General features: G+C 43.8%; 4 protein-coding genes and 1 non-coding gene across 6 annotated transcripts in view; 3 read left to right on the forward strand and 2 right to left on the reverse strand.

The window, feature by feature from the left end:
• The window catches only part of Dhodh (dihydroorotate dehydrogenase (quinone)), a 14,034-nt gene extending 6,981 nt beyond the window's left edge, over positions 1-7,053 (forward strand). Inside the window, exons 4-9 of one of the 2 annotated variants that reach the window (XM_047528489.1) lie at positions 169-251; positions 2,978-3,165; positions 3,743-3,856; positions 4,659-4,812; positions 4,988-5,147; positions 5,903-7,053. In XM_047528489.1, the coding sequence (XP_047384445.1) occupies positions 169-251; positions 2,978-3,165; positions 3,743-3,856; positions 4,659-4,812; positions 4,988-5,147; positions 5,903-5,957 (754 nt within the window). In that variant the 3' untranslated portion in view covers positions 5,958-7,053. The remainder of the gene's footprint in view (positions 1-168; positions 252-2,977; positions 3,166-3,742; positions 3,857-4,658; positions 4,813-4,987; positions 5,148-5,902) is intronic. The other variant, XM_047528490.1, reaches the window with a different exon arrangement.
• Positions 7,054-8,054: 1,001 nt separating this feature from the next.
• Trnat-cgu (transfer RNA threonine (anticodon CGU)) lies at positions 8,055-8,128 on the reverse strand. Its single transcript has one exon. It is a non-coding gene; the product is annotated as a tRNA-Thr (tRNA).
• A 15,105-nt stretch (positions 8,129-23,233) lies between these two features.
• Positions 23,234-28,091, forward strand: LOC124966794 (haptoglobin). Its single transcript, XM_047528491.1, has 5 exons — positions 23,234-23,306; positions 25,113-25,195; positions 25,461-25,562; positions 26,219-26,293; positions 27,170-28,091. The coding sequence occupies exons 1-5, from the start codon at positions 23,302-23,304 to the stop codon at positions 27,946-27,948; spliced, it is 1,044 nt and encodes a 347-aa protein (XP_047384447.1). The 5' UTR covers positions 23,234-23,301; the 3' UTR covers positions 27,949-28,091.
• Positions 28,092-29,715: 1,624 nt separating this feature from the next.
• Positions 29,716-39,652, reverse strand: Txnl4b (thioredoxin like 4B). The gene is made up of 4 exons (XM_047528492.1): positions 39,114-39,652; positions 36,249-36,418; positions 33,682-33,833; positions 29,716-32,273 (listed from the first exon to the last, which is right to left on the reverse strand). The coding sequence occupies exons 2-4, from the start codon at positions 36,378-36,380 to the stop codon at positions 32,108-32,110; spliced, it is 450 nt and encodes a 149-aa protein (XP_047384448.1). The 5' UTR covers positions 36,381-36,418; positions 39,114-39,652; the 3' UTR covers positions 29,716-32,107.
• Positions 39,653-39,674: 22 nt separating this feature from the next.
• On the forward strand, positions 39,675-59,387 carry Dhx38 (DEAH-box helicase 38). The gene is made up of 27 exons (XM_047528487.1): positions 39,675-39,932; positions 42,041-42,382; positions 42,737-42,927; positions 43,568-43,672; positions 44,449-44,596; positions 44,714-44,832; positions 44,972-45,048; positions 45,488-45,643; positions 46,164-46,325; positions 46,515-46,622; positions 46,979-47,091; positions 48,282-48,419; positions 48,815-49,001; positions 49,157-49,342; positions 49,723-49,863; positions 50,084-50,194; positions 50,289-50,405; positions 50,571-50,678; positions 51,103-51,215; positions 51,878-52,086; positions 52,192-52,346; positions 52,765-52,920; positions 53,018-53,152; positions 53,291-53,416; positions 53,891-53,986; positions 57,487-57,608; positions 58,900-59,387. The coding sequence occupies exons 2-27, from the start codon at positions 42,057-42,059 to the stop codon at positions 58,982-58,984; spliced, it is 3,690 nt and encodes a 1,229-aa protein (XP_047384443.1). The 5' UTR covers positions 39,675-39,932; positions 42,041-42,056; the 3' UTR covers positions 58,985-59,387.
• The last annotated feature ends 3,180 nt before the right edge of the window (positions 59,388-62,567 follow it).

The raw sequence follows: 62,567 nt of genomic DNA on the forward strand, positions 1-62,567 counted from the left end.
GAGTGCCAGGGGAGTTTAGACCTTGGAATTTTAAGAACTGATTCTGATTTTTTTTTCTCTTTTGTTTTATAAAGTCAGTATTTAGTATATGGTGGAAGTGCCTGTGGTGCTTTTTCCAAATTCTTGAGTTCTAACCTGTACCCTCCCCTACTGGCCTGCATGCTACAGGTATGGATTTAACAGCCACGGGCTCTCAGTGGTGGAACGCAGGTTGCGGGCCAGACAGCAGAAGCAGACCAAGCTCACAGAAGGTAAAGTGGAGGTGCATGGGAGGGCTGTCTTCACCTATTAGAAGAAGAAATGTTGGGAATATTCCTAGGGAAGTGAACACAACTGAGCAATAGGAAAAAACACTGAGGAACTCAGGCTCCTCTCCATTTTCCTGGGCACGGCCTCCAAGATTCTAGCTCAGTCTCATAGTTTGATTTAGCAGAGCCTCACTGATTCTGCCGTGCATGTGACCTTTGCTGTGTCATTGAGGGGAGCTTGGAAGTGAGCCAGGCGGAGCGCCCCCTGTACCCACCAGGGCAGCCAGGATGAGAGCAGGACTAAGTGCTCTCTTCCCCTGTCTTGCCTGTTATCCTTTTATCCATGTATAAAAATATAAATTTTAGAAGAGTTAGTGGGTATAGAGCAGCCTGAAGAAGGAAAAGTAGAGTTACTCCTGCTCCTCCCACCTAGGGACCGCTGATGTGAGCATTTGGGAAATGTTCTTCAAGACCGATTTCAGAAACAACACGTGCTTCTGAAGGCCACCTCCTAGATGCTGCTGCTCGTTCCCTGTGGCTCTCTGCTTTGCTCTCTCTAAGGGTGGGGGCACTTAGGGGTCTTAGCCTTGTGTTGTGTCATCCTAACCATGGCTCCCCTGACACCCTCTGGGATAGTGTGGGTCTTCAGGCGAGGAGGAAGAATCTTCCTCTTTAGGTCCTTCTGGAACTTCCTTCAGGTCATCTTGGTCTCATTAGATGTCCTGGTAGCACATGAGGAAACATGCATTCATTTCAGGAAGTGTGACAGAAAGTACTAAACCATTTGGCAATTTGACCTTGTGGGAGCAGGAAGTGACCATGTTTAGACAGAACCAGACCTAGTTTTGGCAGAACCAGGCCCCGCCACACAACAGGCCTGCCCATTTGGGGAACTTTGAAGGTAGTAATCTGACTTTCATGGTTGTAATCTGACATCTCCTGCCCCTTGCCTGCCTTTTCTTCATTTACACCCACAGTGCTCTGTGTGCCAGCTTTATCCCCTGCTCTTCCTTGCCCACCCTGTCGCCCTGGCTGTGCTTGCATTCCCTGGAGTGAAGCAGAATCAGAATCCTGTAGCCACGCTCTGGCGTCTGTGTCTGCCAGCAGCTAGGAGCCTTGAAGGCAGCTTCTTGTTAGCACCATGCCAAGGACATGCTTTGACAATAGTAATGGGCTCTTTGGGGAAAGGGCAGTTCCCAACTGCAGAATCTTGTCACATTGGGCAGATGACTACTAATGAAAGTTCCAGTCACTCCACAAAAGCCATAGTTTCAAGCCAGTTTACCTGTGTGGAAAAGTATTAAAGCTTACAAATGATCTTGGCATGGTGGGTGCTAGATGTGGGAGGCTTAGAGACCTGCTTACATAACTTTAGTCTATTTGGGTTCAGTCCTCTCCCCCAACCCACTTGGAAAGTTAGCTACATAAATCTTCTATATTTTCAAGCTATGATAGATATGTGTGATTGGGTGTGAGAAGGTAGGTAGTAGTACTGGGTGTTGTCCTTTGATCCTCCCTGGTTGGACATGTTGTGAACTAACTCGGTGTTTTAGATATTTTCCCAGGAATCAGATGAAGCAGCAGCCTGTACCATTGCTGTACCCTTGACTTGCAGATGGGATAGTATCTTGGGAGAAGCCAAGTGTAGACAACACTTTTCCTTTCACACACAGCATGATTCTGAAAATGTTTTCTGGAGGCCCAAAATGCAAGTCAACTGATAGTGCTGTTGATTTTTAATTATGGTAGCTGTGCAACTGATGTGCAAATTGAGATATTTTTAAGAGTGAAAGTGAGGACAGGCATGAATAATTAAGCCCAGGACACAGGGGGTAATCAGGGCTCTCCTGCTGGGAGCACTGAAATATATGGTTGCCATAATCATAAGGGAGAGTCCCTTTCCTCAGAGAACTGAGATTATAAACTATAAATAATTATGCTTCTATGTTTTAGGCATGATAATTGAAAATATTTTTTAGTATTTTATACGTTTTCTTTAATTTTGTTTTTACTTCACCATAGCATAGCCAATCACTTGACCCAAGACCCACAAGCATCTCTTGGTTAAAGCTGCCTCTCTGGGGCTGGGGAGATACCTCAGCTGGTAGAGTGCTTGCCTTGCAAGCACAAGGCCCTGCGTTGGATCCCCAGTACCGTGCCAAAAAAAAAAAAAAAAAAAAAAAGCTGCCTCTCTGTCATGCTCACTGATACATGCCTGCGCTCTGTTTTATTAAATTTATAAAGTCTCTCTTTTTTTTTTGGTGCTGGGGATTGCACACAGGTTCATGCATTGTAAGCATGTGCTCTACCACTGAACTACACCCCCAGCCCAATTTTTTTAGCACTAGTATTTGCACTCCTAATTTTTGTATTTTCCATTTAAAATTTTTTTTTTTTTTTTTTTTTGCGGTGCTGGGGATTGAACCCACAGCCTTGTGCTTGCGAGGCAAGCACTCTACCAACTGAGCTATCTCCCCAGCCCTTAAATTTTTAAAATAAAAAGGTGAGGATACAGTGAAACATCCTTGTAGTTGCTGAACCTTCTCTGTACAAAGATGTGTGCTCTTTTGGGGTCAGCATGTAGCAGCACCCTGTAGCAGCATTTGTCACCTGGTGTAGGAAAGTTCAGGTTTGAAAGCTGTTCACAGGCTCTGGGAGTTCAGGATGGTCTCAGAATATTGCACGGGAGATGGTGTATGGGGACGGAACTTGACCAGTGATATTTACAGATGGGCTGCCACTGGGAATAAACTTGGGGAAGAATAAAATGTCGGTGGATGCTGCTGCAGACTATGCAGAGGGGGTTCAGGTCCTGGGCCCTTTGGCTGACTACCTGGTAGTGAACGTGTCCAGTCCCAACACAGCTGGGCTGCGGAATCTTCAGGGAAAGGCTGAGCTGCGCTGCCTGCTGACCAAGGTGGGCCATTGCACCTTCGAGTCCCGTTCCACTAGCCTGTCCTCACTCCTGTCCATTGTCTTGGGCAAAACTTTAGCATCCCGTTGAGAGCTGTCCTTCACACATGGGCCAGTTGGGAGCCCTTGCTACACCTTAAAGCATCCTCTGATTCCCTGACACAACACTGATTATATGTAATAGTAATGAATTGTTGAGTTGTCTGTCCCTGCTCTTAAACCATATGGTTCATGAAAGCAGGAACATGTCTCTCTGGTTTACCATTTTATCCCTAGCACAGTGTATGAGTTGACTTTCGATCACACGGTACTTGTGACAATATTTTCTTGTTTTTTTTTTTGAATGAAAGTCAAAACCCTTAAGATATTAGCTGATGCCCATGGGATCTCTTGATTCAAAAGAATTGAACCAGATCCATCTTGGTGGGGACACTTCAGGAAACTCGGTTTTCTGAAGAGGCGAAATTGCTCATGCTTTAGTTTGAAGCTTGTTGAAGACCCTGACTTGCAACCACAGGTCACGTTGCAACTCTGGGCAGTGGTCTGGACTGTGGTTCCATCTCTGGCCTGTGCTTCCCTAGGTGCTGCAGGAGAGAGATGCCTTGAAGGGAATGCAGAAGCCAGCAGTACTGGTGAAGATCGCTCCCGACCTCACAGCTCAGGACAAGGAGGACATTGCTAGTGTGGCGAGAGAGGTTCGAGTTGGGCCAGGCCTGGGGGTGCCTCTCATTGTTAGAAGCCTTTGGTCCACTGTGATAGCCCAGAATGGCACAATTTGTGATACTGGAGGCTTGTTGGGTATCTGTCATCATGTAACTCATCCTGTGGTAAAAAGGGAATGTTCAAATAATTGTTTGAATGTGTTTTTTTAAAAAAAAATTTTTAGATGTTGATAGATCTTTATTTTATTCATTTATTTATGTGTGGTGCTGAGAATCAAAACCAGTGCTTCACACATCCTAGGCAAGCACTCTACCACTGAGCTGCAACCCCAGCCCCTGAACATGTCTTTTTCTCAACCTCTTCCTTCCTCTTTGCTTGTCTTCATCCAGCAAGGGCCTTAAGGCTTGTGCGTGCACATCTGGCCAGTCTCAGTTGGGACTGGAGTATTGTTTGCCTCATTCTCTCCATTGGGTCTGAACACCAGCCTCTATGGTGTAAGGGTGCAGTGGAAACAGACTGAGTCCAGCAATCCTGGAAATCCTGGTTCCACCACCCACTACCCAGGGCATCAGGCAACACACTGTAAGCAGGTTGTTCTGAGGATTAACCCTGTTCTAGTGGAATGCTGTAGGTGGTCAGATGTGATGACTGCTGTGTCACACTGAGGCTCATTCTGATACTTGTTCACAACAGAAGTGGAGTGAGGCTCATATAGCTCTTGCTTCCAGGGCTGTGGGTGTGGGCCCTCGCTGGTGGCTGCCTCAAACCTCTAGAGAAGCTTCTCTGAGTTCCTCAGAGCATGACTCTAGACTCTTTGTCTGTCTTGCATTGCAGTTGAGCATTGATGGGTTGATTGTCACGAACACCACAGTGAGTCGCCCTGCTGGCCTCCGGGGAGCTCTGCGTTCTGAGACAGGAGGGCTGAGTGGGAAGCCCCTCCGTGATTTATCAACTCAGACCATCCGGGAGATGTATGCGCTCACCCAAGGCAAGGCTTCTGCTGTCTGTCTGCTGCTGTGTGTGTGCCTCAGGCCCTGGGTGTGACTGCAATCACTGTGCCATCATCTGCTGTGTTTGCTGGGTGGGGACTGTGGGGCCGAAACCAGATTGAGGTCCTGGCTCTCACATCCTTCTTCATAGTGTTGCCATGTGCTTCTCTGCAGGCAGAATTCCCATAATTGGGGTCGGTGGTGTCAGCAGTGGGCAGGATGCACTGGAGAAGATCCAGGCTGGTGCCTCCCTGATTCAGCTATACACGGCCCTCACCTACCAGGGACCACCAGTGGTGGGCAGAGTCAAACGGGAGCTGGAGGCCCTCTTGAAGTGAGTGAGACCATGTGTGGCTGGAAATGAGAAGTCACTCAGAAGTTAATTCAAAATGACCCAAACCACAGGGGCATTATTGCCAGGTGCTGTGGTGCATGCCTGTAAATCCCGTCAGCTCAGGAAGCTGAGGCAGAAGGATTGCGAATTCAAAGCCAGCTTCAGCAACTTAGTGAGTCCCCAAGCAACTCAGTGAAACCTTGTCTAAATGAAATATAAAAAAGGGCTGGGGATGTGGCTCAGTGGTTAAGTGCCCCAGGTTCAATCCCTGGTACCAAAAAAAAAAAAAAAAAAAAAAAAAAAAAATTAAAGGGGTATTATTCATCTATATATTGTTCACAGAAAAAGGATTTGAGGGATACACTGAACACAGGGAAAATGACTTAGTTACTCCTTTGACAAAGGACAAACAGTGCCAGGGGAATTCAGGAATAAGTCTAAGGCAGGGCTGGCCAATTCAAGGGGCAGGGGCCTGAGGAATTCTGGCAGAATTAAGCAGTTAATTTACATTGGCTCAATGTCAGGGGGCTGTTGGTACTTGAAGTTGGTAGTTGATTTCCTTTCTGCTCTGAAGGCCTGGGTGGAGATATCTTTAGGTCCCTGGTTCTAAAGGCAGTGAAGAGAGCATGAGACATACCTGGGATGGGATGGTGTGTTCTGGAGAGAGATGTGTGCATGGGTGAATGTGGGCTTCCTACAAGAGCAGGGCTCGGCTTTCACATGTGCTGAAATTGCTTTGTTTTCTCACTTTCCAGAGAACGGGGTTTTAGCAGAGTCACAGATGCCATTGGAGCAGATCATCGGAGGTGAGGATGTTGGACAGAAGCCTGTGACTGGATCATGTGAAGGACTCTAAAGCCATATCCCCAAACCACAGCTTAGCAGGACTGTAACAGCCAATCATGGGGAGGTCACCAGAGTCAATGAAGGCTTTTTTCAATTGCTTGCTCAAACCATAAACTTATAGTTATGATTCTTTCTGGATCCAAATCCCAGGATCCTTCAATTTGTAAGGCCATTGACTATTTTGGGGAAAATCATGGAAAAGATAAAACCTGGATTTGAACATACCCTCTTTCTGCAGGACCAGGGCTTTGTCCAGTGCTACAGGTCTTTCTAGGCCACGCTTCCTGGATCTGCTGTGGGCTTCCCAGGATGTGACTTTAATTTTACCTGTTTTTATTTATCTTAGAAATTTTAACTTTATTTTGAAATTACTTCAAACATAGACAAAAGTTGCAAGAATGGGGCTGGGTTGTGGCTCAGTGGTAGCACTTGCCTAGCATGTGTGAGGCACTGGGCTCAATCCTCAGCACCACATAGAAAAATAAATAAGGTTATTATGTCCAACTCCAATTAAAAACATCTTAAAAATTTAAAAAGTTGCAAGAATGGTGTAGTGATGCTGGGTGCTGTGTCTGTAATAATCCCAGAGGCTCAGGAGGCCAAGGAAAGACCCTAAGCAACTTTAGCAAGACCCTGTCTCAAAATAAAAAACATAAATAGAAAAAGCTGGGGATATAGTTCAATGGTAAAAGCACCCCTGGGTTCAATCCCAAGTACCCAGGAGAGTGGATTAGGTCTCACCCTACTGACCTCACTTAAATTTGATTCTCTCTTTCTTTTTTCTTTAATATTTTTAATTGCCGATGGACACAATATCTTTATTTTTAATTTATTTTTTTATGTGGTGCTGAAAATCAAACCCAATACCTTGTACTTGCTAGGCAAGCACTCTACCACTGAGCCACAACCCCAACCCACTTGATTATCTCTTTAAAGACTCTGTCTCCAGGGCTGGGGATATAGCTCAGTTGGTAGAGTGTTTGCCTCACAAGCACAAGGCCCTGGGTTCAAATTCCCAGCACCACAAAAAAAAAAAAAAAAGACTCTGTCTCCAAATAAGGTCACATCTTGAGATACTGGGGGTTAATTTCAACATATCCACTTTGAGGGGACCCCAGTGCAATCCATAAGAGGAAATGTACTAGCCGTTCCCTATTTTAATAGTGTCTATGACTTGGGTGTGTGATGACATTAGACAAGAGACTAAAGTAGTCTAGTTGTCAGTTTTAGAAATCTTACAACATAAAAACTACATAAAGCCTTTTTTTTTTTTTTTTTGGTACTGGGGATTGAACCCAGGGGTACTTAACCACTGAGCTACATCCTCAGTGCTTTTTTGTATTTTATTTAGACACAGGATCTCACCGAGTTGCTTAGGGCCTCACTAAGTTGCTGAGGTGGGCCTTGAACTTGCGATTCTCCTGCCTCAGTCTCCCAAACCGCTGAGATTACAGGTGTGCCACCATGTCTGGCTTACTTGAAGTCTTAATTTCTACTTTTACAGTGGTAACTTGATATAATGCCTAATTAAAAAAACACTTAAAATCCAAAATGTGCCAAGTAGTGCACAGTTTGATCACTAAGTCATTAATTAAGCAAACCTCACAGAACACCTTCTTGTCAGCCAAAGCCACAAAAACTGCCCAACACATTAAACTGATAGATGTTTTAGTTGTAACTTAATGTCCATGTTTTCAGTACCAAAAAGTGAATGGTGGGGCTGGGGTTGTGGCTTAGTAGTAGAGTGCTTGCCTCGCATTTATGAAGCACTGGGTTCGATCCTCAGCACCACATAAAAATAAGTAAATAAAAATAAAGTTATTTAAAAAAAAAGTGAATGGTGGAGTGAAGTTGAGAACCATTATTGAACTCTGGCTTTCCTACACAGCCCACAGAGAATCTCCTGCTCCTATTACCTGAGCATGGCTTTTTGTTTAAGTTATTTTGTTTGTTTTTACAGTACTGGGGATTGAACCCAGGGCCCCATGCATGTTAGGGAGGTGTTCTACCACTGAGCTACATTCCCATTTCTACAACTTTTTTTTTTTTTTTTTTTTTTTTTTGAGGTGCTGGGCATTGAACCCAGGGCCTTGTGCTTACGAGGCAAGCACTCTACCAACTGAGCTATACCCCCAGCCCCCCATTTCTACAACTTTTATTTTAAATTTAAGTTCTTGGCAGCTCTGTGGTGAGACATGGAACTTCAGTGGAGATAACAGGTCATGTTGCTGAACCTTGGGCTCAGCCAGTGCCTCCCCCTGCCACTCACTCACTCTGCTAAGAAGCCAATAGCCAGTCTCCCACTGACCTATTCAAACATCTTTCCATGGTTTTTATTTTATGAAACTATAAAGAAATTTAAATAATACAGAAGTATATGAGCCCCTAAACAAAAGTCCTACTTCCCCCCAAACAATTCCACTTTCCAGAACTGACAGGTAGCTTTAAAAAAAAACTAAAAAAAAAAAAAAATTTGTAGATGGACATGATGCCTTTATTTTGTGCACTTATTTTTATGTAGTGCTGAGACTCTACCACTGAGCCACAACCCCAGCCCCGACAGGTAACTTTTGACGATTGACTATTGTCTAGATTTTTTCTAGACATTTTTCTTTGTATTTATTGGCATCAGATCTGCCATTTTGCCAGTATTCTGGCTGCCCCCACACCATTTTACAACCCAGATTGTTAGCCCCCGAACTTCCTGGTCAGTCATTGGTCCAGATTGTTAGCCTGCGAACTTCCTAGTCAGTCATTGGTCCGTTGTTAATAGCCTGTAAAATTCCACTACTTAGGAATGGCTCCACTGCCATTCTCTCATATCCCCCCCCCCTGTGGGCGGACACTCTGTCTACTTAATAAAATCTTTTGTGTGAGTTCCTGTGTCTGGAGTGGTTTCTGGGTGCTTTCAGTATCTACACATACACATGTATCCAAAGTTCTCTACCTTTTGTCTCTGTACACATATGTAGAAAAGTTCATGCAACTTTAGAGAATCATATGAGAGTAATAAATTGCTGATCTGATGTTGTATTGGCTTGAATATTTTAATGTGGACTTCCTGCAAATGAGGGCATTCTGTGTAACCATAGTGCGACCATCAGAGCTGCATTACATCCATCTAATCTTGAGGCATTTTAAGACATGACTTTCTGGCGTGTCTATGGGATGGTTTCCGGATGAGGCTGGCATTAACACTGATGGGCTCAGTGTAGTAGGTCACCCTCCCCTATGTGGGTGGGCCTCATCCATTCCTGAAGGCCTGAATATAGCAGAGGCCAAGGAAGGAGGAATTTGGCCCCTATTTGCCCCTTGCCTGTCACAACTTGAGGGGGAGCATCTCAACTCAGTTGCCTGCCCCATGGCTGGATTTACATTATCCACTCCCCTCGTTCTCAGGCCTTTGAGTCTGAACTGAATACCATCTGCTTTCCCAGCTCTCCAATTTGCAGACAGCAGATGAGACTTCTCAGCCTCTACTCAAAGAAGTTCCTGGATATATAAGATTACCCTCACTGTATGACAGGGCCACATCCCAACAAACCCATTGTAGTTCAAACTGCAAGTCAAAATGCATTTAATATACCAAATTTACCTGGAACATGCTTAGAACACTTATATTAGCCTACAGGTGGGCAAAGTCATCTGTCCTAGTCTATCATTAAGTGTAGAATATCTCATGTACACATGAGGAACTTTCCCAGACACAAGAAGACTGAGACAGGACAATTGAATGCAACCTGTGATTCTGAACTGGGTACTTTACAATAAAGAACGTTATTTGGACAACTGGCTAAACAGGAAACTGGCCTATATTTTCTATGCTGTGTAACATCACTACAAACAGTGATTTGAAACAACACCCTGTGGTTAGTTCATTGCTCAGTAAGGCAGAAGTTGAATATTCAAGTCAGCTGGGCTCTATCATCTATCTCTTATTAATTTTGTATCTCTGGAGAACCCTACTATAGACGTACAGCCACACAGAACAGTCTCGCCAACATCTTGTATGACTTTGAACACAACCAAGTTGGTCGGATGATATCAGCCTGTGAGTCCCTGAGCACAAAGTTCAGCTAAGTCTCAGCTGCCCTCCCGAGCTGTGAGCTGATCAGTAGGTGTTGTTTCAAACCACTAAGTTTGTAGTGATTTGTTACAATAAGAGAAAACAAACAGGCCAGCTTCCTGTGTAGCCAACTGTCCCAATAACGTTCTTTAATGTAAAGGTCCCCAGTTCAGAATCATAGACAGTGGTCCTGTTTCTTTAATCTCCTTTGTGGAAGAATTTCTCCCTGTCTTTGACTTTGTGTCATGGACACTTTTGAAGATGATGGCAAATTACTGTTTAAGTGCCTCTCATTTGGGTCTGTCTGGTGTTTTCTTACTGGATTCTGGCTCTGCAATTTCATCAGGATCCTGATAGAAAAAATGTCATCTGCTCAGGTCTCACTGCATCCTATCAGCCTCCCTTGGGACCTAGGACAGTGAGTGCAGTGGTGCATGGAATTCCTAATATTCTTTATGTGATTTGCTCTTGTATTTTTTGCAGAGTGCCTGATGGGCATCATTTGCCATTTTCACATTATAAATGGAGTAAGTTTAATTCTATTCTGTAACTTGCTCTTTTCACATATCATTATAATGAACAATTTGATATCCGTCCCTTAGGTCTGCCTTTGCCTTTCTAGCAGAATCAGGCCTTGGTTTGCCGTCGTGAGAATATCAATGTGTGCTCAGGTATGAACATGTTGGCTGGTTCCATTCTCCACATCACAGTGCTGCAGCGACTGGTTGCAGTTTTGTGCTCTTCCTTCCGTGTTGCAGGAGAGTGTAGCCCCAGAAGTGGTGTTGCTTAGGTTCTAAGCACTTAGCTGCTCATGTTACTGCCAGGTTGCCATTAGCAAGCCCTGTCTCCATTTATACTTTCCAGTTTGGAGAGAGCCTCTTTCCTCTTAGGCTGCTCTGTGGTGGAAATTCTAAGTAATGGATTGTAACAAGCTATTCTTTCTTCTCTGCTCCCTCGCTGGGAATAGCCTACATTAGGCTTTCCCACTGTGGGAAAAGACAAAAGGAACTGGGGTTCAGCAGGCTACTTCCAGCTGCAGCCAGACTGATGGCCGTCTGTCTCTCTCTCCCCCTCCTCTGTGGGTGAGAGAGGTTCCACTAAGCCAGAGCACAGGGCAGGACAGAAGGGCAGTAGTTTTCCCTGGGTTCACCCATTCTCGCTTGTCCCAGGCAACCCTGCCCACCTTTACTCTGTCTAGCAGGGCATACAGGAGGCTCAGCTCCGGGTCAGAAAGGACTGAATTCCATCGTGCAGCATTTACCTTCAAAGGAGTAGATACATCATGTCACTAGGTGTTCTGAAAAAGTCCATTTCACGACTGACCTTCTGATAGGCTTCCCTGGGTCAGGTTCTGCAGCCAATACTTTTTAGTGCAGTTATCTGTGTCGACCTGACCAGAACAATATCCAGTCAGAATGGTGGTCTCAAGGACAAGCAGGAAGGTGAGACATAGAATGGAGCTAATTTGTTCAGATAAACAAATATTAGTATAGATCTGTTTCTAAATAAGCACTGACAATATGAAGAGATTTTTCATTCTTTGTCTGAAATTAAACGGCATCATCCACTTTCCGACAACCCTAGTTAAAAACAAGTCATGTAATTCAGCCAGCCACACAGGGGGAGGGGAATTAGTTTTCACTTTTGACAGGAGGAATGTCAAAAGAATTTGTGGAGATTATTATTATAATTTTTAAATTTTGAGACAGAACCTTCCTAATTTGCTTAGGGCCTCAATAAATTTGCTGAGGCTGGCCTTAAACTGCAATCCTCCCACCTCAGCCTCCAGAGTTGATGGAATCACAGGCATGTGCCACCGCATCTGGCTTGTGGAGATTTTTTAAACCACCACAGCAAGGGATTTTGAAAAAGTTCAAAAAGTTTTGGCCTAATGTATGCGGATAGGTGCTTGGGAGTCTGTGAGGACAAAGTGGTGGTACTGGAACGAGCAAGGTCATCTTCCTAATAATGCTGTACATTTATAGAAAATCCCACATAATACCTTATTTGATCCTCAGACAGCTCTCTGCAGCAGGTGATTATAGTTCTCGTTTTCAGAGATGAAGATGATGAGGTAAAGTGTGCTCTTAGGGGATGTCGGCAGGAATGGTGGAGGGGGGAGTTTCTCAAATCCAGCATTTGTTCTGCTCTGCCTGGTGGGTCCTGACCCTCTGCAGGCCTCCACTGTGTAAGATGTCTTGCACTCACTTCCTGCCCACTGCCGGGATGTTATCTCCAACAGGTGATGGGATGGATCCTTGCTGCATCCCAGGAGATGAAGGACCTCTGAGGAGCTGAGAAGCCGGCTGCAGTCTTCTCTCCCACACCTACAGGCTCTGTGGTGTGACCCAGCTAGGGTTGTGGGAATTCCCCCATCACTCACTGGCCCCTGCGCTGACTGGCCCTGGAGCGCTCCAGGAATGTCAGGCCTTAGTAGCAGGAGGCAGGCAGACTCATCTGAGGAAGACTGGCAGAGCCAAACCAGAGAGAATTAATCTCCCTCGACTTTTTATTTTTAGTTGTTGATGAACCTTTATTTTATTTATTTATTTATTTATTTATTTTTTTTTTGTGGTGCTGGGAATCGAACCCATGGCCTTGTGCTTGCAAGGCAAGCACTTTACCAACTGAGCTATCTCCCCAGCCCTATTTTATTTATTTATATGTGGTGCTGAGAATTGAACCCAGTGCCTCACACTTGTTAGGGAAGTGCTCTTACCACTGAGCTACAACCCCACCCCATCTCGATTTTTATTATAAAAAATCTAAGACATACAGAAAATTAGAAAGAATAGTATAGCCTCCATTGTCCTACCTAGACTTCATAATCCTATCTTTAACATGTTTGTCCTATCAGTCTTTTAAACTACTTACATACTGTATTTTGACCCACTCTTAAGTAGTTCATAGCATATATCATCTAAAAATAGGAACATGTTCCTTATGCAATTATAATTACGTAATCAACCTAAAATTAACTATGATTTTCTAAGATCAGCCAACATCTTTACGTTTCTCCTATTTTCCCCAAATGATCTTCCACAATGAAGCTTCATCCATGTCTCTAGTTTCTTTTAATCTAGAACATAACTTCTGACTAGATCAGTCAGTTGTCTTGTAGATGGTACTAAATTCTAGATTCCCAGAATGAACACTACATTTCCTTATCTTCATTATATCTGGATGTGGTCATGTGACACAGTTCTATTCAATGAGATATATATGAAAATGTGTGGGATTTTGGGGAAATCTTCAACTGCCTGAAACATGGGTATGATGACTAGAGAACTCTGGTAGTCACTTTATTCTTCAGGATTAGGGTCACCCAATAATGACACTATAGTGACCCATAGTGTCAAAGCAGAAAGAGCTTCACGAGTGGCCAACATCGGCTCCCTCTGCCCACTCCCATACCTCTAACTTGTGAACATAAAGCCCTGTGTGTTTGAGTCATTGTTAGTTGGGATTTTATACTCAACCAAATTTAATCCCAGTTGGTAAAGAAGTCAGGTTGAGGCTAACAATCTTGTATTGGCCTGGAAAAGATGTCATTTGCTTTCTGCTCGGCTAAGAGAGATTTCAGGACTTCTTTTTCCTTCAGGTGCAGATGTCTGGTGTCAGGACCCCATGATAATATGCTGAAGCTGTCACATTACCCAACCTCTAGTCTTGGCAGTCGGGGAAATTTTCTGTAGGAACCCTGTGGTTATACATGTGGGAAATAAAGATGGTGTGGTATGCCACATGTAAGAGGACACCGGGGGACAGGGCTGAGAGGTGTCTGTACAACAGAATGGGAACAAGCTGGAATTGGCACATAATGGGGTTGTGAAGTATATGGGAAGTGGCGTAAGGGAGAACTTCCAAAGGGCAGGGCCTCCAGTTGAGGAAATTTGATAAACATTGGCATCTTGAATTGCCAGCCAAGAGCAAGTTTCCTGGGTGTGAATAGTTCCATTTGGAAAGTGTCCCATAGGACACAAAAGGAGTCACAGTGCTTGAGGGCAGTCTGGCTGACCACTGGCTGCTCCAGTAATCATTTGACTCGGTGGTTTGAGAACAGAGCTGTGTCAAGGTGTGGGAACATTTCCTTTCTGCCACAGGCACATGGGAGGCATTCTCCTGAGTAGTGACCTTGGTACTGGCATTTCATCCTTGGTTACTTGAGAAGACTTGGGTTATTCTCTTGGGTGTTGAAATTTCAGTTCTTAATCTAGTGACATCCTCCTACCTCAACAGAGCAAGGAGTGTGGATTTGGGGCTTGGGGACCCAAAATAGATCATTCTGATTGTATTAGAATTTCAACTATATTTGAGTTTCTGATATGACCATTACAAATACACACACACACACACACACACATATGCTGTCAACCCATTTTCTTCAGTTCTTTTACTCATTCCTCCAAACTTTTATTGAGAACCTGCTGCTTGCCTGGGGCTAAGCTATGTGTTGGGGATGAAGATAACTGAGTTTTCTAGCATCTCTCAGTCTCTAAGAAGAGACAAATGCAAACACAACTGGCCAGAATCCAGTGGATCACACCTAACAACAGAGGAAGGAGCTTTGGAAGTAGAGAGGGGATTCACTTTAGGGTTTAGCAAGTTTATACAAGTATTGTATTTCTTGCACTGACTGCTCAAAAGCAGAGTCCCGTTTCAATATCATTCCTTCTAGAGAGATCTGTCAGGGGACAGGATGGATGATTCAACTCCTCCCAGCATCTGGCTGGCACCAGGGAACTCTGTTGCCCAAATGCTGTGTGAAGCAGTTTCCTGGTCGGTTTCCTTATGTTTCCTGGCCATTTATTTGCTGGCACCTCACAGCCTCTGTGCTGCAGTGCCTTCGGAGCCTGGGCAGAGACTCACGCTTGGGAAAAGCCTCACTCCCTCTGAAGCATCAGGCTTCCCTAGCTGTGGGTGTGAGTGAAGTAGGGTCTCCCTCCCTTTCTTTGCTGGGCATCGCTACCTTGGCCATGGTTTTAATCTGATGCACAAAGTTCTTAAATGGGTCTTCACAGCCACTTAGAACTGATACCCTTAGCTGGCCAATGTGGTTAACTACAGTTTTGTTCCCTTCCAGGTAAGTAATGCCTTAACTCATAAAGGGTCTGCTTCTACTTGACTCTTAAAATGACTCTAGTGTTAAGAACTTGAAGCTGATTAAGTGAAAAGACCATAAAAGCCTTGGAAAGTTCATTAGTCAGGAAAGGAACCCCTGTCCCAGGGTGGTCCAGGGTTGGTCTGAGTTTAAGTCCTGCCTCCTCTACTTACTAGTTGTCTTACCTTGAGCAAGTTCCTTGTCCTCTCTGTGCTCCATTTGTAAGAATAAAGGACATACTGTTAAGAGGTGTTCAGATGAGTAAGGGGGTAGAACAATGCCTGGCTTAGGAAAAGGACCCACAATGCTGTTATCACTGCTGCAGTAATTATAGGGTGGTCCTGCGGATAGGTTTATGCCCCTGAGGGCTGGATCTTTTATACTGCAGACAGAAACTGAGTGACAGGTAGCACTGAATCATGCATTGTATTTATCCCCACGCTCTGAGAGTAGAGGTTGTGTTCATCCATTCAGCCAGGCACTGCTGGGTATAGTGGAATGATGAACAAGTAATTGCCAACACGGTCCTACCTTGTCACCTAGAACCTAGGAGAATGTGTACCCTGTAAGTGTAGGTTGCAAAAAATGAAGAAAGTTGATATGAATTCTTTTGACTATAGTTTAGACTTATGCTAACATCCTTGTGCCTTTGCCCCCACGCCCCTTATTTTGGTACCAGGAATTGAACCCAGGGGCACTTAACCACTGAGTTACATCCCCAGGCCTTTTTAATATTTTATTTAGAGACAGGGTCTTGCTGAATTGCTTAGGGTCTCGCTAAATTACTGAGGCTGGCTTTGAACTAGTGATCCTCCTGCCTCAGCCTCCGAGCTGCTGGGATTACAGGCATGTGCCACCTCACCCAGTATTGCCTTTGACCTTTGACTAGCAAAGGCAGGTTTCACTAGAAATTGTGACAGACTGCATGGGTTTCCCGTCTCTAGTTGGTTGTTTGCTGGTAGGCAGCTGGCTTTAGGACAGTATATGATTTAGTAGCTTGGATCTTGCAAATTCCTCAGTTACAAAGTGTCTGGATTGGTGTTACTTTTGAGCAGCTTTAAAATAAGATTAACATCTAGGTATGTCTAGTATAAATGTTAGTATGTGTGCCTGCTGGTGGCCCAGTTTTCTTTTTTCTTTTTTTTTTTTTTTTTTGGGTTCTGGGGATTGAACCCAGGGCCTTGTGCTTACAAGGCAAGCACTCTCCCGACTGAGCTATCTCCCCAGTCCCCCAGTTTTCAAAATGAGAGTTGCTGGCACTCAGGAAGTACAGCTAGGAGTCAATGCCCATGTTCCTGGTAAATCAGTGACCTGGAGTCCCTGGACACTGGTGACAGGAAAAGGGTAATATTCTAGAAAGAGGCACAGTAACAGGAACCTCTTTGTTCAATTTTCTTAGGGAAACAAATTGCAATTTTGAACAACATGTGCTGTTCTGAATCTACCACCCACCTCTCTATTCTATTTTAAGGTCAGGTCCATTCCTGGGGAAACACAGGGGTTTTAGCCTATGCTGCATTTGGGACCACACTGTTCCATCTATTCTGAGGGGCAAATTACTTTTTCACGTTTAACACCTTGGGAATTTGGTTTATTTATTTATTTTGATACTGGGGATGAACCCATAGGCACATTAGCATTCCCAGGCCTTTTTTTTTTTGGAGACAAGGTCTTGCTAAATTGCTTAGGGTCTCACTAAATTGCCTGGGCTGGCCTTGAATTTATAATCCTCCTGCCTCAGCCTCCTGTTTGCTGAGATTACAGGCATGCACCACCATACCCAGCATTTGTCAGAGTTTAATTTACAGGATTTTCTCTTTCTCATAATTTTTTTTTTCCCCTCTGAAGTGCTGGGGATTCAAACCGCGGCCCTTTCTTCAGCTCTCTTTCTTATAATTTATAGCATAGTAAATTTAATGAAATATGGCAGTGGTCCCCATAGTTTATCACACTTGGAATCACCTGGCTGTTTTTAAACATTACCAGTGCCTGGTGCTCACTTCCATGCATTCTGATATAAAAGGGATGGGATATGTTTTTAAAAAACACCTCAGCTGATCCTAGAGTACAGCAAAGTGTGGAAGCTGTTGCTCTATTCAAATTTTTCAACTCTGAAAATTTCACAGACAGTGCCCTTAAAGGTTCTGCTTATTAAATATATTTTATACTTATGTGTCAATAAATCACGTCTTTTCAACTCCATCCATTAATCATCCTTTATATTCCTATTAGAAGGTCAGTTCCCAGAGGACAAGGCTTTCATTTGATTTATGTAAAGCATGTGACAACGATAGCACGAGGAGGGGAGGAAAAGGTAAAGAGGACAGTTTGCGAAGTGGTGAAGGAAGGAACTTAAAGCAGACTGTGAGAAGACAGGAATGCATACCTTGAAATCAGCGGGTAACCACTAAAAAAAATCAGAAAAGCTTTTAGCTTGTTTAGGTAATCCAATAAAGGCAGGAGAGAAGAAATAAAAAAAAGAACTTCTGGGTAAATGCAAAATAGTACAATGGTAAGCTTAAAACCAATTCTACTTACAATAATAGTAAATGTAAGTAAATATTTCCATTAAAAGGCAAGGGTTGTCAGAAGGGATGTGTCAGTTATATAGGTAAATAGATACAAAAAGATATACCACAAACATTAAAAGAAAGTTGGTGTATCTTGAAAGACTTTACGGAATGAAGAGTTAATAGAGATAACTAAGGATATTTCATAATGATAAACGGTCAATTTAACAGGAAGACAAAAAAACTAAATTTGGATGTACTTAATAGCATTATAAAAACAACAAATTTATAAGCCCTCTCTCAGTAACTAAAACAAAGAGCATAAAAAGTCAGAAGATTTGAACTGAACAATTAATAAACAATCTAATTGACATATACAGATCACTATACTGAAGAACTGCTATCTTCTTTTTTAGAACTGTTATCTTCTTAAGTGCATATAGAATACTTATCCAAATAGGCCATATGCTGAGTTATAACTAAGTCTCAAAAATTTCAGAAGATGAAAAACATAAAAACATAAGCACAGTGGAATTAAACTAGAAATCAATCATGGAAAAATCACTTAAAAACCTCCAAAATGTTTGGAAGTTTAGCAACATCTTTTTAAACAAATACAGGGCAAAGAAGACACAAATAGAAATTAACAACTATTTAAAAATGATTTATAAAAATGCAATGCAGTAAAACTTATGGGATATAGGTAAAGAAACATGTAGAGGAGAATATAGTTTTGTTTTGTTTTGTTTTTTGTACTGGGGATTGAATTCAGGGGCACTCAATTACTGAGCCACACCCTACCCCTATTTTGTATTTTATTTAGAGACAGGGTCTCACTGAGTTGCTTAGTGCCTCATGGTTGCTGAGGCTGGCTTTGAACTCATGATCCTCCTGCCTCAGCTTCCCAAGCTGCTGGGATTATAGTTGTGTGCCACCGTGCACAGCAAATACATAGTTTTAAATGCATATATTAGAAATTAAATGTTAACTTTTATTAATATGAGTTTCTACTTAAAGAAATCCAGAAAAGAAAAAAACTAAGTCTAAAGTAAGTGGAAGGAAAACAAAAACAAAAACAAAAACAAAACAAAAAACAAAACCCAACCGGGGGCAGGGAAAGAGAGAGAGGGAGTACTAAGGATAAGAATGGAAATCACTGAGACAGAAAAGAGACAAAACAATATAAAAAACTAAGTAAGAGAAAAGTATGAATTTTGAAAAGATTAATAAAATTGATAAACCCTTGACCAGACTGTTCAAGTATAATAGAAAACATAAATGATTATAATCATTATTTTATTATTATAAATAAAAGACAGGCTATCACTACTAATCTTATTGATATTAAATAAATAATGTTGGGAAGTTTTATTCTAACTTTGACAACTTCATTGAAATGGCAAATTTCTAGACAAATGCCTTTCACTAGAAAAAAAGAGAATATCTGAAGAATTCTTTAATTAAGAAATTGAATCTGAAAGCTAAAATCTTCTCACAAAATAACTGCATGACTTCAGTGGAAAATTCTTCCAAACAAGAAAGAAATAATATCAGTCTAACACAAAGTCCTTCATGGAATACAGAAGTAGGCAACACTACTCACTTGCATTAAGAGATCAATATAAACTTAACATGAAATCCTTGTGTAGACATTACAAGAAAGGAAAGTCATCAGTCAGTATTTCTTAGAAACTCAGATGGCAAAAGAAAATCTAGTGAATCAAACCCAGAAAACATAAAAATCATACTACATTATGAGAAGTTGAGGTTTATTCTTGAAATATGAAGTTAGTTTAATATTTAAAAAAATCAATGAATGTGGGCTGGGGCTGTAGCTCAGTGGTAGAGAGCATTTGCCTAGTATGGATGAGGCACTGAATTTGATCCTCAGCACCATATAAAAATAAATCAATAAAATAAGTATTGCGTCCATCTACAACTAAAAATATATTTAAAAAAGATTAATGAATGTGGCCTGGGGTTGTAGTTCAGTGGTAGAGGGCTTGCCTAGTGCCATGTGAGGCGCTGGGTTCGATCCTCAGCACCACATACAAATAAATAAATTAAAAAAAGGTATTCTGTCCATCTACCAAAAAATAAATAAATAAATAAATAAATGCAATTCACTTTACAGAATAAACAGATGATCTTAATGAATAAAGAAAAAGTATTCAGCATCTCTTTTTGGTAAGGAATGGTAAGGTACTCAGTCAAATAAAGGATATCTATAAGAGCAAAACAAAACACACAAATGATAATACAAAGAAAATAACAAAACAAAACTACAGCAAACAATCCTTAAGAGTGAGAGTTTGAATGCTTTCTTGAAAGTCTGAGAAAAAAACAAGGATGTCCACTCCCCACTTCTATGAAAATTCTAGTTAGTACAATTAGGTGTGAGAAAAGAAACAAAACATAATTATTAGAAAGAAGAAGCGGTGAAAGAGTTGTTGTTTTCAGAAGACATGACCATGGCTAAAAATTTTAGAACATTAATCGAACTATTAGGTTTAATTAGCAAAAGTTGGCCATACACACCTATAATCCCAGTGACTCAGGAGGCTGAAGCAGGAGGATTGCAAGTTCAAAGCCAGTCTCAGTAACTTAGTGAGACCCTGTCTCAAAATAAAAAACAAAAAGGGCTGAGGATGTAGCTCTGTGGTAAAGTGCCCCTAGATTAAATCCCTAGTACTAAAAACATAGTGCTGATAACAATTATCCTCAGTACAAGAAATCTAGTGTTATCATTAGTAGCTATACGTATCTACACAATATTGCAGTTTTGTTTTTTAATCAAATAAAAAGTTTATTTACTATTTTTTGAAAATTTTCTTGTGATAAAATGTATACAACATAAAATTTGAAAATTTAACAATAAGTTTTTTTACTATAATTGTTAACACATATTGATTTTAATCACTCTTAAGCATACAATTCAGCAGTGTTCATTACATTAGCAATGTTACACAACCATCACCGCTGTTTCCAGAAATTTTTTCATCATCTCAAACATAAACTCTGTACCTATTGAGCAATAAAAATCCCCTTTCCTCCCTCCCCCAGCTCCTGGCAGCTTGTACTCTACTTTCTGCCTCCATGAATTTGCCTATTTTAGATATTTAACATAAGTGGATCATATACTATCTGTTCTTTTGTGTCTGGCTTCTTTCATTTAGCTTGCTTTCAAGGTTTATTTATGTTGCAGCATGTTTCAACTTCATTTCTTTTTATAGGTGATTAATATTTGATTGCATGTATATACTACATTTTGTTTACGCACTCTCCTGCTAATGGACACCTGGGTGCTTCCACTTTTTGTCTGTCGTGAAAGGGCTGCAATGAACACTGGTAGACGAGTCTCTGGGTCTCTGATTTCAGTTTCTTTGGGCACGCACCTAGCAGTGGAATTTCTGGGTCACCTGGCAATTCTGTGAGCTTTTTGACTTGTTATCCACAAAGAACACAGCATTTTATATTACCACCATCAAAATATGAGGGTTCCAGTTTCTCCACCGCCTTGCCAACACGTGCTATACTGTTGTTGTTTCTTAAATTAGATCCATTCTGGTAGATGTGAAGTAGTGTCTCATTGTGGCATTTCCCTAACGACATTTCTCAATCATGTTGAGCACTTTCATGTGACTTCTGTCCATTTATGTATCTTTTTTGGAGAAAGTTTACTCAAATTATTGCCCATATTTTACCTAGGCTGTCTTTTTGTTGTTGTTGTAGGGGTTCTTTGAATATTCTGGGTATTAAACCTTCATCAGATAGATGATTTGCCAATATTTTCTCCTATTCTATAGGTGGTTTTTTCACTTTTTTCATAACTTTATTTTACTTTTTTAAAAATGTGGTGCTGTGGATTGAACCCAGTAACTCACAGGTGCTAGGCAAGCTCTACCACCGAACCACAACCCTAGCCCTGTCTTTTCACTTTCTTGATACTGTCTTTTGAGGCACAAAAAACGATTTTGGGGAAGTCAAATTTATCTATTTTTTCACTTGTTGCTTGTAATTTTGGTATCAAACGTAAGAATTCATTGCCAAAATTTGCTTGGTATTGAGCTTTATAACAGCAGTATCATTCTAAAGTAATTTTATGGATCTTTCAGTTTTCTCTCAAAATTATGTTTATTCATGTTTTTAAAAATTTTTTATGCATTTTGACAGCTGTATAATGTTCCATTGTATGAATGTACCACACATTATTTACCTAGTCTCTTATTGATAGATGTTTGTATTGTATCAATACCACTGTGAATATCCCAAGTGATTCTTTGGTACAGTCTAACTTCAGAACCACTAACCTTTTTAATTTTTTTAAAATGAACAAAACAACCTTTGAATTGCTGTTTTTTTTTTTTTTTTTTTTTTGGTACCGGGATTGAACCCAGGGACTCTTAACCCCTGAGCCCCATCCAAAGCCCTTTTTATTTTGAGACAGGGTCTTGCTAAGTTGCTCAGGGTCTTGCTAAATTGCTGAGGCTGGCTTGCAAGCCTCTTGCCACAGCCCCCTGAGCTGTGTGCACCACTGCTCCCAGCCCCATTTTGTTTTTTTGAGACAGGGTCTTGCTTAATCACCCAAGCTGGCCCCAAATTTGCAAGCCCCCTGCCTCAGCCTCCCAAGTCACAGGATTACAGGTGTGCACCTTCTAAGTTGCTACTTTCAACTGAATTGTACATATGCAGATATTTGAATGTAACATTGATTTTCTCATCTGCCTCTTTGAACTAATAAGGACTACAAAACCACAAGGATCACTGCATTGAGTGTGATCTTGTAGTCTATGCTATAACTTTAACCACTTTATGGAATTTCTTGGAAAGAGCATTTGGAGAACACAGTAAGTAGTTGGAGAGTTTAGCAGCCTCAGGGAGATCCCCAGGAAGGGTGGATAAAATGACTGTGAAAGAAAATGGTTTCTTTATAGTTGCCATGTAAGCTAAAAATGTCCATACAGGGTTTGAAACAAAGAAGGCCTTTTTCATGCTGAAAATCCTCCAGAATAGAGACAGATTGGTTCTGTGTCAGTCAATACTATAGCTGAAATATTTTGAGTGATTTCTGCAAAGAGCAATCACAGAAGAAGATACAACAGTTTACAGATTTCAGGTTGGAGAGATTTTAGCAATAGGGAGATGTTCACACAGGATGGGGAAACTGATTGTGAAAAGGAAATGCCTTCTTTACTGTTCCATCTAAGCTAGGTTGCAGGAGTGTCTATCAGGGGTTTGAAATAACTCAAAGGTCTTTTTCTGTATTGAAAATGGTCCAAAATAAAGAGACAGATTAATAGTCCTCTCATTCAGGCTTTCTGCCCTGTTGCTGTTTTCTGGAAACACTTGGCAGGTACATGGGGTCATAAAGTTGCCAGATTTCTTCAGGGTTGTAAAATAACACCATGGGAAAACCAAGCATGAAGCAAGAGATCAACTCTTAACAAGGATGTTGTTTGTGGTTTGGTTACTGGTAACAGCCAGTGACCTTAACAAGCCCAAAGTTATGTAAACACAACTTTGGGTAAACACAGAAATTACAAATTAAGAAAGAGGTGGGGTGAGATTTTGAGGCATAAAAGGCTCAGCAGGTGCCCCCACAGTACTGCACGTCCAGAGGCCAAGTCAAAGATGAGGTGAGTTCACAGAACCCCAGACCCCTTGTTATTTCGTCCTTCTTTATGTGTACTGGTATAGAAGTCTACAGGGGAGATGCAAAACTCCTGTAATCCCAGCAGCTTGGGAGGCTGAGGCAGAAAGATTTCAAGTTCAAAGCCAGCCTCAGCAGAAGAAAGGCACTAAGCAACTCAGTGAGACCCTGTCTCTAAATAAAATACAAAATAGGTCTGGGGATGTGGCTCAGTGGTTGGGTGCCTTGGAGTTCAATCCCTGGTACTCCCCCTACCCTGCAAAATCTATCTCTATATCTGTATGTATATCTATCTATCTATCTATCTATCTATCTATCTATCTATCTATCTATCATCTATCTATCTGAAACAAGACCAAGTGCTAAACTGTGGTGGATTAAAGCACTTAGTATATTAAGCCCTCTCCTTTTTTGTCTCCAAAGATGGTTCTCTCAGGCAGTGTTGTCTTTCCCAGGAGACAGGATCTACTCTTAAGAAGGATCTTCCTGCTCCTGCTCCTCTTCCTCTTCATCCTCCTTTTCTTTCTTTTTTGCACTACTGAGGATTGAACCCAGAAGTGCTCTACCACTGAGCTATGTCCCCAGTACAGATCATTTTTCTTGAGGTTACAGTTTTCCTCTTCACAAGGGTGAAGCTTCTTGGCATTGTGACTATATTTACTAGAAAAATTTTTTTCTTTTTAAAATAAGACCAATAGCAAAACATTTGAGTGATATAATTAAGGATCTAGATTTGATAAAAATAAGACTTTTTGAATTGCTAAAATAACAAGATATGAAACTTAACATCACACCAAGTAATATCTGAATGACTGACATCTGCCAGCAAGATGGTTACTCTTTCTGGTAACCTCCTGGCATTCTGGAGTTTGATTACCATTTTGGTATTAAGTTGTGTGTGTGTATGTGTGTGTGTGTGTGTGTGTGTGTGTGTGTGGCTGGTACTAGAAATAGCACCTAGGAGCACTTTACCACTCAGCTACTTCCCCAGCCCTTTTTATTTTTATTTTTTGAGAGTCAGTCTTGCTGAATTGCTGAGGCTGGTCTAGAACTTTCGATCCTCCTGCTTCAGTCTCCTGAGTTGCTGGGGTTATAGATGTGCACCCAGCTAATGATATACCATTTCTTAAAGGCAAATGTTCATAAAATAATTCATACAATCATATGTGGATTTAAAATTACATATTTGGGCTTGATCCAGTGATGAGGGCCTGTAGTTCCAGTTACTCGGGAGGCTGAGGAAGGGTGTGTTGCTTGAGCCCTGGAGTTGGAGGCCAACCTGGGATGTTTTTTCCCATCTCAGGAAAAAAAAATGATTATATATTTTAAAAGTCTTTTATTATAGAAAATTCCAAAAAGTAGAGAGTTTAGCATACTAAGCCCCATGTTCCCATCTTTAAGCCCACATTACATTGGGTACATCCTGTAGCCTAGGACTTTAGGGGTACCTGATGGAGGCTTCTCTTGGCTGGAAAGCTCATATATTATTGCCAACTGAATGTTTCCTAAAGGTGGACAGAAACTGAGGCTCCCTTAACTCTGCCTTCCTATCTTGGTGGTTCTCTGAAGTGGACGTAATGTTCCTAGCAGCATGGAGCTTGCTGGAACTGGGTGCTTTCAGAAGAGCTACTACAGCCTATGTGTGGGAGTGGGAGGGCGACCTTTTGTCCCGGCACTTGCACACATCTACTTTCTTTTCTGGTTGCTTGAGGGTGTGTGTATGTGCGCACGCACACACATGCTGTGAAGCAGGGAGATCAGCTTTGTTTTCTTTCCCATCATCTCTCTGCAGCACCCTGGGAGCTCTTGTCACCCTCCTGCTCTGGGGACAGCTTTTTGCGGTGGACGTTGGCAATGATGTCACGGATTTTGTAGGTAGGTCTTTAGGTTTGGGCAGCAGTTGTGCATCCCCAGCTCTGCTGTGGCCTACTCTGACCCCACTGGATCCGCACTCTTGGAGAAGAGCCAGTTGAGCCTTCTCATCCTAGTCTCTCCTAGAAACGAGGGGAGATGCCCTTTATTGTCTTCCAGGGGTCGGAAGGAGGTTGATGTGCACAGCGCTTCCTCTCTGACTTTTTATAGGTCTCTGGGAGTAATTTCTGAATATTAACTTCCTTTACTGGTTTCCTTTTCTTTGCAGATGACAGCTGCCCAAAGCCCCCTGAGATTGCAAATGGCCGTGTGGATCACATGGTTCGCTACCAGTGTAACACCTACTACAGGCTGCGCACTGAAGGAGACGGTGAGGCCCGGGCAAGAGTCTGCCCAGCATACACCATGGCCCAGACACCCCATAATGGCCAGCAAGTTCACCTGCACTTCTTGGAGCCAGATTTAGATATTGAATTAGGTTTTGTCACCAGTAGGTGGTTCTGTGAGCAAACTTTTATCAGCCTGTTTCTCTTTTGTTAGGTGGAAGCCATGCCACGTAACTTACCTTAGAGTAAGTTCTCCATCTATGAAAGGAGATGTGGGAAAGAACAAATGACAATGACAGTGGGTAACCCTTCCCCAGGGAGCACTACATTCCTGCACTTTCTAAGTGCTTCCTAACTATTTAAAGCTCAATTAGTTCCCATAGCACTGCTCTTGAGAGATACTGTTATTTTTCTGATGAGGCAAATGAAGCATAGAGAAAATGAGTATCTTGCTCAAGTTGAGGTGGCCTTTGAGAGCTGGAGAAAGGATCTGAAGTCTCATCTCTGCTTGTTCTGTCTTACCATGACCACAGTCTGTACTGCTGGAGCCCCCAGGGCTTGACTTGAAGCTCAGTGCTCCTCCCCTTCCTCATCCTCTCTTAGCCTTTTCCTTCTAAATTCTTCTCTTGAAAACCTTTCCACCCTGCACGAGGTCCAGAATTAATCTCTTTCTGGGCTCATTTCTTTCCTTTTGTTTCAGGAGTGTATACCTTAAACAGCAAGAAGCAGTGGATCAACAAAGACATTGGAGAGAAACTTCCCGAATGTGAAGCAGGTGGGTGCTGAGGGCTTAGTACATGGGCAGGCACCTAGGCTGAAATTTTGCAAAGTCACATCCCTCTTGTGCGGCTTCCCCTGAGCATACAGGAGCCAAGGTGAGGGATCAGGGAGAACCACAGCCAGTGGAGCCAAGACCTGTGCAGTAAGGAGGTGACCTCTAATGGCAGCTCACTGAGCATCTTATTTTAGGGGACTGAAGGGTACTGTCTCTACTGCCCCTGGATTAGGAGACCCTGTGCACATAGACAACCTACCTAGAGAGCCTAGGTCAAAAGTAAAATGAGGCCCAGAAAGAACAAGTCAAGGAAGGTTGAGCAAAAGCTTAACCCATGGAGGTATAAAACAGGAATCAGGAGTCCCCTTGCTCTCCCCTTTTTCTCTGGGAACAGAGGATCTTGCTCACCTTCTGCCACGAGGGCTGTGGAAGTGCTAATCTGTCCTGGATCAATTGTAACATCTGTAAAATCTGCATTCCTGCCAGTGCTAACAGAGCCCTTGAGAGTCAGAGAGAAGGAATTATATAGCATCCAGCCCTTTCAATAGTTTCAGGGAATTGTGGAAATTCCTTTGTAGTGACAAAAATTATTATTTAAATATACATATAGTTTGTCAGCTAGGGTTTAAAAATCTCAGTGCTACTTATTTCTTTTGTGTTGGAAAAGCAGGAAATAGAGCTCTGCTTTGTGAGGTAAACAATGAAAAAAACATTATTTTAAACTGTGAACACTGGCAATGAGATGAGCAGATGGTAAAGCAAGCATCTAAGCATTTCTAGTTTTGAAAAAGTGAATGATCGTGTAGAAAGACTTGGCTTTCCTAGACTGGGAGCCTTTCACACTCCTGCTCATGGGTTTCTTGCTCTCCTCGGCAGTGTGTGGAAAGCCCAAGAATCCAGTGGATCAGGTGCAGCGCATCATCGGTGGATCTCTGGATGCCAAAGGCAGCTTTCCCTGGCAGGCTAAGATGATCTCACGACATGGTCTCACCACCGGGGCCACGCTGATCAATGAACAGTGGCTGTTGACCACAGCCAAAAATCTCTTCCTGAATCACACAGAGGATGCAACAGCAGAGGATATTGCTCCTACTTTAAAACTCTACGTGGGGAGAAGGCAGCTGGTGGAGATTGAGAAGGTGGTTATCCACCCTAACTACTCTATGGTAGACATTGGCCTTATCAAACTCAAACAAAAGGTGCCTGTCAACGAGAGAGTGATGCCCATTTGCCTACCTTCCAAGGATTATGCAGAAGTTGGGCGTGTGGGTTATGTGTCTGGCTGGGGGCGGAACGCCAACTTTAACTTTACACAGCACCTCAAGTATGTCACGCTGCCCGTGGCTGACCAAATCAACTGTGTGCAGCACTATGAGGGCAGCACGGTGCCCGAAAAGAAGACCCCAAAGAGCCCTGTTGGGGTGCAGCCCATTCTGAACGAGCACACCTTCTGTGCTGGCATGTCCAAGTACCAGGAAGACACCTGTTACGGTGATGCTGGCAGTGCCTTTGTCATTCACGACCTGGAGGAGGACACTTGGTATGCAGCTGGGATCCTGAGCTTTGATAAGAGCTGCACCGTGGCCGAGTATGGTGTATACGTGAAGGTGCCCTCCATCCTGGACTGGGTTCAGAAAACCATAGCCGATGAATAACACAGGCTGGCTGGAAGCCCTCCTTGGTAGTGAGAGTTTACCCTGAAAGAAGGAAAGGTGAATGGGACAGGACACCGTCTAAAGCTGACAGGCACCAACCCTGCACTACTGAGTTAATTAATAAAGAACTTGCTTATGATTAATTTCTGTGCTGTTTTTAGTCTGAGCCTTTTTTATTCTCTCATTTATGTTACTGGGCAGATGAGTGGCATAGAGTATGGCAGAGAACACTCCAAGCTGCCTGGAAATTCCCAAGGTGATACAAATTGGTCCATTTTGGGGAATTATGCATTGACTTAGTGCCTACTGAATGTCAGGTCTCAGAGAGATATCTCTTTTAAAAAATTTTAGTTGTAGATGGACATAGTAACTTTATTTATTTTTATGTGGTGCTGAGGATCAAACCCAGTGCCTCACATGTGCTAGGCAAGTGCTCCACCACTGAGCCACAGGCCCAGCCCTCAGAGAGATAGCTCCTATCCTTGTTTTACAGATGAGGAACTACTCAGTGAAGCAACGTGCTTTGCTTGTTTCCACAGCTATTGAAAATGGAAGCTGAACTTGAACCTAGGTCTATTTGAATACAAACCCTTAGTTCTTTTTAACTGAATCCTGTTGCCTCTGTGAAGTGCATCAGGAGAAAGGGTGCACGCCTGGTGCTATGGTTTAGATAAATGTCTTCCAAAAGTCCATGAGTTTAAGGCATGGTCCCCAGCCTGTGGCACTATTGGGAGGTGGTGGAGCCTTTGAGAGGATTTATGGGAGGAAGTTAGGTCAATGGGCTGTGCCTTTAAAGGGGACTCTGGGGCTCTGGTCTTCTGCTTTTCCTCTTTGCTTTCTGGATGTCACGAGGTGAACTGTGTTTTGATCTATCATATGCTCCTCTTCATGATGTGCTGCCTCACCACAGGTCCTAAGCAATAGACCAACTCTTGAATTCTGAGTCAAAGCAAACATTTCCTTTTGTTACAGAGAGGGAAACTAACGTAAGCCAAAGTGGGATGAAAAGAGAGTGTTCTGACCCAGACAATACTTTTACTGTTTGTATTCCAACTTTCCAGGGCTCCAGAAAACAAAATAAGGAGGATCTCTGACTTGCTGGGTCTAAATCACAACTCAGCGTACAAACCTGCTAAATGCTTTCAGCTCTCTGGCCATGATCAGATCCCTGGTCTCTTCCATAAGGACTTAACAGAGGATGGCTAAAGTCTCTACCAGACGCAATGCTCTGGGACTCTGTAAAAAGTTAGGAGTCTCTTCCTCAGTAGAAGATGTTTGCCAACCTGGAAGAAATTCATCCTCTACCAGGAGTCAAATGCAAGCTGTGTGATCTTCCATTTCACAAAGATAAGGGGCTTGCTAGTAAGGGGCTCACAGGTGAAAGGTGAACAGGGAGCTTTTTTCTCTGAATGCTTTCTTGTACTAGTAAGCCTTTAGTACACTGACCCTTCACTAATCTACCTTCTTATCATGTCAAACATATGGTCCCGCCTTTTCATAGTACAAAAGGTCACTGATGTCACTATTCTTTCACCAGGATCTGGCCTTTACTGTTAAGTTCTCTTCACATGCACCTTCCAGATCCATCAATATTTTGGGGGTGGGGTACTAGGATTTGAACTCGGGCACTCAACCACTGAGCCACATCCCCAGTCTTATTTTGTATTTTATTTAGAGACAAGGTCTCACTGAGTTGCTTATCACTTTGCTTTCACTGAGGCTGGCTTTGAACTTGCAATCCTTCAGCCTCAGCCTCCTGAGCCACTGGGATTACAGGCATGGGCCACAGCACCCGGCAAGACCCACTGATATATTTTGACAGGTGAGAAATAGAGGAGCAATGGAGACATGGACCTATATCCTAGAACTGATGAAAGAAATAACAGACAGAAACTGAAAATTATATAGTTAAATGCTTACAAAATGCCTCTCAGATTGCAGTTATTTGTAACTTTTTCTTTTGATAATATCTTCAGCATTAAGTTTTCTGGAAGAAGAAACCATCCCAGTTTCCTAAAGAATTATCTGGTTGTATTAAGTGGTTTCTGGTCACTCCTCAGGAGGAAAACAATGTTATGTTCTCTACATTTCTCCCTATGGTATCTCTTGCTGTCCTGGCCTCCTCCTTGGGTTCCAGAAACAGTCTGAGTTCTCTCTGCTGCCTCCATCCCCGGGCCTTTTCCCTTGGGTCCCTCTGCTGATATACCTCTCCCCTTTCTGCACGAGGACCTTCTACTCTCCCTTAAGATTCAGGCATTGCCTCCTCTCAGAAACCTTCTTCTCTGACCATGAGTTATATTTGTGCAGCAGCTAGTGTCAGATGGGGCACCCAGAATGTACTCAATAAATACTTGTGGGATGGAAAGAATTAAGATAAAAATCAGGACTTCAGAGATAGATTCCCTAAAGCCCTTAGTAAGATGATGATATGAGAATTTTAGCATGCAACTTCTGAGTTTTTGGTGGTATTTAAATACTTATCGTACATCAAATACTGCGTGATTGAGGCTGTGAAGAACAGAAAACCTGACCAACTGTGACCTACGTAAACTGAAGTCTCGAGGGAGGTGGATCTAGAGTTCACTCAGGAACTCAATAATATCACCAGGGGTCAGACCCTTTTCATTGCTCTTCTCAGCATATTATTTTTTCATCTTGATGCTGGTTACCTCCTGAGCCTAAGAATGGCTGCTACAGTTTCATGCATCACGGTTAAAACCAAGTGGGAAGTCAGGGAGAAAAGACAGGTGGTAGTGAAAGGATTCTGTTTTGCTTAAAAAAAAGAAAGAAAAAAGAAAGGATTTTGTTTTGCTTTATTCCTGGAGCTGTTTTCTCCTTTTATCAGCAAAGGACACACAAAACCCCCAGCAGTCTTTCTTCTGTGCCACATTAGCTAGAACTAAGTCTCATGGCTATCCCTCCTGCGAGACAATCTTGGAGGGAAGCACCTAGCAAAGGGGTCAGACAGATAGTACTGACTGCCCTGAACAGAACTGGGCTTGTGCTGGTAAAGAAGGCAGTGCTGCCAAGCAGGTCCACTTCCTATAGCTCAGGGTCTATTATCTCATTCTAGAAAGTCAGTACTCACAGCTGCCGTGAGGCTTGAGAGAAGCAGTCAACTGCCAAGGTTGTGCCAGGAGGACTCTGAAGAGCACAGCTTCTTTGTAAAGTCATTGGGATTGGCAAATCCCATAAAGGTGATACTTTCTCTAAAAGTTCTGACTTTAAGTTTTGAGCCCATGAAATACAATTTTCTGCCTCAGAAAGAGGTAGCAATTCTGACTTCTGTGAAACCTTTATTTACTAAGAGTAATTAAGTCTTTGTTTAGCTCAAATTGGGTGCTGAATGATATTCAAGTTCTTACTTCTTGGGCAATTTAATAACAAAAAATCTAGTTTATGTTACTGAGGACAACCAAGACAGTGTTTGGTTGCTTTGTCAAATGGGGTCTCATTATTGCCCAGGCTGGTCTTGAACTTCTAGGCTCAAGCAATCCTGCTTCAGCCTCTTAAGTGACCGGGTGGGACTACCTCTGTGCCTGGTTCAGGACGGTATTTCTGAAAGTCTCAGTTCAAAAGCCTCCAGGGAAAACAAAAACAAAAACAAAAAACTACAACAAAAAAACACGCCTACTATTAGTAGACAATTACTATTCCAAAAGAAACTGAAGTAGGAAGGCCTGGAGCTGGGGGAGCGTGAGGGATATGAGTGGAGGAACGGGCAAGGGTTTGCACGTACATGTGCACATCCAGAATAGAAAAGAAGTGCTTTGCTCTTACAGGACTGACTTTCCATTTACTTGTGCATCAGATAAACATGGCTAAGTCAACTGTACTAGAAACGTCTAGGAGGATTCTGCATCATCTTGAGGGACAAAGAAAAGCACTGTTTAAAGGAAGTTAGAAAAATCACCCTGGGGAAAATGAACACTGTTGCCTCGATTCCTTGGAGGCCTGTAGAGAACAGATGCTCAGCCTTCCAGACCTGGGAGCGCCAGATAGTCTTCTGCTTGGGAGTCGGACATCTTACACACAAGTCACACCTTTTCTCTGTTGGGACACTGAACGTGTTTCTGAGGGACTCCAGAAAACAGCACAGCTGGAGTCAGGCACTGTTTCAATGCGTGCCGCCTCTTAATTTCCAACAGTGGTGAATGTGCTAAATGTCTTGATAGAGAAGGTCATATTTGGGAATATTCTTGGGATCAATAGGACTTTGGACAATAAGCTTTCCCCTCATGGCTCCCCGATAGATTACTTCAATCAAGTCTATGAAGTCTTGTTTGGTTTTGAAACTTCCCACAAACTTAGTGTGATCTGGAGACCTAGATGGCATAGGAGAGAAATAACTGCTCTCAGAACTCACAATCACTTGCTGAAGACTTGCAGGATAAACAAAATGAACAGCAGATTCATTACTTTCATCTTCTCAGGGAGACTTTAGACGCACAGCCTGACATGTGATTTTTCCCACTTGCTATATGATGTGGGCCACACTGTGCTATGTTTAAGATTCTACTTCAAATATATTTTAATCATTTCATAAGTCATCATCAAGTAGAATTCACTGAGCACTGGTGTGGTTAGTGTTTCTGTGCAAAGTCCATTAACTAGTCAGGGTCTCCTAAGTTCTCACCACTTAAACTTTTGAGATATAGGTATTAACAGATTATTTAAAAAATTTTTAAATGGTAGGTATATTTATTGTAGAAACTTTTTCAGAGAGAAATAAAATCACCAGTGAGGCCAGAAGATACCTTTTGGTGTTATATACTTCTAATCTTAAGTGTATGTATGTATATGTATAAGTGTATTTATTTTTTCAGGGTAATGAGAATCATATTATAAACTATTTAATAATGTATTTTTTCAATTAATATATATTTCTTTCAAAGTAATTAAATATGTACCTACAATACCTACAACATCACATTAAATTCCTGGAAATGCAATTACTGGGTTAAAATGTTGAAACACTTTAAAGTTGTTTGATACATACTGTCATAAATTGTCCTTTAAAAAGTTTGTTTCAAACTAATACTTACATCAATTAAGTACTACTTTACAGTGTTCCAGGAAAATAAATAGCTTTAAAACATTTTCAAACAGTATAACTCGTTTTCTAACAAGAATATGTTAGAAGTATGTATCAACCAAAGTAAGAAATGTTAAGAATGATGAATACAGTCAGTGATATTCACCATTGGGATGCTAACTAGATAGAATAAAAGACATTAAAAAATTCTTGTTATATGTTTTGACAGGCACTGTTGAAGAATGACTTTGAAATATCTGAGTGGCAGAAGACACTCAGTGAGAGAGAAGTTTGCTGGCAGAAATGCTTCTTTTATAAACACCATCTACCAGTCTCAAAAGTTTAAGAACTACTACATATTTTATGTTTCAAACAGAATTTCTGGGAAACATTTTACATTCTATACTTAGCTAATATAACTATTTTGTATTTCTAGACTTGAGAATGATTGGTGCTTTATAAGCTATACTATTCTTCATATTTAAGCTGGAAATTAAAATATTTGCCAATCATTTCTGAAACATTCTCATTTTGTACCTAAGTTTCATATGAAAATTAAAGGATGCATCATTTGAGGAAACAATACTAACACAAGATTCAGAGAACCAATATCATATGCAAATAGGTGAGTTACAGAAATGGCTTCGATAAAGGAAACTTTCAAGATTGCAATGACTTCAAAGTCAAACTCAACTTACCCATAGTCCACTTTCATATGCTGTCCATTGAAGAAAAATACGGTAGATGGAATGTAACTGATGTCAAAATACTGTGTATAAACTGGAGTGTGGTCCACGTCTACCAGGTATATAGCAGCCATTTTACTTAAGTCAGATGAGGTCTTAGAGAGCTGAATGACAAGAGAGGAGGAGGTTACAATATGAGAAGTAACCAATGTTTCTTCTGGGCAACATTTTATTTTATTTTTTTATTTTTACAGACTGCATTTTGATTCATTGTACACAAATAGGGTACAACTTTTCATTTCTATGGTTGTACACAATGTAGATTCATACCATTTATGTAATCATACATGTACATGGGGTAATACTGTCTGTCTCAGTTCACTATTTTTCCTTCCCCGACTCCCTTCGACCCCATTTTCCTCTATACAATCCAAAGTTCCTCCATTCTTCTCTTGCCCCACCCCCTGCCACCCGCTCCACTTAGTTATGTATCATCATCCACTTATCAGAGAAAACATTCGGCCTTTGGTTTTTTGGGTTTGGTTTACTTCACTTAGTATGAAATTCTCCAACTCCATCCATTTACCAGCAAATGCCATAATTTTATTCTTCTTTATGGCTGAGTAACATTCCATTGTGTATATATACAGTTTCCTTATCCATTCATCAATCAAAGGGCATCTAGGTTGGTTCCTCAATCTAGTTATTGTGAATTGAGCAGCTATGAACATTGATGTGGCTGCGTTACTACAGAAGGCTGATTTTAAGTCGTTTGGGTGTAAACCGAGAAGTGGGATAGCTGGGTCAAATGGTGGGTGTATTCCAAGTTGGGCAACATTTTACTACAATATTTTGTTTGAAAAAATTTCCTGGGCCAAGACTGTAGCCTGTTTGGGTTCCACATTAGACACAGTGTAACTGTCTTGTTCAGAGGCTGAATCACTGTTGACAGGTTATGAGAGCTCCCTGGGAAAATACATTTTTTTTTAACTTTCTTGTCCACATTTGATTACTCCTATAAAAGTAATTCATACTCACTTTAAGTAGGTTGTAGGTATAGAGCTCAGTGGCAAAGCACCTACCTACCCTGCACAGGGTTCTATCCCTAGCACCATGAAACAAACAAAAATCACATATTGTATTCTCTTAAAACAACTCAGAAATATGTAATTCAGATACTGAAATTCCCCTAAATCTCTTTCCACTCAATCCTCCTAGAAATAATAATTATAGTAGCAAATGTTTATGCAACTTCCTGCATGCTGTCATACATGCTTTTTGTTTGTTCATTCATTTAATCCTTATACATTCCTATGAGGTATGGATTATCAGAGTCCCTATTTTATAGATGAAGGAAACAGACGCACAGGAGGTGAAGTAACTTGTTCCAGTTCACACAGTTCCTAAACATTAGGGCTGGGATTTGAATTTTGGCAGCTTATCTTCAGAAACTATACTTTTGTTTTTTCTTCCGGTGCTGGGGATTGAACCCAGGGCCTCTCACATGCTAGGTAAAGTGCTCTGCCCCTGAGGATACACCACAACTCAGAATCTACCGTTTTGACTTCTGTGCTATTTTTTCCTCCCCACGTTACATAAGGGTATAATTTTCTGGTCATTTGTCCTCCAGGCCAACACATCACACATCCGTTTTTAACCACATGAGGATTCTTACACTTTAATTTCCATGGTGGATGGCAGCAGTACAGAGGGAAGAGGTCTTAGTCCTTGGTTAAATCTCTGTCTATAATAAACAGAGACAAGAATACACTCACTCTATCCCATAATTTTCCCCCTTACTAATCAGAGTGTGAAGATGTTCTGTGAGATCAAAAACCATCATCAGGGACATTCTAGAGGTAGCACATAAGAAAAGAGAATTGGCACCTAGAGAAAAGTGAGTTCAAATTTCAGCTCTGTAATTAAGTGCATCTATGCCAGTGGGAGGTTCCTTGACCTCTCTGGCATTTGTTTCTGCCACTGGGAAATGGGGCCACTGCTCCAGCATCAAGGTAAGGCAACAAGGGCTGGGGTTGTGGCTCAGTGGTAGAGTGCTTACCCAGCACAGGTTTGATCCTCAGCACCACATAAAAGTAACTAAAAATAATAGCAGATGGAGTGAAAAAAAAATTTAAAAGAAGGTAACATTCACAGACACCTGGTAGTGTTTTCTGCTCTTCCACTGCCTAATCTGTGAAAATGAGTTTTGAGATCTGCTAGTGGGGAAGGACAATGTAATAGATTCAGCACAAACACATATTTGGAGGTTTAGCTCAGGGCAAGACCATGATCAGCTCTTAGTGAAAGTGTGCTAATGAACCAAGAGCTACATCTGAGCTCTGCCTGCTCTCTTTCATTCATTTTTCAGACACTGGAGCAAGAATGTACAGATTTTTAATAAAAACCACTTATTTGGGCTGGGGCTGTAGCTCAGTGGCAGAGCATTTGCCTAGCACATGTGAGGCACTGGGTTTGATCCTTAGCACTGCATAGAAGTAAACAAAATAAAGACATTCTGTCCATATACAACTACAAATTTTTTTTTTTAAAAACCATATTTATTTAAAAAATTCACTTACAATGTCATCTAGTTGCAGACACACAGGATCCTCATCTCTCCCAAACCTGAGAACCAACACTTTCTCTGCAGTACTTTTTATTGCTTGGTCTACTTCTTTTTTGCTAGTCAGTTTGGGCAACAGGAAGCTCATCTTGAAATAATCCAAATGTTAATTCCCCACCATAAATCCTGAAACGAAGTTGCAATATTTAAAGACAGTTTAAGTGCACGAGTCCTAATTAAAACAATCAATTTTTAGAGTAGGTAACATAGTTACATGGTTAAAAAAGAAACATTATAGAAAGGTATACATGAAAAGTGTCCCTCCCCCTATGGCCCTTTCTTGGGCCCTGTTCCCATTGCCGCACATGCCCCACACACCAGGAAACTGTTTTCATTAATTTCTAATGTATCTTCTGGAGTTTCATTATATAGTCACAAGAAAATACAAATACGTGTTTCTTTTTTGAAGTGGTTTTTTAAAAATAATACTTTATTTTATTTAGTTTTGTATGTGGTGCTGAGGATCAAACCCAGTGCCTCATGCATGCTAGGCAAGTGCTCCACCACTGAGCCACAACCCAGCCCTCTTTTTTTTTCTTAAATATATATATATTTTTAAATTGGTGATGGACTTTTTTTTTTTTTAATGTATTTACATGTGGTGCTGAGAATAGAACCCAGTACCTCACATATGCTGGGCAAGTGCTCTACCACCGAGCTACAACACCAGCCTACAAATATGTGTTTCTATATTTTCTTTTTTTACCTAAGAGATGGCATATTATATCAGTCACTGTTCCAGCAAGAAAGAGATGGCATACTCAAATTTGGTAACTTGAGTTCACTCAAGGCAGGGCACAGGAAAACAACAAGGTAGAGCTAGTAACGGCAGGTTCCTGTTCACAGCCCTAGGCCTGGAGGAGCAATGGGCAGCAGTAGTTGCCAGAACTGTGTGGAGGAGAAAGCATGGTGTAGGGTTGCTGCACAGTCGGCCTGCAGTTAGGGATGTAACTGCTCTCCACTCTCCCTCTGACCTCTGCTCATGTTCCCAATGCCTGTCTCCACCTGGAACCAGAGGGTATGGGAGCTGCTGAGGCAGGCAAAGACTCCTGGTCCCAGAGCGGTCCAGAGGAGAAGGACAAATGGCAGAGCTCAGCACACACGTTAGCCACTTTTTTTGCTGTTTGAATTTTTTAAACTTAATACATGAAGATTTATTCATACCTCTGTACAGAAAACTTCTAGATACTCTGCCATAACAGCATATTACTTCATGCATGCACCATACTTTTAAACAACCCTTTATTGATGAATATTTATATTATCACAACTCCTGATTTAAGATTTTTGGTTCATACCTTACAAGATGCACCTCAGCATATGACAAACAGATTAAGAAGATGGCATGAAAACCACAATTAAGTATATGAATCATAAAATACTGATAGAAGTGCCCAATCCAACTGTTCCTTTGGGTGCTGGGTAGTTCATTTTATAGACTAGTGTGCTTATTAATTAGTCTACAAGGACTAGAATACTGGTCACCAAATTTCTAGTCTAGTGTTACCTCTAAAATAGGAGTTTAAGCTGGGTGTGGTGGTGCACACCTGTAATCCCAGCAGCTTGGGAGGCTGAGGCAGGAGGATGGCAGGCTCAAAGCGAGCCTCAGGAACTTAGTGAGGCCCTAAGCAACTCAGTGACACCTGTCTCTAAATAAAATACAAAAAAGGGATGGGGATGTGGCTTATGGTTGAGTGCCCCTGGTTTCAAGCCCCAGTACCCATCCCCTCGCCAAAAAACAAAAAAACCAAAACAACAACAAAAAAACCCCCCAACTAACTCAGATCCTAATTTTATGATTAGAAGAAATTTCATATTTGAGAAGCTCCTTGATCAAGGAGCATATCACTGCAGGCATCTACAGAAGACTTCACTGAGACACTTAACATTTTTCAGAGTTGGCTAATGCTACAAAAAAGTAGGATTTCTTTTTCTATGCTTATTTTTGGTCACAAATCCCATTTTAAGATACAAATTTAATAAAAATTCATACAGGAAATGGAAGTGTTCCAGCAATAGGTACACTTTAAATAGGGAAGCTGATTACCAGGAGGGACTTTGTCATATTTGAGTGGCAGAAAAAAATCCCGATGAAAGAGAACTTCAAAGAGAATATGGATCTGTTCCACCACTGGAATTCAGACTGAGCAAATCCTCTAGGCTACTAATAAGGAGCAAATAAGGGAGGGCAATGTCAACAGGGAGGCTAGGGATGGGCTTGGACAAATGCTGGAGACCAAAATTGAGACCTATCTAAGAAAACATGCATAGAAAAGGGTATCAACAGAGAATTCACAAAAGAAGAGGTACAGGTGGATAGTAAATACATTTGGAAAGCTAAGCTTTACAAATAACCAAATAAAGGCAAATCCAAAAAACTAATTAAATTGACAAAGATTAAACAAGATAGTAAAACACAATAAGGGTAACAGTGTGAATGCAGGGGTAGGCATTCAGAGTCCTCTGCTAAAAGCAGAGGGACAAAACCTTTCTGGAAAGAAAACCGACATACTCTGACAATTCCACTTTTGAGAACTAATTTTTAGTAAATCATTAGACAAATGCACAAAGGTTTATGCACATAGGCTATTCCACGCGCACTTAGGGCAAAAAGCTGAAAACAACCTAAACGGTCAGCAATAGGAGATTGGTGAAATAAATGACAGCAAAGTCCTGTAATGTGTAATTACAGACATCGAAGAAAAGTTACAGAGCAGTATAGAAAGTATGATTCCACAGTTTTACGAAACCTAACTAGAATATACATGTACATATTTACATAGAAAAGTGGAATATTCTAAAACATCATCAATGGACATACCTGCATATGAACAGAAGGGCGATTTTTATTTACCTCGAGACGCACGTCTCTACTTTGGAAAATACCCAACGTAAGTTTTTTAAGGAGGCTTGTGTTTGGGCTATCCTTGGCCCACAGCTGCTAGAGACGATGATACTTTACTCGTCCAGGTCACCTCCGCTCCAGGGCGGTCAGCAACCGGGGTCCTTTCCGGGAGTAGCCAGGACGCAGGCGGCGCCCTTCTTCCGCCCCAAGCAGGTCGGCGACCTCCAGCCAAAGTATCCCTGGGTCGTTGCCTAGCAACTCTCGTTAGTCCGCTTCGTGAGAACCAAACGGAAATGGAACGAACTCGCGGTAGCCGAACCCACTCAAGAAGCCAATAAACAGAAGAGATTATTCTAGACACCGCCCACAGCCCTGACCGGAAGCCCGCTGTCACTTCCGCCCTTAGTCAATACGGTCCTTCTAAAGTCGCGCCCCCCCTTCCGGCTCTCCCGCGCATAGACTCGAGGCGGGGGGTCTCACCTCTCAACTTAGGCGCGATTGGTCACTTCATTAACAGAGTGATTGGTCACTCTGATCAGAGCAGAGCCCCAGAGGCCCTCTAGCTTTGAGAACTTGTTCTCGTTCTGCCCCACACTTGGCCTAGGAGCCGACGTTTCCGGGATGTTCTCGATGGTGTCTTTGGGTGGTAGAGGGGGCCGCGCAAGGCGTTATGGGAGGATAATGGCGGCTTTCAAGGAGCGGAATTTGTCTCTTTGAGGCCTTGAAACCAAGGGGTGGCAGCTCCAGCACCCCCAAATCCGGAACAGAAGGGTCCCAAGAGTCGCTCTTGGTGAGGTGAGTGTCCCTTCTTCCTTCATGACCTGACTTTGGCCTATCATGGCGGCTCCAGGAGACAGATACCGGCCCCCGGCTGAGGTTTGGGACCTAGTTTGGAAAGTTCTTGTCACCCAACTTGCTTTACTTGCCTCGGGGATGCTGTGCCCATTCTGCTTCCTTTCTTCTTCCTCGGGTTAGGTGCTGAGATCCAGAAGTGCTGTCCAGGGTCGCTCTGCGCCCCTAGGCCCTAGCCCACTCCCAGGCAGTGTGGGAGTCTGAATAGGGCTCCTCGTGTCTTCCTCTTCTCTCTCACAGTAGTATCTCAACCAGGAGATTTGGCGGATGACCTCCTATATTAGAATGTCAGCTCCAAGGGGCCAGGGATTTTTGTCTATCCCTTTTGCTGGGAACAGTGATGGCTCAAGGAGGCAGTCAATGAATAATTATTGAACGAGTAAGTCCAGGTTTCTTCAGTGATTTTCTGGTACCCTCTGGCCTCTTTGCTATTAATCTTTCTGCAGGTTCTGGCCTCTTAACTCTGTTTGGTCTTCTCAGCAGCAGTTAAGTCCTTTCTCCCATGTCCTGTGTTACTGGTATCTTTTCCTGCTGTTTCTAGAAACTGGTATCTTTTCCTGCAGTTCTCATTTCAGTTTAAATTTACTTATTCATTTATTCATCACATGTTTCTATTGCTAGGCACCTAGCCATAGCAGTCAACAAGGCAGACCAGGTTCCATTGCTTGCATAGAGTTTTAGGGGCATGATTCCTAGTTCTGATGACTGCTGGGGAGAGCCTGTGAATCTCAATCTTCCTCCCTGGATTTACTCACATGCATATAGATGTCACCAGCATGCAGGTTCTCTTTTCTATTCTGTCTGATGACATGTTCAAAATGCAACTCTTGTTCTTGCATCCACATTATGTTTTCAATATTCCTTTGTAGAGCTGTGCATGTTGATTAGAATTTGGCCCAAAATTCTGGATTCTGGAGGTACCTTACCCCTTGACAGTTCCTTTACCTCACTTACTTGTTGGAATGAAGGAATTTATCCAAGTGCCTAGCATAGATGTATGTTTATAAGTGGATAGTGTGTAGTGAGAGATAAAGAGAAAAATGCCTCATGTTGAGCTCCAGGGAATCTTATAGTCTCTGAAGTACTTTTCAGAAACACTATTCCTAACTTAGTGTTTCCCATAAATATTTTTAGTAAACATGGATTGTTATTAAACTGATTTTGACTGCCGTGAGGTAATTTTTTTTTTCCAAAATACTGCTGGTCCAGAAAAAGCCACTAAAGTGGACAGAACTGGATGGTAACCTTCTATCTTCACATTTCTACTCTTCTGTACTTGTGGTTGAAAGGGAGGGAGAGGTGAAAGAACTCATGTAAAAAACTGGTAAGGAATCCAATTAGTATATAGGAGTATAGCAAATTAAATATTATAAAAATTTCATCTATAAATAGATAAATAGGGCTACAGAATGCTTTCACATGCATTTTCTCTGATTTTTTTTTTTTTTTTTTTGTGTGGTACTGGGGATTGAACCCAAGGCCTTGTGCATGCGAGGTAAGCACTCTACGAACTGAACTCTATTCTCAGCCCCTTATTTGATTCTTACGATTAGATTCTAAAGGTTAGATAAAGCCAAAATTACTTCCACTTTACAGATATAGAAATTATGGCCAATGAAAGATGAAGTTGCTTACCATCACAGAAGTAGAAAATGCCAAAAGTCTGGTGTCCAATTGAGTTTCTGACTTCAAATCTAGTTGCCCCTGCACTCAATTTATAGATACCATCATGTTCCAGTAAGCAACTCTTAGTGAGGTCTTTTCTTGCCTGTATGATATCCTCTTGGATACTGATGTTTGGTGTGTGTGCATGTGTGTGTGTGTGTGTATCTGTATCTTTAGTGTGAGGGTAAGAAGAGGAGGGTCTTTTGAGATTGTTGCTGATTTGATAGAAAAGTCTTGACAAGAGGTAGCAAAAGAAGTCCTGGTCTTGGTGTGGGGGAGGTAGGATTAGCCACCCAAGCATACCTGTAACTATAGTTATTCTGGGTTATAGCATAACTGAGCTTTGTTTCTTATGTCCTATACCAAATGATTCTCCTCCCTCTCAGAGAAATCCCAGAGCCTATGATGGAGGACACCATTGAGGACGCCTCGATCCATCGGTTAGAAGGCACTGATTTGAACTCTCAGGTTGGTGGTCTTATTTGCAAGACCAAAAGTGCAGCCAGTGAGCAGCATGTCTTCAAAGCCCCTGCTCCCCGCCCTTCATTGCTGGGACTGGACTTGTTGGCCTCCCTGAAACGGAGGGAGCGAGAAGAGAAGGATGATGGGGAGGACAAGAAGAAGTCCAGAATCTCTTCCTACAAGGACTGGGAGGAGAGCAAGGATGACCAGAAGGATGCTGAAGAGGACAGTGATGAGCAGGCTGGCCGAGGTAGCCGGAAAGACAGGTAAAGTCCTTCGGGTAGCTTGGCCCGGAGAGGATAAAAGTGGAGGCCAGAAAACAATAGCCTGTATTCAGTTCTCAGTTTTCCTGTTGGACTCTATGAGAGATTGTGATTTATTTTATGGGTTTGTAATACTGATGGTAGAAAATTGGCATTTTCTTCACATTTGTGGGCAGAATTCAAAGGCAGCTAAGGAGGAGATGATAGAGGTTAGAAATGTCTTGGGTGGTTGCTGTTTGTAAGCCTGCAGCATCAAGGAGTAGAAAAGAACAGGTCACTTGTTTGGCACAGCCAGAGGTTTGGGGCAGGGATATTCTCCTATGGAAGTCCCTTTACCAGCTGCGCTCCCTGTTTCAGACACTATCGGTCTGCTCGTGTAGAGACTCCATCCCATCCTGGGGGTGTGAGTGAAGAGTTTTGGGAACGCAGTCGGCAGAGAGAGCGGGAGCGGCGGGAACATGGTGTCTATGCCTCATCCAAAGAAGAAAAGGATCGGAAGAAAGAGAAATCACGGGATCGAGGAGACTATGACCGCAAAAGAGACAGAGGTAAACCATGCAGCGTAGTTCCTGTTACCTATTAACATTTGAATAGACACATGCCAGCCTTTTTCCTGTTGCAGAAACTTGAGTTGTGCCCATTAATTGGGGATCCCTTTATGCATGATGTCAGCCTGAGGGGTTTTGACCCTGCTGGGATTGGGGATAGCAGGTAGTTTAAGACAACTGTCACTTGTAACTTCTGGTTTGTTTGAGCATGTGGTCCTTGTTTTATTAGGAGAATTGATAAAGGAAACATAAGAAACCAGAGTTTACAAGAATGTTGGTGGTAGAGAAAGGACAGTGCTATGGAGTGAAGCTGAACATGAAAGCCAGTGCTGGCCTTGCTCGGTGTTTTATAGCTTATTTGCTTTTACCTACTACAAACTATTCACTATAGGCTTGTAACTATTATTTTTTGAATTCTTGCAGGAAAATAACTCTTACTGTGAGTTTAAAATTTTCTAGCTAGTAACTTTTTTCCCTTTGAAAGACTGGGAATGTGTGAGTTCAGGAGCCCATGGACCACATTAGAGTAGTATAGGTTGCACCCATGAGTGAGTGGGGAGGCCTGTTCTTTCTCTAGGGTGCAGCTGGGTATGTATGAGGACTGGACATGTGGTGTTGAGCTCTGTGTGTGACTCCATAGATGAGCGGGATAGAAGTAGGCACAGCAGCAGATCGGAACGAGATGGAGGCTCAGAGCGCAGCAGCAGAAGAAATGAACCAGAGAGCCCAAGGCATCGACCTAAAGGTAGACTGACCTCTTATTCGGTGGTTTGTGATGGTTTGCGATGGTTCAGGTATCTACAAGACTGAGTGACTTACTTTCTCAGTGGGTTGCTGAGGCAGTGGAACAGAAGCCCTGACTCTACCTTGAACCCCTGGGAATATTGGGGTCTGAGCCAAGTGGGTGCCACTGTGCCCCCCTCTGTTGGGTTGCATATGCTTCCTTTAGGTGATAAGCTGGATGGCCAGTTTCACAAATGTCAGGAAAGAACAGAGTGTTAGGGGCTCAGGAAGAATATATAAAAAAGAATTATTTGCATTTAAGATGGGTGTGTTTGCAGAGAGAAATTAAATATTCCTTAAAACATTGTTATAAACAGAGTGAAAACTGGAAACTGGACCTCCAAATTCAGATATCTTGTCATGCATGGTGGCACATGCCTGTAATCCCAGTGGCTCAGGAGAGTGAGGCAGGAGGATCGCAAGTTTAAAACCATCCTCAGGAACTTAGCAAGGCCTTAGGTAACTTGGCAAGACCCTTTGTCTGTTTAAAAAAATAAAAGGGGCTTGGGATATGGCTCAGTGGTTAAGCATCCTGGATTCAATCCCTGGTACCCCCCTGCCCCCCAAAAAATTCAGATGTCTTTAAAAAACTCTCAGAACCATCTTATCCATTGCAAGTAAGTGCAAAGGTTTATAAGTAGTAAAATAAGTTAGGGGAGTTAACTTTTGGTCAGTGATTCTGAAGCTGCGACTGGGAGAAATTGGATGTTTCCTGTGGTGTGTTTCTTGTGGCCCCAGATGCGGCCACTCCTTCAAGGTCTACCTGGGAGGAGGAGGACAGTGGCTGTGGCTCCTCAAGGCGCTCTCAGTGGGAGTCACCCTCCCCGACACCTTCATATCGGGACTCTGAGCGGAGCCATCGATCGTCTACTCGAGATCGAGAGAGGTGATGTCTGGGTAGCGTTGCCCTGGGTCTTGGTGAGGTGGTAAAGGGGTCTGGGCAGGGAGAACTGGTGATTGAGGACACAGCTCAACTTGGTACCTGGTGGGCTTGCTGTCCCAGGTCTGTGAGGAGCAAGTACTCAGATGACACACCTCTGCCAACTCCCTCCTACAAATACAACGAGTGGGCTGATGATAGACGACATCTGGGCTCCACCCCTCGGCTGTCCAGGGGCCGAGGTAAGGCCTGGGAGCAGGAGGCAGGATAGCACTTGGTTCATCTTGGGGAGACTGAGAGAGGCATGTGGCTTTGCAGGTCTTTTGGGGGTCCCCGGGATAAGCCAGGTAGTTGTGGACTGACCTAGCACCTGCTTTTCAGGAAGACGTGAGGATGGTGAAGAAGGGATTTCATTTGACACAGAAGAGGAGCGGCAGCAGTGGGAGGATGACCAGAGGGTAAAGTTGACAGACGTCTTTGAGGGATTCAAAGTGGGGTATGACTTTAGGGGCACAGGTGAAAGGGGGTATCAGAGCCCAAGGGTGCTGAGGGAGCCTCCAGCAGTACTGGGCTTTGAGGAGGGTGCTTGGTGCTGTGCAGTGGACTCTCCTCGGAGAAACCCAGGCTGCAGCGAGGCCTCTCCTAATACAGGAGGTCACACCTAACTCCTTATGTGGTGGTGCCACCATGTGGTGAATCTAAGAAGTGCCATCGTGATGGGTGACCAAGTAAAGCTGTCTCCCTCTGTTGTCCTCCGTTAGATGGACTTTCCTGCACCTCTCAGGAGGGTTGTTCCAGCACCCACATGATTGCCTACCAAATATCTGCTCCCCTGTTGCTGTGTTTCATGCATAAACTTGACCTTCCCCTTGTTCTTATTGCTTTGTCTCCCTGCAGCAAGCTGACCGGGACTGGTACATGATGGATGAGGGCTATGATGAGTTCCACAACCCCCTGGCCTACTCCTCTGAGGACTACGTGAGGCGGCGGGAGCAGCATCTGCATAAACAGAAGCAGAAGCGAATTTCGGCCCAGCGCAGGCAGATCAATGAGGTGAGGCCACTGACAGTGGTTGGTGCAGATTCAGAGCTGGAGTCCAGATGTGAGAGAAGCATCAGGTCTTGTCAAGTGAAGACAGCCTCGCTAGTCTTCCATTGCTGAGAGGACAGGATCAGAAATGTCTCTGGCAGCAGGGAAAGGATAGACAGGGAAACCTTGGGTCACTTAGCAACTCATACTTCTGTTATCCACACTCCTGTGGATGAGACCTGGTACTGTGGCACCTGCCTGTATGGTCTGTGTTCTTTGTGTCTCTCAGTGGGGCTATGGATGGTCACCATTTGTGTGTCTGGCTAGAGATTCTGGCTTAGATCTAAGGTGCTGCTTTTTGGAACAAGTATTATGTGTGATTTGAGGTCAGTGACTCTTGATGAACTCCAGGGTAGAGAGGTCTGTGATGCCTCTGTGGCCACCATGGCTTATCTGTTGAGACAGGATACGTGAACTTGCTTGGAGACCTTTTAGGATGACTTCTGATTGCAGTCTGAGTGGTGCTCGCATTGCGTCCTCACAGGATAATGAGCGCTGGGAGACCAACCGCATGCTGACCAGTGGAGTGGTCCATCGGCTGGAGGTGGACGAGGACTTTGAAGAGGACAATGCAGCCAAAGTACATCTGATGGTGCACAACCTGGTGCCTCCCTTTCTGGATGGACGCATCGTCTTCACTAAGCAGGTGAGGCTTCTGTGGCCAGAGGCAAGAACATTCAGAAAGACCTGAATAGAAGAAAAAAAGAATAAAAGTGGGGAAACAGCTCAATATCATGATAGGGTAACCCTCTGCCCCATTACTCACGAGATCTGTTAGGACAGAGGCCCTTTGGAGAGACTAGTGGGTGATTTCTCTTTCTTCCACCTTCTACAGCCAGAGCCTGTGATTCCAGTCAAGGATGCCACTTCTGACCTGGCCATCATTGCTCGGAAAGGCAGCCAAACAGTGCGGAAGCACAGGGAGCAAAAGGAGCGCAAAAAGGTTGGCTTCTCACCACTCTTGCTGGGAAGTCTGTGCATGTTTTTCTTTTCTTTTCCTTTTAAAAGATCTCATTAGACTACACAGGTGGGATTCCTCATAGAAATGACACCTGTGGAGCAAGACTCAGCTCTTGAGAAGGGCACTGTATTCCTCCACTTGTCCTCAGTCAAGGCAGCCACAGGGCCTGGGGCTTGGGGAGCTGGAGGCTTGAGACTTTGAATATGTAGCCTGGTGCCATCAGTGCCTTGTGGGATTTGCACCTTCTCGATGAAACCTGTTGTTAACTGGGACTGAGTTTCCACTGGCCACACTTGTATCACTGGATAGAGCAGACTTTTTTTTCTTGTCTTCTTCAGGCTCAGCACAAACACTGGGAACTGGCTGGGACCAAACTGGGAGATATAATGGGTGTCAAAAAAGAGGAGGAGCCAGATAAAGCTCTGACAGAAGATGGAAAGGTGGACTACAGGTGGGTAGTCTTTGCCAGTAGCAGACTTGCTTGAAAACCCAGGACAGTCATGACAGAGCTGATAGACTCCATGACTTGTGGACTGGAAAATGGCAGGCTGTCGCTCTGAATCTTTTGCTTTCCATAATATCTTATTCCTGATCTCTCTTCCATTATCTTTAGCTTTTCTTAGGTATTATGTCTATTGCCACTATCACAGGAACTTCCTCTTTGCCTGACGGAGATATGAAGAGTATGAAGCCTGGGGAGGTTAGGTCACTTTTTAAGGTCACTCACCTAGTAAATGGTGGCATCAGGGTCAGTCCCAGGCAGTCTGTCTTTGGAGCCCATTCTTTTGGCCATTCTGCTTTGGTGTATTTCAGGTGTTCATGGTGGGAAGGTGGGTTTTGTTCTCTTAGTCATATTTCAGTTCCATATGAGGACCAACTATTTTAAACTATTCCAAAATAGAAAGGATTATCTTACCAGGTAGTGACTTGTCTGTTTATAGAGGTATTAAGTACATATTGCATAACTCTCTGTTGGGATTCCTGCCTTGAGAAGCCGACCCGAATGTCCCTCATGATTCATTCTTTGAATTCTCTTACATCCTTCTGAACTGTCATCTGAGTTAATAATTCTTTGTACCCCTGTGTGAAATATCCCCAATGAGAAGTTGGTGTTATTGGTTAGCTCTTGTTAGTTTCTGGGTAGTTTAATCTCTTAGGTATCTATTGTTGGGTGAAATTAGAAACAGGAATCAGATAATAGGTCTAAGGGAAGAAGCATCTCTTGGGGAAGGGGTGACTGGAAGATGGCTAAAATAGGTGGCTCTTTTGGCCCTTTAAGTATTATGCAGAAATTGCCCAACGTGTTCTCTACAAGTTAGTAACTCTGGTTGATTTTAACTCCTCTCCTAGTCACTTTCTATTTAAGGCAGAGCATTTGCCCACTTGATAATCTGTACCTCCTTAGATTCATGTTTAGCTCTGTTTGACCCTGTGGTGTTAGAGTGTTGTACCATAAGATTCTCATTGCAGTTCCAGTCCTTAGTTCTGAAGAGAAATAATCTCAGATCACCTGGTTGCTTTAGTGTCTCACATTTATTGCTTGTCAGACTCATTCCTGGTTCAGGAAGAAGGGGAGTAACCCAATCAGGAGGAATAATGTGGGACATTGTGCATGGTGCTTAGGCTGCTCTATGTTCCCAGAACAGAGCAGAAGTTTGCAGACCACATGAAGAAAAAAAGTGAAGCCAGCAGTGAGTTTGCAAAGAAGAAGTCAATCCTGGAGCAGAGGCAGTATCTGCCAATTTTTGCTGTGCAGCAGGAGCTACTCACTATTATCAGGTAATGCCACCCAGGCCCAAAGATTCCGGTGTCAAATCAGTTGTCCCTCTGTCTCCTCTGTTTTCTCAGGAACCTTTTTTTTTTTTTTTTTTTCTGTGCATTGTCTGGTGGGAAGGAAACTCGTTTGTTTACCCCTGATCTGTTGTCTGGGGCTATGCTGGGCGAAGTAACTAGATGGCATTGTTCTTTTTTAGTGGACCTGTTTAAACCTCACTGTGTTCCAGATATCTCAGGTGGTAGTTCTGTAGGAGATTCATTTCCCAAGGAAATGTCTTCTCTGAGCAGGCATGCTCTCTGCCTAGCTAGCCATGGTGACGAGAGGGGGAAGAGGCTTCCTGGAGTTGACCTTCGACTGGGTCTGCTCACTCAGCCTTTTGAACTGCTTTTCCTTGCAGGGACAACAGCATCGTGATTGTGGTTGGGGAGACAGGGAGTGGCAAGACCACTCAGCTGACCCAGTACTTGCATGAGGATGGTTACACAGACTATGGGATGATTGGGTGTACTCAGCCCCGGCGTGTGGCTGCCATGTCGGTGGCCAAGAGAGTCAGTGAAGAGATGGGGGGAAACCTTGGTGAGGAGGTAAGTGGATGTGCGTCCTGAGCCAAGTAGTTTTTTCCTATTCTGCCCATTTGAGCTGGAGGGTATGATCTGCCAAGACTTGGACTCAAGGATAAGATGTGCTCATTGTGAGCAGGTGGCCCCAGCTCTGAGTGAGCCATCTCTCTGACCTCCAGGTGGGTTATGCCATTCGCTTTGAAGACTGCACTTCAGAAAACACCTTGATCAAGTACATGACTGATGGGATCCTGCTCCGAGAGTCCCTCCGGGAAGCTGACCTGGATCACTACAGTGCCATCATCATGGACGAAGCCCATGAGCGCTCCCTCAACACGGATGTGCTCTTTGGGCTGCTCCGGGAGGTAAGGGCTGTAGGGTCCAGTCCCTCTGTACCAGGGCTTTGACCAGTGCACTGCCGGTAACCAGTGATTGAGGTGCTACGGGTGGGCTGGGACTATTCTGGGGACACTGAGAGGGTCTCTGGCAGGCCAGCTTTTCCCTGAGGCCCTGGGTTGTCAAGTTCAAATCTGGTGTTGTAATTTACTTTCTTCTTGCTCAGCCGAGTGACTTGTGGTTTTCTTGGCTATGACCCTGTTGCTCAAATCTCTAGGACTATTAAATCTAATAAGCTGTTTGCAAGCTTTGCCTTCTGCTTTATTTGGGGTAGTGCTGATGGGACTGCCAGGCAGAACCAAGGGCAGAACCAAACTCAAAGGAGCTACTGAATGACTTTTTCTCTTAGGTAGTGGCTCGGCGCTCAGACCTGAAGCTTATTGTTACATCAGCCACTATGGATGCAGAGAAATTTGCTTCCTTTTTTGGGAATGTTCCTATTTTCCACATCCCTGGTCGAACCTTCCCTGTGGACATCCTCTTCAGCAAGGTACTGAGGGTCTGTTTTTGAACTGGCCTCCATGCTATGGGGGGGATGCCATGGAGCAAAACGGAGCTACCTGTAGCTCTAGGCTTAGGGGACTGTGCTCTGGGCGAGGTTTTATTTCCTTCTTTGAAGCTGAAACATGGGCCTGGGGAGGCACCAGGACTTCTTGCAGAGGGATGCCTGACCCGTGCTACCCTCTGACTGTTCCTGACTGGTGTTGCAGACCCCACAGGAAGATTATGTGGAGGCCGCAGTGAAGCAGTCCTTGCAGGTTCACCTCTCAGGGGCCCCCGGGGACATCCTTATCTTCATGCCTGGCCAAGAGGATATCGAGGTGTGTGCCTCGGTCACCACTGTGGTGAATGGGTGTGTCCTCCAAATGAGAATTTTGGGCCCTAGAATCTCATAGTTCCTCCTGGTGCCTTTAGGTGACCTCAGACCAGATTGTGGAGCACCTGGAAGAACTGGAAAATGCGCCTGCCTTGGCTGTGCTGCCCATCTACTCCCAGCTGCCCTCTGACCTCCAGGCAAAAATCTTCCAGAAGGTATGACAGCAGGAGTGTTCTTCTGGGTCCCCGTTTTTGGGTGTCTCCTCCCCCAAAGGAGAGCAAAGGGGAGGAGATGTTCCTTTACTCGAGGGGGTGGGAGGGAGGTGGGCTGGGTCCTGCTTGTGCAGTCTTTGTACCCCTGCATGTCCTGCTCGGCCCTAGGCTCCAGATGGCGTTCGGAAGTGTATTGTTGCCACCAACATTGCTGAGACATCTCTGACTGTTGATGGAATCATGTTTGTTATTGATTCTGGTTATTGCAAATTAAAGGTAAGGGGAGATATGGGAAGTGGGGCCCTGGGTCTTCACCTGACGTTGACTCAGCTTAGGAGGTGGGAGGTCAGGCCTTAGTCCTCCTGGAAGGTGACACCCACGTGACTGGTGGTGTTAGGCTGACATTTAGTGAGTGCTGGTTTTGGTGTGAACTTGATTCATTTAATCCTTGTGATAATCTGAAGAGGTAGATCGTTTAAATAATTTTGTAGAGCTCATACAGCTGGTGTTTCTTGGGGAAACCTCTCTAGAAATTTGTGAGAACATTCCTTAAGGCTTCTGGCTCCAAAAAATGGCTGCTGGCATTGCTGAGACACTTCTTCTGTGATGTGCAGCAACCAGGTTTTGTCTTTCTATGTTTTAGGGCCACGCTTTTCCCCTTACTTTATCCTTAATCAGTTTCTTTTCTGCCCCCTCCTAGGTCTTTAACCCCAGGATTGGCATGGATGCTTTGCAGATCTACCCCATCAGTCAGGCCAACGCCAACCAGAGGTCAGGACGAGCTGGCAGGACGGGCCCAGGTCAGTGCTTCAGGTAGGAGCCAAGCCCTGTGCTAGCCTGCTATCTGGTGCAGCACTGATTTGCTGAGGTGGGCGGGATGCTGGTCCCAGAGCTGATCCCAAGATCTGGGCTCCTGGTGGGCTGCCACACTGTGGTACTGCTGAGTGGAATAAGTAACCTTTCCAGGGAGTGGTGAGGTGTGAGGCAGACTTACAGTGAATGTCCGTGTACTGGAAGATTAGCAGGCTCCCCCATCGAGGGTGGAGCTGAGCAAATGATGTCATTGGTTGTTTTGTACTTTTTCAATTACTCTTTGTTAAAATTATTAAAAGCAGTGTATTCATTGTAGAGATTCAGTGTATACAAAGATACTGAGACAATAAAACCTTGCTATAGTTCTAGTCTTGGGCACTTTGGTTTCAGAAATGAAACAGATATGTAGGAAGCAGAAAAGTTGAGTTGGCAGGGTGGGTTTCTGAGTGGGTAGAAATGACTGAGTTAAAGGAGTGGGAGGTGGGAGGAAGAAATGGGTACTTCCCCCAACCTGTAGGATTTACTGGCTGTTGTGGGGTACACTTAGATGAAGTGGGATAGTGTTGATCTTCCACCATGTGGTCCTGTGGGCAGCCAGGGTAGTAAGAGGCTGGCAGGCCAATGTGGTGCAGGTGCAGCAGAACCAGTCTTCTCCCTGCCAGGCTGTACACGCAGAGTGCCTACAAGAATGAACTCCTGACCACCACGGTGCCTGAGATCCAGAGGACCAACCTGGCCAATGTGGTGCTGCTGCTGAAGTCCCTTGGGGTGCAGGACCTGCTGCAGTTCCACTTCATGGACCCACCCCCAGAGGACAACATGCTCAACTCCATGTATCAGCTCTGGATCCTTGGGGCCCTGGACAACACAGGTGTGGTGGCCCTGGGAGCTGGTAGGGCCTTAGGGGTGCTGGTGTGTGGCTTCTCTCTCTCTTTCTCTCACTGTGCATTGAATGTCTGGGTTTTCTCTCTCCTAGGTGGTCTCACCTCCACAGGGCGACTGATGGTGGAGTTCCCATTGGACCCAGCCCTATCCAAGATGCTCATCGTGTCCTGTGACATGGGCTGCAGCTCTGAGATCCTGCTCATTGTGTCCATGCTCTCTGTCCCAGCCATCTTTTACAGGCCCAAGGTGGGGAGGTGGCTGCTGGGTCCTCTCCCTTCTAGGAAGGCTTGGGGGAATGTTTGAGACGGGGAGAGCTTTTTCTGTATTTTGGAAGTGAAAGATAAGGCTGGGAATCAGAATTTTTGAAGCATTATTTTGCTCTCTTCTGTTAGGTTGTGTAGGAGGAGCAAGGTTGGGTTGGATCAGTGGTCCTCTGGGGGTGCTTTGGAAGTTTGTAAGAGTATCTTTTGTCTTCTAGGATGGTTGTTCCCGAGCTCTTATGTTTTAGCATATTTTATTATAAGTTATTTTTATTCCATATTGTTAGGTAACATTGATGTGTTTGAAGTTATGTGTGGGTGGGTGGTAGTGGGAGAATCCCCCAATATCCTTGGTGGGCCTGATTCCTCCATGCCTAGGGTTAAGCTCCTTTTTCCCTCCCTAGGGCCGAGAGGAGGAGAGTGACCAAATCCGGGAGAAGTTTGCTGTTCCCGAAAGTGATCATTTGACCTACCTGAATGTTTACCTGCAGTGGAAAAACAATAATTACTCTACCATCTGGTGCAATGACCATTTCATCCATGCCAAGGCCATGCGGAAGGTGGGGCCAGCAGCCCGGATGAGCAGGACTTCTGGATGGGGGGTGGGAGAGGAGGGCAAGGAGCGCTCCATCCTGACTTGCCTGTGTCCTGCTCTAGGTCCGGGAGGTGCGGGCCCAACTCAAGGACATCATGGTGCAGCAGCGGATGAGCCTGGCCTCATGTGGCACTGACTGGGACATCGTCAGGAAGTGTATCTGTGCTGCCTACTTCCACCAGGCAGCCAAGCTCAAGGTGAGCCCTGGGAGCCCTTGGAGCTCTGACCTCCTCCTGGTGTGGTACCTGTCTGAGGGCGGGTACTCAAGCCTGTGTCAAGATAGGTTTGAGGGATGGAGAGGCAGCCCAAGTGGCCACTTCTTGTGTCTTCCCTAGGGAATTGGGGAGTATGTGAATATCCGCACAGGGATGCCATGCCACTTGCACCCCACCAGCTCCCTCTTTGGAATGGGCTACACCCCGGACTACATAGTGTACCATGAGTTGGTCATGACCACCAAGGTGAGTCTTTTCTGAGGTGCTTGCATAATGTGGGCCCACCTTCCTGGCCACGCTTTTGTGGCTATGCCCTGCCTTCTAGGCCGAGCAGAGTTGGGGCCACACACATTGCTTTGCAGGGCTTTCAAGACTGGTTTTCGGCTGGGGGAAGCTTTATAGAGTTAACCTCTAAATATAGTGATCTCAATCCTGCCAGCAGCGTAGTTTCCTGCTTGCTGTTTGGGATGAGTGACCCCTGTTGATGTCCCTGGAAGGGCTTTCTATAGGGTTGGACCCTTTCTCTTATATAAGTGGGAGTGAGTGTTTTTCAAGCATGGGAGAACTTGGATAGGAGAAGGGATGACAATTTGGTATTGGGGCTCTCCCCTGCCTAGGTGGGTTGGGGACAGGGCCCTCCTAAGTTGACTCCTAATTGTGGAACCTGTGGGAGGAACTGGCCCACCCATGACCTCTGCCTCGCTGCCCTTTTGCCCACAGGAGTACATGCAGTGTGTGACTGCTGTGGATGGAGAGTGGCTGGCGGAGCTGGGCCCCATGTTCTACAGCGTGAAGCAGGCAGGCAAGTCGCGGCAGGTGAGGATCCTGCATCTCTCGTGGAGGTGCTGTTTGCCTGTGATTGAAGACTCCATCATCTGATCGCTTACTTCTCCCTCCCAATATAAAAGCTGGGATCGAGGGCTGGTGATATGGCTCAGTCGGTAGAGTGCCTGCCTTGCAAGCACAAGGCCCTGGGTTCAATCCCCAGCACTGCAAAAAAAAAAAAAAAAGCTGGGATCAAGCTTTCCTGGTGTGTCTTATTTCCCCCACCACTCTAGTGACTGGGTCTCTGGGCCTTTTTTTTTTCTTCTTTTTTTAAAAACTTACTGAAAAGTCCAAATACTCAGCTTGAAAGGACTTACTTTTTTTTTTTTTTTTTTTTTGCAGTACTGGGGATCAAACTCAGGGCCTTGTGCTTGTGAGGCAAGCACTCTACCAGCTGAGCTATCTCCCCAGCCCAAGGACTTACTTTTATTTATTTATTTTTAATATTCTTTTTTTTTTTAATTGTAAACAAATGGGGTACATGTTGTTTCTCTGTACATGGAGTAAAGGCGTACCATTTGTGTAATCATAAATTTACATAGGGTAATGTTGTTTGATTCATTGTTATTTTTTCCCTTCCCCCCACCCCTCCCACCCCTCTTTTCCCTCTATATAGTCCTTCCTTCCTCCATTCTTGCCCCCCTCCCTAACCCTAACTCTAACCCTAACACTAACCCCTCCCACCCCCCATTATGTGTCGTCATCCACTTATCAGCGAGATCATTCGTCCTTTGGTTTTTTGAGATTGGCTTATCTCACTTAGCATGATATTCTCCAATTTCATCCATTTGCCTGCGAGTGCCATGATTTTATCATTCTTTATGGCTGAGTAATATTCCTTTGTGTATGTGTGTATATATATATATATATATATATATATACACCACAGTTTCTTTATCCATTCATCAATTGAAGGACATCTGGGTTGGTTCCACAATCTGGCTATTGTGAATTGAGCAGCTATGAACATTGATGTGGCTGTATCTCTGTAGTGTGCTTATTTTAAGTCCTTTGGGTATAGGCCAAGGAGTGGGATAGCTGAGTCAAATGGTGGTTCCATTCCAAGTTTTCTAAGGAATCTCCACACTGCTTTCCAGAGTGGCTGCACTAATTTGCAGCCCCACCAGCAATGTATGAGTGTACCTTTCTCCCCACATCCTCGCCATCACCTGTTGTTGCTTGTATTCTTGATAATCGCCATTCTAATTGGGGTGAGATGGAATCTTAGGGTGGTTTTGATTTGCATTTCTCTTATTACTAGAGATGTTGAACATTTTTTCATATGTTTGTTGATTGCTTGTAGATCTTCTGTGAAGTGTCTGTTCATTTCCTTAGACCATTTGTCGATTGGGTTATTTGCATTCTTGGTGTAGAGTTTTTTGAGTTCTTTATAGATTCTGGAGATTAGTGCTCTATCTGAAGTATGATTGGCAAAGATTTTCTCCCACTCTGTAGGCTCTTTCTTCGCATTGCCGATAGTTTCCTTTGTTGAGAGAAAGCTTTTTAGTTTGAATCTATCCCAGTTATTGATTCTTGCTTTCATTTCTTGTGCTATGGGAGTCCTGTTAAGGAAGTCTGATCCTAAGCCGACATGTTGAAGATTTGGACCTACTTTTTCTTCTATAAGATGAAGGGTCTCCGGTCTGATTCCGAGGTCCTTGATCCATTTTGAGTTTTGTGCAGGGTAAGATAGGGGTTTAGTTTCATTCTGCTGCATATGGATTTCCAATTCTCCCAGCACCATTTGTTGAAGAGGCTATCTTTTCTCCATTGCATATTTTTGGCATGTTTGTCTAGTATGAGAAAATTGTATTTATTTGGGTTTGTGTCTGTGTCCTCTATTCTGTACCATTGATCCACCTTTCTATTTTGGTACCAATACCATGCTGTTTTTGTTACTATCGCTTTGTAGTAGAGTTGAAGATCTGGTATTGCGATACCCCCTGCTTTACTCTTTCTGCTAAGGATTGCTTTAGCTATTCTGGGTTTCTTATTCTTCCAGATGAATTTCATAATTGCTTGCTCTATTTCCGTAAGGTACATCATTGGGATTTTAATTGGAATTACATTGAATCTGTATAGCACTTTTGGTAGTATGGCCATTTTGACAATATTAATTCTTCCTATCCAAGAACATGGGAGATCTTTCCATCTTCTAAGGTTTTCTTTAATTTCTTTCTTTAGTGTTCTGTAGTTCTCATTGTAGAGGTCTTTCACCTCTTTTGTGAGATTGATTCCCAAGTATTTTATTTTTTTTTTGAGGCTATTGTGAATGGGGTAGTTTTCCTAATTATGCTTTCCAAAGAAGGGACTTACTTTTAAAATGTAGCCTCTATGTCATTATCACTCCTAACAGAATTAATTTTTCCATGTCACCTAAGTTTTCAGTCCTTTTTCAGATTTCACCATTTATCTCTGAGATCTTCTCATGACTGATTTGCTTGAAGTAGGATCCAGACCTTTCAATTGATTGTTATATGTGTTACTTCTTATCCAGAAAGATTCCACCCTGACTTCGAAAAAAATATTTAAATTTATTTCTTTATTTTTGGTACTAGGGATTGAACCCAGGGGTGCTTAACTGCTGAGCCACTTCCAGAGCCCTTTTTATTTTTGTATTTTGAGATAGAGTTTCACTAAGTTGCTTAGGTTCTTGCTTAGTTTCTGAGGCTGGCCTTGGACTTGCAATCCTCCAGCCTCTGTCTGTCAAACTGCTGGGATTACCCATGTGCACCACCATGCCCAGCTGACTTTTATTTTTTAATTTTTAAATGACATTTATTTACTGGAGAAACTATCATAGAATATTCCATGTTATGGATTTGACCTATTGCTTCCTCATGGTGGTGTTTAACTTGTGCCTCTTTTTTGTGTGCTTTCCATAACATAGTCAATATTCCAGAAAGCTTGACAGGTCCTGGTTCAGCTATACCAGGCAGGGAGGCGTGTGTATGGTGCTGTGAAACTCCTTTCAGGTGCTCTCAGGAGGCACATGGTGATGCTAGGGTGAGTGAGCAGCCTGGTCTCCGTTCTGAATTCTCACCTCCTATCCATCTCCTCAAGGATTTGGCAGCCATTGATGACCATCGCTTATATTCATTATTTAGGGTTGCAAAATATTGCTGGGCTTTTGCTTTCCTGCTTAGCATAGTTCTCTCCATATCTGACCAAACACATCTTCCGTCCGTCCTTTCCAGCCAGGTGACAATGTCTTCCTTATTTTCCTATACTCTCTGGCGTAGGTGTGAACTTGGTTTTAAAAATGTAAGTACTTACCTGATTTGTCTGGAGTGCTGAGGCATGACTGGTGTGGGACTGACTTGTCCAGTGTCTGTTGTGGATCAGTGGAAAAGCAGGCCTTGGTGTGGGCAGGCAGGCACACAGCCTCTGCCCCTGAGAGCTCATCTTGTGCAGCAAGCGTGTGGTTCAGACAGGGCCTTCTCACCTGATGTCCTCACTGGGCTCAGCCAGTCCCTCTACCCCTTCTCCAGGAGAATCGCCGGCGGGCCAAAGAGGAAGCCTCTGCCATGGAAGAGGAAATGGCGCTGGCTGAGGAGCAGCTGCGAGCCCGGCGGCAGGAGCAGGAGAAGCGTAGCCCCCTGGGCAGTGTCAGGTGAGCCTCCACCTGGGACCCTGGCTGGGAGGCTGCCAGGGACTAGGCCCGGGTCGTGATTTAAGAGAAGTGGACTCTCTGAAGGTGAACTGGTGACAGAAGCTGCTTCTGTGCTGATTGGTCACATGTGGAGATAAAGGAGGAACTCCTAACTGCTTTAAAGGCAGTCATTCATTTGCAGTCTTTGGTCATGTCATGTTGTATTGAGGGCTGGAGGTGGTATGGAGTAGCAGGGAGGTCTTACGGCTGTACTGACAAGCCAAGACATTAGGAAAAATAGCGGCTGGGGGGAAGAGTGTCGTGGGTCTCTGTGCTGGTATGTGGTGTTTGGTCAGTTTTTCACAAGTTGGGCACAGTCCTCCTCAGGGCTGCCCTTACTTCAGACACCAGCTGCAAGCTGGGAAGTCACCCTTACTTTTGACCAACTTGCTACAAATTTGGTGATCCCCTTGAATTTGCTGAAGCTTAATAATTTGCTGGAATGTCTCAAAACTCAGGAAAGTGCTATACAGTTTTATTATAGCAAAAGGGTACAAATCAGAATGAGCCAAAGTGAGAGATGCGTAGAGGGAGGTCTGAGAGGGCCCCAAAAGTGATGATTCTTTTGTCCTCAGGGCTCAGTTACCCTCCTGGCACATCAGTGACTGTTCACACAGGGTATTGCTAACCAGGGAAGCTCTTCTGAGCTTGCGTTCGGAACTTTGAAAAGTTTCATTACATTGGCATGAACAATTGAATCCTTGCCCGTGTGATTGAACTCAGTCTCTGGCCTCCTTCGCCTCCCCAGTGATCAGGCTGTTATCACATGTCTCCCGATTCTGAGGCTCAAAGTCCCAATCCTAATCACATGGTTGGCTTTCTGGCCAGGCCAGCCCATCGTACTCACTATCAGGTGTGGTCTGAAGGGCCTGCTGTGAACAGCAGAAACACTCTAATTCCTTGGTAATTCCTTCTAGAAATGGGATGGAGGTGGGTCCAGCTCTTTATTTCACAGCTGGATTGGTAGTCTGCCGAAATGGATGGACGCTCCTGCCACAGCTCACTTAGGGGGTGTGTGATAGGAATTTTTTAAAAATGGATATCAGAATGAAGTGCTTTCTTTATTTTATTACACTCCTGATCAAAAATGGGAAGGCAAAGGAGTGAGCGTGCACTGGGGATAAGATGCTTTAGCCCCAGAGCTGCCTCACACGTGAGCTAGAAGCAGCACGGCTTAGGCTCTGTGTCCTGCTGGGGACCCTGCTGGGGTAAGGAGCAGTGTGTCTCCTATACCCTCTTTCTGTGTCTCCAGGTCCACGAAGATCTACACTCCAGGTCGGAAAGAGCAGGGGGAGCCCATGACACCTCGCCGCACACCAGCCCGCTTTGGGCTGTGAGCTAAGGCTGTCTGAGGAGAGGGTGGCAGCAGGTGTTGGGTCCGAGCCCTCTGGTGGGAGTGCCCCCAGGCTGTGGACAAAGCCTTCTCATCTGTGGACTCCATCTGTGTACTTCAAGGCCCCTCGGGCAGTTCCTGCTGGGCCAGGCTCTGCCACAGAGGAAGGGGGAACTCCTGGGTGCAGGAGCCTGGCAGGAGCTGGGGCTGCAGAGCAGCTGAGGTGCTGCTGGCGCAGAGGGAGGTGGCTGGATCCATCTATCCGCATAACCGTCGCTGGATGCCTGGTAGATGAGTGACTTGGCTGTGACTATGTCTTTTTTAATCCTTGTGTAAAGCAGTAAGATAGACCCAGAGGCAATTGTAATTTGGTTATCATTCAGGATTTGAAAATAAATTTATTATTTGTAAAATGTGATGGTAATTTTTATTTCCTTTTTCCTTCCCTGCCTTAAATCCTACAAGAGAAAAGGGAAAGCCTTGCTGACTCTCCTTGCCTGTCTCTTCCTAGAAGAGGATGTTCACTCCCCTAGGCCGGGCGTCTTAGGGGAGAGTTGGCAGGCGGGACACAGCTTAGGTTTGGTGACCTAAGAATGGCCCGGGGTGTCAAAGCACAGGGAAGACCAAGCTCAGAGGATGCCTGGATGTTCCTAAAGCTGGTGGGCAACGGTGAGGCCAGCCTTGGTGGCCAGGAGTAGAGCTTGGTGAGTAGGAACCTGCTGCTGCCCGGCCAGGGATAGGCTGACTGCTTTAAAGAGGCCTGTGCTTTGCTCAGAATGGTTTCTACTCTTTGCAGGCGTAATGGCTGCAAAGTCATATAAAATGTTGCTTATTTGATTTTCATGTAAAAGTTGATCCTTACACTGGAATCGCTAGTTTTTTGTTAAACAGACTGTTAAATCTGCTGAGGTGGGTTTTGAGTATTTGGCCCTTTGCACCCACTTGGTCTTTGCTTTGTGATTCCTTGGTTGGCAGGTGTGCTGAGTGAGTTGCTGACGTGGCTGAGGCTCAGCAGCACCTCTGCAGGCCAGCTCAGGGCAGCCCCTTACTGCCTGGCTCACTCTGCTGTGATCCAGTCTCCCTCCTTTCAAGATTTGAATTTCCTTCTGTTGTAACTCAGTGTGAGTTAGCATATAAATCAGTTTGGCCTGTGAGTTTGGAAGCCCAGCTTTGCCAGCCAGCCCTGGCCACCTACCACCCCTGCTTCCATCCTCCTGATCTCCATTTGCCCTTATTGGGAGTGACTTCAGGGCTCTACAGTGAGGAGAGGCCTTACAGCTGCCTGCCTGCGGAGCCTTCTGATCTTGGATCTAGGTCGAAGGGCTGGAGAAGTGTGTCTGTCTGCTCTGCTGGGAGGAGTTGGCTGGGGTTATAACCCTACTTACAGACTTAAGGCTCAGGATGCAGTGAAATAGGAAAAAGATGGAGGTTCTAGTTGGTAGTTTTATTAATAACAAGCTGTGACTTTGTTCACAAACTCACCTTTTTTTTTTTTTTTTTTTTTGTTCTGGGGATTGAAAGCAGGGGCACTTAACCAAGCAGCTGTATCCCCAGCCTGTTTTTAAAAAAAATTTTATAATGGGGTGGGTGGCAGGGGTAAGAGAAGAATGAAGGAACTTTGGATGGTGTAGAGGAAAATGGGGTGGGAGGGGTGGGGGACAGAAACATCATAGAATGAAACACACAGTATTACCCTATGTATATGTATGATTACACAAATGGTATGAATCTACATTGTGCACAACCATAGAAATGAAAAGTTGTACCCCATTTGTGTGCAATGAATCGAAATACAGTTTGTAAAAATAAAAAAGATTTTAAGAAAAAAAAAAAAAGAAAAAATTTTGAGACAAAGTCTCATTAAGTTACTAAGTTGCTTAGAGCCTTGCTAAGTTGCTGAGGCTGGCTTTGAACTTGCTATCCTCCTGCCTCAGCCTCCTGAGCCACTGGGATTACAGGTGTGTGTCATTGTGCCCAGCCAAACTCATCTTTTTATTTATGTCTCTTAGATAAGAAAAAATCAGGCCAGAGAGCTTATGAAAACTATAGATCCTATCCAACCTAATTTAAAAGCAAGGAACAGCTGGCAAAGGACATTTGGCATGCACAGGTGTCCCCAGATGACTGGGGAGGTACCCGCACCCCAGCAGCTATTTTAGTTTTGGAACCGTCCAAGATTCTGTCTGGACCTGCATCTCCAAGGTTTTCTTGTGATTTTAGACCCTTTCCATTCAGCCTGTCCCTGAGCTGCCTTTGAGCTCTACCCCGGCTCTCACCGGCTTCCTCCGATGGTGACCCATGCTTTCTCTAGAGGAAGGCATGTCTGTGACAGTGTGTGGTCTCTGCAGGGGCTCCTGAGTCCGGCTCATGCCTCAGGCTTGCTGGAGTGAGGGAACCGAGTGACGTGGTCTGGATAGGTTTTACAGGAGACCCCTGCCTGGGGCTGGAGGGCACATTGCAGTCACATGCTAGACAAAGTCACCTACTAGACAAAGTCCGAGGCGGGGCGGGGGCTCCTGGGACCCCAGAGCTTGCTTGACCGGCTCTTCTCTGCAGCGGATCCTCAGCACAGACCTCGGTTGGGCTGTGTGGAAAAGGTTCACAAGGCACGTTTATTTGTGGCAGAATGGTGTTCAGGGAGCGTCCCTTCTCAGAGTGGAGAAGGTGGCCGACGTTTGCTCTGGGTTCCTTTAGCTCGGGAGGGAACTGTACTCCTGTGGGGAGAAGGGGATCTGCTTCTAGCAGGATTTCGTTGCACTGTTTTTCAGAAATGGAGCAGCATCCTCACCCTGGGGTCCTGCAATGCTTGTTTTATTTATAATCTTCTTGGCTAAGTTCTGGCCAAGCATGTCTTTTTTTCTTTCTAATTTAAATGTGTGTGTGTGTGTGTGTGTGTGTGTGTACATATACATATATGTATATATATATATATATATAATATATACCTTAGTTGTTGATGGACCTTTATTTATATGTGGTGCTGAGAATTGAACCCAGAACCTTACATGTACTAGCCAAGCGCTCTACCTCTGAGCACCAGCCCCAGCCTATGCGTATTCTCTCTCTCTCTCTCTTTTTTTTCTTTTGCTGTGCTGGGGATTGAACCCAGGGTCTTGTGCTTGTGAGGCAAGCACTCTACCAACTGAGCTATTTATCCCCAGCCCCTCTAATTTTATTGTAAATTATACAAACCAAAATTTACCATCTTAACTATTCTTAAGTGTACAATTCAGTGACCTTAAATATGTCTGCAATGTCTTATAACCAGAGCCATCATCCATCTTCAGAAATTCTCTCTCTGAGTGTAGAAGAATAGGATTTATTCAAGGGGGACTCAGCAGGGGTTGCCCAAGTCTTCTCGTCTTGTAAAACTGAAACTCTGCCCTCACTAAATGTTAACTCCCCATTTCCCCCTCCCCAGCCCCTGGCAACCACCATTCTTTGTGCCTCAGCTTGCGAGTACTCTAAGTACCTTACAGAAGTGGAATCATATGGTGTTTGTCCTTTTGTGACTGCTTTATTTCACTTACCACAATGTGCTCAAGGTCTGTCCATGTTACAGCATATGCCAGAATTTCCTTCCTTCT

This window comes from Sciurus carolinensis, chromosome 16 (genome assembly GCF_902686445.1).
Source record: "Sciurus carolinensis chromosome 16, mSciCar1.2, whole genome shotgun sequence".
Classification (NCBI taxonomy): domain Eukaryota; kingdom Metazoa; phylum Chordata; class Mammalia; order Rodentia; family Sciuridae; genus Sciurus; species Sciurus carolinensis.

What these genes read in the sequence shown, in the direction of transcription:
- LOC124966794 (XM_047528491.1), top strand. An exon ending in TGATGTCACGGATTTTGTAG is followed by an intron (nt 25,196 to 25,460) that starts GTAGGTCTTTAG and finishes TTTTCTTTGCAG; the next exon opens with ATGACAGCTGCCCAAAGCCC. An exon ending in ACTTCCCGAATGTGAAGCAG is followed by an intron (nt 26,294 to 27,169) that starts GTGGGTGCTGAG and finishes TCTCCTCGGCAG; the next exon opens with TGTGTGGAAAGCCCAAGAAT.
- Txnl4b (XM_047528492.1), bottom strand. Translation starts at nt 36,380, where the DNA reads ATGAGCTTCCTGTTGCCCAAACTGACTAGCAAAAAAGAAGTAGACCAA. An exon ending in GTCTGCAACTAGATGACATT is followed by an intron (nt 33,834 to 36,248) that starts GTAAGTGAATTT and finishes CTTGTCATTCAG; the next exon opens with CTCTCTAAGACCTCATCTGA. An exon ending in CATATGAAAGTGGACTATGG is followed by an intron (nt 32,274 to 33,681) that starts GTAAGTTGAGTT and finishes TATGCCATCTAG; the next exon opens with GTCTCCAGATCACACTAAGT.
- Dhx38 (XM_047528487.1), top strand. Translation starts at nt 42,057, where the DNA reads ATGATGGAGGACACCATTGAGGACGCCTCGATCCATCGGTTAGAAGGC. An exon ending in TCTTTGGGCTGCTCCGGGAG is followed by an intron (nt 49,343 to 49,722) that starts GTAAGGGCTGTA and finishes TTTTTCTCTTAG; the next exon opens with GTAGTGGCTCGGCGCTCAGA. An exon ending in CTGGCCAAGAGGATATCGAG is followed by an intron (nt 50,195 to 50,288) that starts GTGTGTGCCTCG and finishes TGGTGCCTTTAG; the next exon opens with GTGACCTCAGACCAGATTGT.